This window comes from Temnothorax nylanderi, unplaced genomic scaffold (genome assembly GCF_030848795.1).
Source record: "Temnothorax nylanderi isolate EJ_2023f unplaced genomic scaffold, tnyl_v1.0 TNYL_tig0341_pilon, whole genome shotgun sequence".
Lineage (NCBI taxonomy): Eukaryota > Metazoa > Arthropoda > Insecta > Hymenoptera > Formicidae > Temnothorax > Temnothorax nylanderi.
This window is the reverse complement of record NW_027249403.1, coordinates 81,510-153,598: the sequence shown is the minus strand read 5'-3', so window position 1 is coordinate 153,598 and position 72,089 is coordinate 81,510. Positions and strand designations below refer to the sequence as shown.

The 72,089-nt window shown below is 40.2% G+C and overlaps 1 protein-coding gene, 1 long non-coding RNA gene and 1 pseudogene across 2 annotated transcripts; all 3 read right to left on the bottom strand.

Moving 5' to 3' along the window:
* Positions 1-24,010: 24,010 nt before the first annotated feature.
* Positions 24,011-25,234, bottom strand: LOC139781495 (uncharacterized). Its single transcript, XM_071720345.1, has one exon. It carries the CDS (start codon positions 25,232-25,234, stop codon positions 24,011-24,013), a length of 1,224 nt encoding a protein of 407 aa, XP_071576446.1.
* Positions 25,235-26,822: 1,588 nt separating this feature from the next.
* On the bottom strand, positions 26,823-27,803 carry LOC139781493 (uncharacterized; annotated as a pseudogene).
* A 10,680-nt stretch (positions 27,804-38,483) lies between these two features.
* On the bottom strand, positions 38,484-38,913 carry LOC139781499 (uncharacterized). The gene is made up of 2 exons (XR_011720555.1): positions 38,773-38,913; positions 38,484-38,705 (listed from the first exon to the last, which is right to left on the bottom strand). It is a non-coding gene; the product is annotated as an uncharacterized lncRNA (long non-coding RNA).
* Between the last annotated feature and the right edge of the window lie 33,176 nt (positions 38,914-72,089).

Genomic DNA, 72,089 nt, shown 5'->3' with positions numbered 1-72,089 from the left:
GCTTGTAATGTCTTATTAAGTTGTATTGCGGACGCGATAGCTTCGTCAAGTGAACGGGTCTGTCCTTGTAATTTTACTCGAACTAGCAAGTCGGAGGGTAATCCGTTTATGAAACCTTCGCGGCAATCGTTATCAATGTTTTGTAAGTCCACGTTTTCTTCTCCGTAGAGGAGAGTTTCTCCATCGATTATAGCATTTCGCAACTCTTTGATTCGGTCTATATACGCGAAAATATCCTCATTTGGTTGCATGTAAATATTACCGAGTTCTCCTCTGTACTGATTTAGAGATTTATTAGAGCCGAAAATGGTTTTGAGATGGCGCGTTAGGGAAGCGACGGTATGAAAATTCATGCCTTCTACAGCTGTATAGGCATGATTTTGTAAACGATTGACAATTAATTGAACCAATTGATATTCCTGTCTGGGGGATATCAATTTAAGAGCACGGTCGCACATTCTACAAAATTGATATATGGGTATTTTATGTCCATCGAATCTGGGAATGGAATCTACCACGTCTTTGAGGCGCATAGCAGGTTGTTCATCTGCGAAATCGTTAGTTGAGAAGAACGTTTCATTAGAACGGGGAGGATTATCGTGAGTGAATGAAGTTATATTTTGATTTCCAACTCGCGATTGTAATTCGTCTACGTGTACCTTTAATTTTCGTACTTCCTCGGGAACGAAACTTAATTTCCCGAGTTCCGTCCGGATTCCTGCTAGTATGCCAGCAAGTTCCTGAACGTCTGGCTTAGTTTTAAGCATTTTCAACTCTTCTTCTTTCGTTTCTATTTCCTGTTGTTTCTTCTGTAAAGCTTTCGCTTGTTCGGAGAGAAACTTTTCCTTTTCGGCTATTTGTTGAATCGTAGCACCCGTGTCTCCGGTAGACATATTGTCATCTGCCTCGGAAGGAGTACGAGATGCTTGTGAACGAGTAGTATATGGTGAGCGAAACGTGTGCAGGAATACTAATTCTTTAAAGCCTTTAAAATCTCAAAATTATTTACGAAACTTTCCTTTCCTGGTTCCTACAACGATTTCCAATCCCACCGCTGCCACCAATTTTATATGTTACGTCACGGCTTTTGGACAAATACTCGGATTGATGCTAACCGCGTTGTAACACTGTTTTCCCTCTTTCGACACTACTACCTCGGCGTAGTGTAAAGGAGCCTCTCTTTTGTTATTTCAGGACAGTCTGCATACACCGACTATATCCCGGGACTGGCGAGAGGTGTCGTTGTCGGAACGGTACGTGGAAAGGGAAGCAAGGATCTTATTATACAATAATGTCTCAAACAGGGGTAATTGAGGAGATTTTATTATATCTTTATTCAGTAGCCGGGAACCGGCAGTTGTTTTATAGTAGGGGTTCTGAGGAATAAATTATCATGACTTTGATTTATGTGCAATGTTTATTTCAATTAGTGGATAAGGAACGGAACAGGGGGTAATTTATAATATTGCGAAGCTAGAGTTTAACATTGAATTTATTATAAGGATAAGGAATACAAAATTATTACTTCGCTCGATTATTAGAACTAAACTTACTATTGTCACGCTGATTCTTACGGAAGGAGCACCCGTCAATCAACCGTCGAGAACGGATGGTCCTAAGCTCGTCAACCAGCCGGAACAGCTTTTGGTACGGAAGGCCCACTGACGTTACTTTAATAGACAAGGATTCGATACTTAATTGTGCAAAAAAATGCGCTGAATGCTAATTGCTCCGGCTGAGTACGGGGTTTTTATAATGGTACATTTGAACGCCTGCCGAATTTGTTATGTTCTGATTCGCTAGTGGACGAATAGAGATGGTAATTATGGGAGGTTTCTCCGGCTTCTATTGGTTAGAATTATTTTCCTTCCAGAAGGTTCCGAGGAGGCTTTGGAAGGAGTCAAAGGACACTTAGGTCATGCGGCTATAGTTCGCGACTGGTAACCCGAGTATTTTTCTCGCGTTATCAGTTTGATGCTTATTCATTGAGATGAAACTAAATCCTTTTTCGTCCTTTGATTCCTACTGCCATTACGGTGCAGCCGAGGTATGAATCATTCATATGGTAGGGGGCGACTGCAACGCCTTAGGTGGTCTTAGAGTTCGAATAGAATCGTAGCGAAGTTAAGGTTAATATGAAAGCGAAAGGTTATATGACAGAGACAAGACAGTTATAATTGGTTGATTCCGAAGAGTTTTTGAAAAAGGGAATAAAATTTAATTCGCGTGACGTCACACCGTACAATTTTTCAATATCCAGCACGAATTTTCGAATCGCAAAAGTTGCAGTAATATACTCATTATCACAAATTTTCGTTTTAAGAAAAATATGCACGCTATAAACATATAACAACCAGTGTTTTACATATTTCTCTGGTAATAATCCATTCAAACAGCTTAAAGAATAATATAGCAAAAAATTTTTAAATTCTGATGCTTTCCATAATTTACGAAGAGCAATCGATTGAGGTATTCGGGTTATTTCAGACGGAGGATGAATACTTTTTAATCTAACATCGAAACGTGCTTCGTGTTTGCGCAAAGACCAAATATGCTTGTGATTGTTGGAGTCAAACCATGCCATAACAAATTGTTTAATTGCACCTTCTGCAATACTATGTAAATATTCTGGTGGAAAAGATGAAATTATATTAAAAACGGGTAGAAGAACCACAATTGATGGACACTTGACTCCTTTTATATGTTTGGACTCTTGTAATGCTTTTTCAGCTTGCATTTCATAATGTTTTCTTTTTCGCAGCATGCGTACATCACCGGGATAAATATTTTTATGTACACGTCCATCACCGATTCGAATCTGTTTACCCTTATGATAACAATATGAACATCCATACTTTCCATTAAATTGCTTCATGCATTGAATCATTGGTCTTGCAATAGTATCGACTGGAGCCACAAGAGCATGGACATTTATTTGAATTGGTTCATTGTGAATAAATGTGGTACATTGAAAACCGTTATTATGCAAGTCAATAAGTTCTTCAATGAAAGGTTTCAGAAAAGTATTCATAACGGGTTTAACAGAATCGAACCACAATCCGGTTAGCATCATATGATATTTGCGCAGACGATATGGCAATTCGTTGATTGTGACTAAAATAGGCCAAATAGATCGCGAAGAAGAATTGAACAACTGAACACCATCGGTATTCCACTGTATAGTTATATCATTAATTCCAATAATATTTTTTTATTTCAACTTTCGGTAGAATGTACCATTTATTATGTCACTTTCAGTCTCACTTTCCTTTCGAAAATGCATATAATTTTCACTATTAATTAACGCAATTAATTGATCTTTTAAAGGTAGATGTAAAAAATATTTCCTTTCCCTTTGTAAATTTAGTCGATTATAAATAGTGGAGCAATTATCGCATTCGGCAACAACTTCACGATTAACAAAATTTAAAATAGTAATGCAGCGTGGACAGTAATAGTACTTACAAAACTTATTTTCCGGAAAGGATTTTAAAAATAAATACTTTGACACATGGCATTTACGTGGCAGATGACAGTCGATTAGTTTTATCAAGTCCTGTAAAGCCGCATCGGTAAGATGATGACGAAGAGCTGCACTCATTATAAGGATTTCGCTTTCTTCTTTTGTTAGGTCACAATCATCGTATATAATTTCACGCAACTGAAAAAATTCAATATAATCTTTATTTTAGTAATATTTTTTTATATATATTATTAATTTATTAATATTGTACAAAAAAACTGTAAGATGCAACTTTTTTCTTTTTAGTTTTTTTTAAATAAATCTGAAATTTTTAAGATGATGAATCCTACTTTCCCGAAAACACAAGAAATTGAATAATTATACGAAAAAATCTAGTATAGACATAATAAAAACAAAATGAAAGTTGAAACCATAAGTTTTTGACAGTTTTTTACAATGTTTATTTGTATAACCACTTTCATAAAAACAAGAACTTTTTGAAATATAAAAAACAATATTTTTTGATCAGTAAAAACAATATATTATGGTAAAAACGATCATAAGACCAGATGCTAATTTTATAAACAAAAAATGTTACTTTTAAAACACACCTGCTCCAGTGCATTATTTGGATGATTATTTTCATCGTCATCATCAATATTGAAGATATTTTGAAGATGGTAATTTTCGTCATTGTCATCTGCCCCTAAATTTTTATATGGCATGTGAACATTAGATGTATCAGAATCTGTTTCGATGTCTACTTCATCAGCCATTTGATAATTTTCTGCGTTAAGATCATTCGTGTTATCACTGCTCATTTGCGTATTACAGATTGACTCATCATCACTGATTCTGTTGCAATCTTCGTCTATATTCGATGGGATTGTGGCAGCATTCATTATATTATCATCACATTCAAGCCGTTTATTTTCATTATTTTTTTTTTAAATCAGAGTTGTCATTTGGTTCACTCTGTAAAGATAAAACCAAATTTGATATGCATATCACATTTGTAACACAAATGAAACACATATATATTATGCGAAAACAAAAATCTGAATCTGAAAGCAATATTTTACCACCAAATGTGTATAACGCTATATATTATATTATATATATTTATTATAATCAAAAAGTATGAAATGTGATGTGTATAAGTGAAACTTCTAACCTCATTATTTTCAGCAGTGCTGCTTGAAGCCTGTTCTTGAAGTCTTCTTTTTCGAGAATGTGCTGTCGATGTAGGAATTTCTTCGGATTCCTTTTCCTTCAAAAATTCTTTATATGGTCCTCGCTTTTGTCTACTCATTGTTATTTATATTTTCTTACAGTATTTATTTTCCTTTAAGATACTTCTCGATGTATCACATAAAGGTCACGAGTCACATGTCACGCACTTGGCATGCAGGCTGTGTTCCGAAATTCACTGCCAGTACTGGAAAACTATAGTTCGTGTCACGTATATTATAGGTTGTCAGTACTGACAGTGAATTTCGGAACACGGCTGCAGTCAGTGTTGTTTAGGTCAGTTTTCTCGCGTATGCGCATTGAATGCGATGTCAACGCAGTACACTTACATTAAGAGATTGACCTTATATTTATAGTTGCTTTTAAAAATTATTTAAAAGTTATCAATAATTTAAAAATACAACGAAATAAAATATAGACGCATAAATGTTACTTTGCAGTTAGAGGTTAAGACGATTTAACTTATTCTGTTATTTCTCGTCAAACCAAAGCTCTATGGTGAGAATCCCTGCTTTGCATGCGCGGGAAAACAGATTTAACTTAACAATAAAGCGGGGAACACACACTTTTGCATAACGCATAATACGTATAAGTATAAGAAAACTGATTGGTCTATTTCCTTATGCACATGTGTATGGACCAATCAATTTTCTTATGATTACGCATCATGCGTTGTGTAGAAGTGTGTGTTCCCCGCTTAACATTGTGCAGTAGTTGCCATCCAGGAAGAAAAATGACTGTCGATATTTCTGTTCGCATATTTTTTATCGTGTCATCGTTCGATCCACACTCGGTTCCACATTTGTGATCAACTAAAAAAACCTGCGAGATTGTGCCAAAATACGGATTACGAGATCGCGTGTGTGAATTTGTTTTATAAAATCCCTTTTTGCATCAATCGTGTCACGATGGATGACGCTGGTTTACATCAGCTACTCAGTATGGATGATACTAAATGCATCCTTGTTGAATTCTCGAACGAGAATGGAAATGTGGCAGTAGGATATTGTAATTGGTTAATGAGAAACGAGATGACTGATGTACAAAACATCATCAAAAACTCGGAAGACGTAATCATACGTTGGCCGAAAGAATGTATCATCGACGGCACCGTCGCCAAAATGAAAAAGAGAATTAAAAATTGTAAGTGGTCCATGCAAGTGGTGAAGATTATTGGATTTGGAGGTAAGTCTTAAAAACTTAATATTTTGCAAGAGATATATAGCGTGATTATCAGCGAGGTAATGACCAAAATGTTTACTAGTATGTATATTCATCTTTAATAAATCAAATTTATCAGAGTATGCAAAAGCTTATATATTCAAGCTTCTACGATGCCTGATAACACTTTTGCCAGTGAATTACATAAATTGATACATAAATTATGAGCGTTATTTATTTAATTAATTGTATGTGTAAAATGCATATTAATATATATATATATATGGGACGATCCACGTCACTTTTACCCCCCATCTGTCCAAAATTGGTATGGACGGATTTTAATGACCAAGGGCGGAAAATGTTTGTCTTGAAAAGAGCTTTCGAAAGGCGTGTGGCATATATGCGCAATTCAACATGGCGTCATAGTTATGGCTGCTTGTTCGAGAGCACGCGGTAGCGCGATGTAGCGCGAGGTAACGAGACGACCACAAGAAAATGGATAGCAAGTACAAAAACAACGTTTAATAATGTTCAATATGTACAAGAATATTTACAAGTCTGTTTCAGGCAAGGTGCCGTGAACGGTAGCGCGCACTGAAGCTAGCACGGCAACGCGGCAAGATGTAGCGAGTGCTAAAGCGAATCGCGGGTGCGAAAGCAAGTGCGGAATGCAAAGCGAAAAGCGGTATAAAGCGGTGTGCGGTCGTATTAGATACTAGGCGGTGTGTCTAAGCGGGTGATCTGCGAACGAGAGCGATTCGCGGCGCGGCGGCGGTCTTTTATCACCTCCTAGACGAGGCTCCCTCCAGGCTGATCACCAAATAATTTCGAGAGGGTGATTGGCCATTGGCGGCCTACGTCATCGTGCTTACGTCACGGTTTTTATTTGACGATGCGAGGTGATCGTTACATGTTTTCGATCGCTATGTTTACAGCATGGATCTTTCCTTTGTGTAAGAGCGGTTACTTGGCTTTGTTTGTGCGAACTGTTGGCGTGACTTTGTTATTGACTAAATGTTGGCGAATGTTCCGGAAAGCGAATAAAGGAAAAATCCATGCTATAATTTGACAATGATGCAATCTCTTTAATGCGAGATATCCGATTTTGCGGAAGGCGTGCGAGCACCGGCATGCAACCAAACGCGCTTTTCGGCATGATTATCGCAATCTCAAACACTGCTTAAAGGGATAAATTCAAAATTTCAGATCCAACATGGGCAGATAAAACGGTGAAAAGTAACTAAATTCATGTGAAACTCAGTATTTGGGAAATTTTGGGGTCGCTGATTACGAATCTGAACGTAAAATTGTAAAATTCAAAATGGCGGATCCAATATTGCGGATGCAAATATGAGAAACGGACGAAAATTCCAGTAAATGATCTGAAAACTCTTACTGGAAGGTTTTTTGGGTCGCTGATCACGAATTTGTAGCTAATTTGTTAAAAAACAACAGACAAACCGTGTTAATTGAAATTCTACTCTTAGCGTTACCCAGAGATGACGGCGTGGACGTGGTAGAAATTCATCTCCTTTGGAGTGCTTTATTTTCGTGAGTTCCCCTGGCCTCTCACGCTTCGGGGTGCTTTATTTTCGTGAGTTCCCCTGGCCTCTCACGCTTTGGGGTGCTTAATTTTCGTGAGTTCACCTGTACTGTAGAATGTTCAGTGGTTGCTCACTAGCAGAGTACTGATAAGAGATTACAGTACATGAAATACTCTGCTAGTGAGCAACCACTGAACATTCTACAGTACAGGTGAACTCACGAAAATAAAGCACCCCGAAGCGTGAGAGGCCAGGGGAACTCACGAAAATAAAGCACTCCAAAGGAGATGAATTTCTACCACGTCCACGCCGTCATCTCTGGGTAACGCTAAGAGTAGAATTTCAATTAACACGGTTTGTCTGTTGTTTTTTAACAAATTAGCTACAAATTCGTGATCAGCGACCCAAAAAACCTTCCAGTAAGAGTTTTCAGATCATTTACTGGAATTTTCGTCCGTTTCTCATATTTGCATCCGCAATATTGGATCCGCCATTTTGAATTTTACAATTTTACGTTCAGATTCGTAATCAGCGACCCCAAAATTTCCCAAATACTGAGTTTCACATGAATTTAGTTACTTTTCACCGTTTTATCTGCCCATGTTGGATCTGAAATTTTGAATTTATCCCTTTAAGCAGTGTTTGAGATTGCGATAATCATGCCGAAAAGCGCGTTTGGTTGCATGCCGGTGCTCGCACGCCTTCCGCAAAAATCGGATATCTCGCATTAAAGAGATTGCATCATTGTCAAATTATAGCATGGATTTTTCCTTTATTCGCTTTCCGGAACATTCGCCAACATTTAGTCAATAACAAAGTCACGCCAACAGTTCGCACAAACAAAGCCAAGTAACCGCTCTTACACAAAGGAAAGATCCATGCTGTAAACATAGCGATCGAAAACATGTAACGATCACCTCGCATCGTCAAATAAAAACCGTGACGTAAGCACGATGACGTAGGCCGCCAATGGCCAATCACCCTCTCGAAATTATTTGGTGATCAGCCTGGAGGGAGCCTCGTCTAGGAGGTGATAAAAGACCGCCGCCGCGCCGCGAATCGCTCTCGTTCGCAGATCACCCGCTTAGACACACCGCCTAGTATCTAATACGACCGCACACCGCTTTATACCGCTTTTCGCTTTGCATTCCGCACTTGCTTTCGCACCCGCGATTCGCTTTAGCACTCGCTACATCTTGCCGCGTTGCCGTGCTAGCTTCAGTGCGCGCTACCGTTCACGGCACCTTGCCTGAAACAGACTTGTAAATATTCTTGTACATATTGAACATTATTAAACGTTGTTTTTGTACTTGCTATCCATTTTCTTGTGGTCGTCTCGTTACCTCGCGCTACATCGCGCTACCGCGTGCTCTCGAACAAGCAGCCATAACTATGACGCCATGTGAATTGCGCATATATGCCACAAGCCTTTCGAAAGCTCTTTTCAAAACAAACATTTTCCGCCCTTGGTCATTAAAATCCGTCCATACCAATTTTGGACAGATGGGGGGTAAAAGTGACGTGGATCGTCCCATATATATTATTAATATACAATATACACATTACAATTGAATAAATAACGCTCATAATTTTATGTATCGGTTTATGTAATTTACTGGCAAAAGTGTTATCATAAGCATCGTAGAAGTTTGGATGTATAAGCTTTTGCACGCTTTGATCAATATTGATATATTTGATATATTAATATTGTTTTATTTATAGACTGGGCAACCATGTGTGCGCAACTTTCATCATATGTCAAGTATGATGTAGCCAATCCGAGTAAGCACGAAAGAAAGTTGTTGGCTAGGAAAAAACTGAGTAGTGATGATGACGAAAATGAGCACAATGAAAATCAAAGGAAAAACACAAAGGTAATTTTCAGTTCATTATTGCTAATCGACTAGTCAATTTTATCTGGTCGAAAATATTCGTGATGTCTGTCATAGAAATAAACTATTGGAGATATGAAATCATTATTAGCAACTGTAGCAAAACTATTAGAAGTAGAGTTTTGCTATAATTTTGAATAGTTTTGTTATAGTTTCTAACAATTATTTCGCATCTCCAATATACTTTATGTCTGTGAGGGGTGTTTAACACTTTACAAGATTCATCACTTTGGATGTTTCACCTGTCTCGCATATTTTATAAATAAAGAATATTGCATTTTATTTTTACAGCGAATAAAGAAGCAGGAATTAAAATTAAAAAGTGATGCCAAAACAAAAGTATGCAGTGAAATAATCTCAAAATTGAGAAATAAGAACGGTGAAGTGCAAAATGTGAGTATATTATTTTGAAGTCTGTCATTAATTTATTGATCATTGACTAATAAATTTCTATTATATATACACAGATCGCAAACACAAATAGTGCAGATGATACCTCTGAAGAAGAAATAATGATCACTGAAGATCAAAAATGGAAAAAAAAATATGAAAACGTAAAGGAAGAAAACAGAAGATTAAGAGATATTATTTACACTTACGAAGGTATTTATACTTATTTAACGTATTGTTATAAATAATATTATTCTTTATATAATTAAGGAGTAACTTTAGTGAAAAACATTTAGCTGTTTTAAATGTTATGGATATTTTTATATTTTTATAAGAGAAGAGAAGAGAAAATTTAAGTCGATTATACGATGAAAATTAAAGTCGATTATAGAACAAATTTTTATTTATATTTGTCAATGTAAATCAATAAAAAAAAGTTGCGGTTTTTCCAAAAGCGCTTTAAAACTTAATGAATTTGCTATCTTTTGGCTATTTTAGACTTTTAAACAAACCAATGTCTACTCTATGAATTAAGTATTCAATTAGATAATAAAATCGTGTACTTTTTTTCAGCCGTCGAATCTCTTGAAAAGAGAATGAAGAGAGTAATTGAAAAGATGAGTCATCTTGAGCAAATTACATTGAATAAGGCAGAGATGAAAAATAAGCAACAAGAAATTATTAATGCCACCGTCGAGGTTTTGGTAAGTAACAGCCACATTTAAAAAAATTGCATTCAGGCCCTTATTAATATTTATTATAGTAAAAATTATTGTAATTTTTTAATTGTTTTGTCGCTTGCACCATAAATTTTTTGAATCAGTTATTCACATTAAAAATGAAATGGAGTAAAAGCATTACATATTAAAAAAATTATAAAAAAGTTTTGATGAAAAATTAGCAAACAAATTTTATAATCAATGAAATTTTCAATTTACTACAACTTTAACTATGTTTATAAAAATGTGATTTGCTTATTTTATTTATTTATTGTCTTAAATAAAGATAAATATTATCGTTTTTTTAAATGTGCAGAATGTAAATGAATATGACTATCCCGAGGCTGAATTTTCTGGCGACGGAATGTATGTTTTTCCGTTGCATGATTCAAAAATAACTGACGTGGTAAATTAATTTAATTAAATAAAATTATATTTATTTTATATGATATATATCATGTATATATTATATATATATATATATATATATACATATATATATAATATTACATATGTAATAAGTATTTTTTAAAAATTTAATTACTTATAATATAAATATAAATGTACAGCAATCTGTGGAGAATAACGTGCCAGTTGAAGCAGAAAATATGGTCAATCCTGTAAAAGAGTGCACCACAGCGACACCTGAATTGAAAAATAATGATGTCACTGAATTGGTAATTATTTTATTTATAAATGTCTTACACGGTTTTTAAAAAGATCAAGATATTGTATACCTAATTTTCTGAGCTTGTATTATTTTTTTTACAGAAAGGAAACCGATACTTTGGCAATCGTTTAATAACAAAAGCTCAACTAAATAAATTAAATGATTCTTCATTGTCCAAAATGACATGCGATCTCTTGGGAATTGTTTTTGATAAAAAAGAATTGCGCGAGAGTTGCCTCACCGGCAAGCAAGCCCTTGTGAATAAAAACAAGAACAATACAGAAATAAAGCAGTTGGATACTGCCAGATTAGCAGATGTAGAAGGTAATAAAATACTTGCAATATCATTACATTTGTTACACGTATAATTTAACAAATTGAAATAAAAAATTATTGCAATATTGTGTAATATATGACCGAAAGTTAATTGTCGTTTCACCGGTTTCACGAAGGATTATGCAGGACGGTTTCGCTCGTTACGTAGAGAGACGGGAATGGTGATGAGGGAAGAGACTACAGGGATAATGTTTACTTAAACTGTATTTCACTTTACACCAATCAAGACTCGAGGTATCGTGACGCGATTACATGAGCCTTTCGCTACGCGACTGGTCTCCTCGGAGATCCGCCTCGAACTCTCTCGAACCTCTCTCAACGCTTCTTGTACTGAACTCGTTGAAACACGTTCGGACTTGCACGACCGTTATTCGCGCCGCGCAAACATCTTGCGTCATAGCCCACCCGACCAATCACACACACTCTACAATCGCTCGTTGGCGACGGTGCCGCCATCGCCCCTAGTCAACTATTGTGACGCTCGCATGCGCCACCTGGAGCCACCTATCGGGGTAGGCGCCATTCGATTTCTTACAGATCGGCCAGCCTGCGACGACATTCGACCCGAATGTAACCGGGCTTTTCAAAGAAACTGAACCATAACTTATTTATTAATAATATTTTGAACAATTTTCACGCAACTCGAACTTAACTAAAATATAATTCGAACTTCAATAAAATAATCTTACACGCTGTTTTTAGTATTAGTAACACAGAACATTACAGGCGCACTCGGCCATTTCACAGCATAAACTAATTCTATACTTATACATTAACAGGGTCATTTTCAACATTCGACGGACTGACAGGTTTAACTGTTTTGATCCACGGCTTCAGGCGGTCTGGCGATAAGATCGAATTATAAGGACGGGAGGTTATGTCGAAACCGGGAATACTCTCCACCACATACCGATTCTTGTTTAGAGCCTTTGCAATTCTATAAGGGCCTTTATAAGAAGGTTTTAACTTTTTATCCTCTCCAGGCTTAACAACCGTATCGCGAATCATCACCAGATCGCCTGCGTTATATTCCGTCGGCTTTTTGTGTAGCTTGTCATAATACGCTTTATTATAATTCTTGATGCTTTCAGCAGAGTCTACCGCCGCTTTGCGGACCGAATCACGGTAAGCTTCGAAATTAAACTCAACCTTCGCCAATTGGTTGAGGCGCTCTACTAACTTAGCATCCACGTGACCACGCTGGTCATACCCTAAAAGTAGCTTTGAGGGGGAACTCTTTAGAGAAGAATGAAATGTGTTATTTATCACATATTGAACTGTGCTTAAATAATCCTTCCACCTACGTGGCTCTTCAACCAGTTTTCTCAAGGAAGATTTTAGGAATCTGTTCACCCTCTCAACTATACCGTTCGCCCATGGGGCCGCTACCGCTACTTTGCGATGCTTAATATTACTGGAATTTAAGAACTCGGTAAATTCGTGCGAAGTAAAAGCAGTTCCTCTATCAGATACTATTTCGTTCGGATTACCGAATATATTGTTACGCGCGCACTCGCGAACGCGTACGCGTGCTTCCGGGATCGCAGAAATAACCACTCTCGTTATTACAAAAGAACTCGGGTTTATTAAAGCTCAGAACGGAATACAATAAAGAGATCTGGGAAAACCGGTCCGAACGAAACGAGTCACCAGATCGATCTGACAGGCGGAAATTAAATCAATAATTCTATGCGTCCCCGTTGTCAAGGGACGCGCTTCGGCTTGAAACTTCTGCGGAGCGAAGCCAATTTCAGCCCAGAAGTACGAATGGCACGGGCGCAACACTGCCCCCCCTCTTCAGATTGTCGTCCCGACAATCCGGAGGGGCAGTTTCCTGACTGGGCGAACTTTTCTGTACGAATCCAGGGTACCGGGACGGCCTCCTGCCCTACCCTGGGCTGCTGCCACAGGTTACCGGGCACCGTCCTCTCCTCGGTCCCAACCGTACTCTGGAAGTCCAGGACCATGTCCTCTTCCTCATGGAGCGAGTCCCCAATCGACATCTTCCGGAAGGAAATACTCTCTCCCCCCTGCCGACTCCAGGGCGACCCCTCATCAGTTCCCTCGCAGGAGATCTCGCCTCCCAACATAGGCCTCTTCTTTTCAACTCCCGAAGTCGTCGGAGATGTCGCTGCTCTTCTTCTAAATCTTCGGACAAGGGGGGGGAAGCTTACCGTGGACCCAACGTCTCGAAAGACTCCCCAAGTCCCTGCCTCGGCATTTGCCCTTTGTCTCACGGAAAAAACCACGGATCAAACAACCGTGAGAGAGGCAGTCTTCTAGCTTCGTAACTTATCCTTCGCCGGTATTAGGTTCGGCAACAAACCAGCTCCGAAGATGTCCAACTCGGCGAGGAGTTACGGCCGCTTCAGCTTCCGTAAATTTCTAAGAACAAAATAACACGCGCAGTAAACAATGCAACACAACAATCTTAATTTCTACCGTAATTAACCTTCCCCACAAATTATCACACCCAACCTAATCCATAACATCCCTATCAAACTCTAATGTCTTTCGGAAAAGGAAGCCAATCTATCCGCATGCACAATTTTCTTCTTATGTCTCACAGACCTTTGAATACAATAGACCACATCATTCAACTTTTTAACTATTAAGAAAGGTCCTTCCCAATTGCTCTGCAATTTAGGGGCTCTACCTTTCATCCTTCGAGGATTATAAAACCAAACTTTTTCCCCTTCTTGAAAAAGAGTTTGCCTGGCCTTCCGATCATACCAAGACTTTGCTCGTGAAGATTTTACATCCATACGTTCCCTAACGTTGGAATGGATCCTGTCCAATTTCTCCTTCAAATTCCCAATAAAACCTCCAACCGACTGAGATCCTCCCCTTGGAGGACTTCCTAAAAGCAGATCTAACGGCAACCTAAGATCTCGGGCAAAATACAGCTCGGCGGGAGTTACTTCAGTAGTCTCGTGTTTAGAAGATCTATAAGCCAATAAAAACATAGGAACCCAGCGATCCCAATCTTTCTGATTTTCAGAAATATACTTTGCCAAATAATTAACAATAGTCTGATGTTGCCGCTCGACTTGTCCATCCGATTGCGGATGCAGAGCAGTTGTTCTCGTTTTCCGAATTCCAAGGAGATTCATCAATTCTGCGAAAAGTTTGGACTCAAAATTCTTCCCCTGATCCGTATGGACTTCCAAAGGGACCCCGTGTCTAGAAATGACTTGATTAACGAAGACTTCTGCTACTGTACTTGCCCTAATATTCCTGAGAGGAAAAGCTTCTACCCATTTGGTGAAACAGTCAACAATGACGAGGAGATACCTATTTCCGGAAGTAGTAATAGGAAGAGGGCCAAGTATGTCCATTTGTAATCTTTCGAATGGTGCCCCAACATTATAAATTTGTAATGGGGACTTTCCCTTCCCCAAAGGGCCTTTTTTAGACACACAAACTTTGCAAGTTTTGCACCATTCCTCCACATCTTGTTTACAGGTGGCCCAATAAAACCGCTTTCGGATTTTTTCGAGTGTTTTATTGACTCCAAAGTGCCCTCCAGAAAAAGAATCATGCGCCTCCTCTAGAATCTGGTTAACACGGCTTCGAGGAACAATAAGCTGAAAAATACTCGACTTAAGATTCGGTGCTTCCCACCTCTTGTAAAGAACTCCATCCTTTAAACTCAAAGCATCCCAATAAGACCAATATATCCGGGCGGAGACATCTCCAGCGGGTATTTCAAAACGAGACGGACGTATTCCCGTTTCCTTCCCGCGGTAAATAAAAGCAATGCTAACGTCCTCTAATTGCTCCTTGCGCCAATCTTGAAGAGTTTCTCCTATGAGAATAATACGAGCAACTGATTTTCTTGATTCTTCCATCTGCCTCCTCTCCACTCTGACACAATATTCGCAACCAAATGATTCACATTGTCGTCTAGAAAGTCCATCGGCATTCTTGTGAATCAAGCCTTTGCGATGAATAATCTCAAACTCATATTGCTGGAGTCTCTCCAGCCAACGCGCCAATTGCCCTTCTAAATCTTTGAAGGACATCAACCACCTAAGAGAAACATGATCCGTACGGATCAAGAACTTCCGCCCTAAAAGGTAATGCCGGAAAAATTTAATAGAATCGACTATCGCCAAGAGTTCTCGACGAGTAACGCAATAATTCCTTTCAGACTTACTAAGTACACGACTGAAATAAGCAATGACTTTTTCTACTCCCTCTTGCTTTTGTGAAAGGACTGCGCCAATTCCAATATTCGAAGCGTCAGTGTCCAAAATAAATTCTCCCTCCCCACTCGGGAAGGATAACATTGGAGAAGAAGATAACACTCGTTTCAACTCTAAAAATGCACTTTGACACTTCTCGTCCCAAGAAAATTTAACCTGATTCTCTGTTAGAGCATATAAAGATTTGGCCAAAGAAGAAAATCCTTTTACAAATTTCCGATAATATGAGCAAAACCCTAGAAAACTTTGAAGCTGCTTTTTGTTATGTGGAATCGGCCAATCCCTCACAGCAGAGATCTTTTCCGGATCTGTAGTAACACCTCCCGAAGAGACTATATGTCCTAAATATTTTACTTCCTTTGCAAAGAGAATACACTTTTTAGGGTTTACTTTAAGATTAACAGAACGAAACCGTGAGAGCACTTTCTTTAAATTCTCCAACATTTCATTAAAATTTTTACCGAAAATTATTACATCGTCCAAATAAACCAAACAAATTTTATATAATAATCCCCGCAATACTTTTTCCATTAAACGCTCGAAGGTAGCAGGGGCATTACACAGCCCAAAAGGCATTACAGTGAATTGCCATAATCCACGTCCAATAGAAAAGGCAGTCTTTTCTCTATCCTCAAGACGAATCTTTACCTGCCAATAACCACTTTTAAGATCCAGAGTGCAAAACCAAAAGTTTCCCGAAAGCTGATCGAAAATGTCATCTATTCTAGGCAAGGGAAACGAATCTTTTTTAGTAATTGCATTGACCATTCTATAATCGACGCAAAATCTCAACGTTCCATCTTTTTTCCTTACCAAAACAGCAGGAGAAACCCACGGACTTTGCGACTCTTCTATGACCCCTTGCTTCCTCATTTCCTCAATAATCTTTTCTACTTCCTCTCGCATTCGTAAGGGAATTCGACGAGGAACCTGCTTAATGGGAGAAGAATCTTCTAAATTGATGACATGTTCGACGACTCCACAATTACCAGCAACAATCTTTTCAGAAAATACATCCTGATATTCCTCTAAGAAATCCGTAAAAATTTCTTTTTGAGCCTCATTTAAATTTGAGGAATTATTAGTATAAAGTTCTTTCAAGAATGGAGCTCTCTCGGAAGAAACTTGAATTCGAGAACAACTCAAAACCTTTTCTTCTTCGGACTCCGAAGAAACGAAAGCAAATTCAAAAACATTTTCTAAATTTATCTTCCTTAAGAAATCTACACCCAATAAACAATCGTCATCCATGTCTATTACATACATAGGAATTTCCACGAAATACCTTCCCAAGAGAACTTTTGCCATAACCTTAAATTCGATGGGTACTACCTCTCCAGTGGGATATCTAAGAGAATTGTCCTTAATTTGAATAATGTGCTTGCCCTCTCTAACCATTCTTCTACTAAGAATCGAAACGTCTGAACCCGTATCTATCTAAAAAACAACACTCATTACCATCCAACATCCCCTTATAACTAAAATATTTTGAACTCGACTTTATTCGATTAACAGAAAAAGTTTGAGAACAACTAACACTCGGGGTAATGTTCACTTCCGTTGTTCTCCCCCCGCCGAGAGCAACTAAACCGAGTTTCCCTTGTTCTCAGGACACTCAAATCGGAAATGTCCCTCCTTTCCACAATTCCAACACTCTTTTGTTCTATTCAAATCCCTCCGCCCATAACCATAACCTTTCTTTTCTCTCTCTTCGACTTTTTCATTTCCGTCTCCCTTTTCATTACTCTTCACACCCCTATCCTTCCCCTTCTCAAATCGCTTCCCAAAATCCCCTCTTCTTTCAAAATTCCCTCCCTGTATAATTTTGACGGCCTTTGCCCTCTCTATGGCCAACTTCAGCGAGGTAATCCCTTCTAACTGAAGAGTCCTTCTAACAAATCCATCCGAAAGGGAAGAAACAAATTGAGCGCACGCGATCTTGTCTCGAACCACGTAGGGGCACTCAGGATAAGCTAATCGAGAAAGCCTTTCGAGCTCTGCTCCGAAAGAAGCCAGATCCTCACCATATCTCTGTCTACGGCTCGTAAACTGAGTATAAAAATTTTGTGATAAACCTCCCTCACCAAAACGAAGCTCTAATTTAGATTTTAATTCCCCGAAATCAAGGCTCTCTAAATTTTCCACTGACTCTAATACCGCCCGCGCCTTTCCTCTCAGATTTGCGGCCAACGCAACGGACTTCGACGTGTCATCCCAACCGTTCGCGCGCGCGATCAAAAGAAATTGCGAGAGAAATTCTCGCAGCGGGGTCGTTCCGTCAAAAGTGTCGGGCTTTAGCTTATAGCCCAGCTCCGAACGCGCGTCGTTCGCTCCCGGAAATGCGGTACAAGCCGCCGGATACGCTTGCGCGCCGCTCACTCCCGGTAACACGTCATAAGCCGACGGACCCGCGCGCCCATTACCCGCCCCGGGAAACGCAGAACGCACCCCCGAACTTCGTATTTCCTCGGTCGCTCTATTAATAGAAGGACTTAGCTGTACAGAGCTTCGGAGACGTTGTAGCTCCTCATCGCGGCGCCGCAGCTCCTCCGTATGCTGCGCCTCCCTCTGTGCCCGCTCTTCTCGCAGCAGCCGCACTTCATCAATTACGCCCTGCAGAGTCGCCGCTAACGACGTCACTTCCGGGGCGTCCGGCTGCGGTGTCCTCGCTCGTGCCCGCTTCCTCAAGGAAGGCGCCGATGTGGCCATTCCGTCTGTCCGAATCACTGTCACTCTCCCGTTCCGCGGTCGCTCGTCTGATCCCGGACGAGCCCCCAAAATGTTACGCGCGCACTCGCGAACGCGTACGCGTGCTTCCGGGATCGCAGAAATAACCACTCTCGTTATTACAAAAGAACTCGGCTTTTATTAAAGCTCAGAACGGAATACAATAAAGAGATCTGGGAAAACCGGTCCGAACGAAACGAGTCACCAGATCGATCTGACAGGCGGAAATTAAATCAATAATTCTATGCGTCCCCGTTGTCAAGGGACGCGCTTCGGCTTGAAACTTCTGCGGAGCGAAGCCAATTTCAGCCCAGAAGTACGAATGGCACGGGCGCAACAATATGAAACAGACTATTAAATTGCTTGATTGCCTCCTTCGAATTGGTAGTTTTAACCGGGAACAGCCAAGTGAATCGCGTGTACGCGTCAACGACCAATAGGACGTGCTTAAAGCCGCCAATCGATTCCACCAAAGGACCATAATGGTCGGTATGCAATATTTGAAAAGGGGCTGAAGGAGGATCCGTAATCTGCATCTCACCTTCGCGTGAATTTACCGACACGTTCGACATTAAACATACTAAGCAGTTTTCTATATAATCATGAACCTTTTTACGCATGGACGGGAACCAATAATTCGCCATAATACCTTGGACGGTTTTTTCCATTCCACAGTGTGCCATGTTATCGTGATATACCCGTATAACATTGCAGACCATGGAATCTGGGACTACGAATCGGGGTTTGTCTTCACCCTTCCTATAAATTAGCCCTTCGATGAGCTCAAACTTATCGTTTTCTGTAAACTCTAATTCTTCCGCGATACTCTTTAACTTAGCGTCCGTCAATTGCTTGTATTCAAGCTCCCTTTCTATGGGCATTGAATCGACGTACGCCACGGCACGGCTAAGGGCATCCACATGCGCCATCTTTCCTCCTGCGCGATGGACGATCTTAAAATTATAATCTTGAATACGTAAAGTCCAACGAGCGATTCTTGGGTTTAGATGGGCCTTGTTTACGGCGTAAACTAATGCTTGACAATCTGTTACGATCGTGAATTGCAGTCCATAAAGATAAATATGAAATCTTTCGATTGATTTCACTATAGCTAGCATCTCGAGTTCAAAACTAATATAGTTGGCTTCGGCCTTGTTTGTTGCTTGACTATAGTAAGCCACGGGAGCGAAAACACCATCGCTTTGTTTTTGCAGTAGAATACCTGCGATTGCTACATGACTCGCGTCGGTATGAAGCTGCGTCTCCGCATTCGAATCGTAAAGTCTTAAAACCGGGTAGGAGACTAAATCTTTTTTCAAAGATTCAAAAGCCTGCCTACAGTCTTCACCAAAAATGAATTTACTCGATTTGCGCAACAAATTGGTTAAAGACTTCGCCTTACTCGCATAGTTCTGAATGAATCTTCTAAAATAATTCGTCAAACCCAAAAATCGTTGAACGTCCAACACTTTCCTTGGAACGGGAAACTTGTGAATCACGTCCGTATGCCTTTCGCTAATTGTTATTCCGTTAGCCGACACAATATATCCTAAGAACTCAACCTTTAATTTCAAAAACTGACATTTATCAATGTTGATTTCGAAATGGTAACGTTTGAGCTCCGTGAGCACTCGTTTAATAATTTCTAAGTTTTCGTCGACAGTGTCGGTAGCTATAAGGATATCATCCATGTACAGTATAATTTTCCGTAACCGAATCAACGTTGCCAAGTCGGGGAGATTTTTTAATTGTTCGTAAAACTCAGCCCCCGATTCGCTAAAACCGAAAGGCAAACGTACGTATTCATACTGACCGTCATATGTCGCAAATGAAAAATACTTCGTGTCTTCCGGATGGATTTCCACTTGGTGGTAACCATCCTTCAGATCTATCGTCGTGTACACAGATTTTTTTCCGATATCTACCAAACAATTCTCGATTACGGGAAACGGGTATTTTCGCTTGTGTACTCGAGCGTTTAACGGCCGGAAATCTACGCATAAACGCCATTTACCATTTTTTTTTCTCACTAGCACGGTTCTCGCGCAGTAGGGAGAAGAACTGGGTTTGATTATGCCCCTTCGCAGAAGGTCGTCGGTTATTTCGCTCGTTATCTCTCTCTCCTTCCACGACATGCGTCTGGGCGAGTAAGCGTATACCGACTCATCCTTGAGCGCAACCCTGACTAAATGCTTTTTCCCAGAAGGGGTTACCTCTGCCGACTCTACTTCCTTGAATACCGAAATTAACCGTTGTTTAACCCCGTCATCGAAATCCGTCTCGATAGAAGATATTTTTTCCTCTAACATTTCGGATGGTTCAGGGATTTCATCCGCAAATGCTATTTCGTTAAATAACCGCAACTTATTTTCTGGATCATCGGAAGATGGATTATACACTATTTTTATTCCGTGCTTCTTTACAAAATCCATGCCGATTATTAAATCCATAGATAAACAATCGTTAAGCAGAACATTCAATTCTATCGGAGCGGAGAATTCCGGCAACGGAGACAAAACCAACTCGGAGGAAACGGTATCGCTTATTTGTATTGGCGTGTTATTTAACGCTTTGTACGAATGACAAGAATTTTCCGCGCTATCGGACGATTCAAAATACTTTTTATAAACGGACGGTCGGATGAAAGAAATCGGGCTACCCGTATCCACGAGAGCTATCAAGTCGGATTTTACATTGTTCAATGCAATAACCTTGATCCGGAAATCGTCGAGCTCGAGCCGCCGGTCCTGATCCGCTACGCAGGCCACCGTCGTTGATTCCGTGGACTGTATCGTTGCTGTGGACGGCGCCGTTGTGTCGGCAATGTCGACTGCTGAAACCGTAGTAGGGGCGGTCGGTGCGGCCGTCTGCGACTGTTCCTTGCGTTTTAGTTTGAAGCACTCTTCTCGTACGTGCCCCTTAGGTTTGCAGTAGGCGCAAAACTTGTCTTTATTTGCCGGCACTACACTAGGGCTCACTGACACTTTACTTTCTTTTTTCACCGCGAAGTCCTTCCCTTTCTGCGGCTTACACGTCACATTCCTCTTCGGCATGCACGACGACGTGATGCGATGCATTTGGTCCAGGAATTGATCGATATCCGTCGAATCCAACGCTGTCGCCATCCCTCTCATTGCCATGTTCGCAATGCCGTCTATTATTAACTGGATCTTGTCGGCCTCCGGTATCGCCACACTCTGCATCAGGTCGATTTTATCCATCGCATAATCCATGAAGGGTTCCTTCGGAAAATTCCATTGTCGCTCTTCAATTTTTCTCATCTGTACGTACATCAGTGTTCTTCGTTTGAACCTACGGGTGATGGCTTCCTTGAAAATCGTGTAAGATTGATTGCTGGTCCCCGTGTTGTGTTCAAACCACCGTTGCGCGTTGCCGCCTAATTTGCTTGTGGCAGCCAAGAGCGCAATCTCATGCGTGACGCCGTGAATCCGCGCCACATTTTCTACTTTGTTGAGCCATAGAGTGACGTCCTCGTCCTCCGTGCCGCTAAACCTTGGTAACTGAGACGCTAACAGTGTAACCGCCTGTGCCGGTGCTACTGACGACATGATCGAGCGATTCGTGCGGACCGATGTTGGCGTTGATTCTTGAGCGGGGCTTCTCGGAGTCGCATTTATCACGGACATCATTTGTTCCATCATTTCTCGGTTGTGCCTCGACTGTTCCTCTCGATCCAGCCTCATCTGCTGAAACATCAAGGAGCAGAACTGCGAAAAATCGGAAGGTCCCGCCGGGACGTCTCCTACTGTGGCGGGAGCGGGTTCTTTTTGACTCGGTCGATTCTCGAAATCGCGGAGCGGGCCATTCTTTTCCAGGTGTGATATTATCACCTGGAGGCAGAGCCGCCGATCCTCCATCGGCATTAAGCCGTACGTCCGGGCTTCGTCTTGGAGCTCCTCTAACGAGAGTCCTTCTAATCGGGATCGGATGTTCACCGTATCCATCGTTCGGTTTCTTACGTGTGCTCGTAGCACACCGAGATCACGTGACGAGAGCGTAACGAGGTCGTGATGCGAGCGCGACTACGTATCGGAGGTCACGCACGCACGAAACACTTATCTCTGCGACGGTGAAATGGGACCGAGAGTATTGTTCGCACAGACCTCTCGGTACAAAGTATGAAGGTATCGTCAGGATACTTCGAGGGCAGAAGACACAGGGATGCCGCGGCGAACGCCAAGTCTCGTACTGTCTATTGCAGCGTGAGCGCGAATGACTACACTCACGGTTATACAAATCCCACTTCTGAACTGTAATATATGACCGAAAGTTAATTGTCGTTTCACCGGTTTCACGAAGGATTATGCAGGACGGTTTCGCTCGTTACGTAGAGAGACGGGAATGGTGATGAGGGAAGAGACTACAGGGATAATGTTTACTTAAACTGTATTTCACTTTACACCAATCAAGACTCGAGGTATCGTGACGCGATTACATGAGCCTTTCGCTACGCGACTGGTCTCCTCGGAGATCCGCCTCGAACTCTCTCGAACCTCTCTCAACGCTTCTTGTACTGAACTCGTTGAAACACGTTCGGACTTGCACGACCGTTATTCGCGCCGCGCAAACATCTTGCGTCATAGCCCACCCGACCAATCACACACACTCTACAATCGCTCGTCGGCGACGGTGCCGCCATCGCCCCTAGTCAACTATTGTGACGCTCGCATGCGCCACCTGGAGCCACCTATCGGGGTAGGCGCCATTCGATTTCTTACAATTGCATGTATACATATAGGCCAAAGTTACAATCGGCCATATAACTTGGCTTTTTTATAAATGTACTTTAATATGCGGAAAATTATATACTTATTTGCAAACGGATATTGTTAATATTTAATATTTTATATTATCATAATCAAAGTATATACAATAATTTTACAATAAAATTTGCTTTTCAGAATATGTCTATCAGAAATTCGGGAAATCGGCGGATCATACCAGATTATTTCGTATCGCTGTACGAAATAAGTGCAATAATGCTAAAAAACAAACATGTGTTTCATCATCAAAATGAATGAGACTATTAGTATTAAAATGACATTTTTAAGTCTTTTTTACTTACATGCATAATAATAATATTAAATATTAAAACATTTATTTGATTATATCTATATATATATATATATATATATATAATAAAGATATTTTATTACGTGTAATTTATACAAGTATGTTTTAATTTACACGGATCACAAAGTAGTTTTAATTGTTGAATTCATGCGAACAATTTTTGTATATGCGAAAATAAGTTGCGCGACCTTTGATTTATATATTTTTTTAAATCTAAAAATACCAATCAGTATTTGCGTAACATAACATTCGCATATGAAAATTATTCGCATGAATTCAAGAATTGAAGCCGTGTGATCCGTAATCCCTGTAATATTTCCTCTGTAATATTTTTATGTAATTCATAGACCGTAGTACGAAAAAACTACACAGATTTATTATAATATTTACGTATAGTTATTGTAATATTTGTGTGTGATTATTGTAATATTTTTCTGTAATTATTGTAGTGTTTGGATTACACAGATTACAATCCCCCGCCCGTCGGTCTTTTTCGTAAGGGTGTACATCCAGCATCGTGTTTCTCCAAAAATTTCTCCTTTCGTTATGACGTCAGTCATTTTTTTTTGTTTTAGATTGAAAACTCGCAATAATGTCGTGCCGATTGACTGCTTTTTCACCTGCCTGTAGATTCTCTTGGATTTCTGGCCATAGAGGATTGCACGTGAAGGTCACAAAGAGATCAGGGCGTCCATACTTTTTGACATACGCCATTGCATCCTGCGTATACTCGTGTATATGTCTAGGGCTGCCAATGTAGGTTGCAGGTAGAATTATCAATCTTCCTAAGTCATTTGGATTGGCATCATTTGCTACGGCATCTCTAAGATGAACATAGTCATCCACGCGAAGTTTCTTTTGGTTCATCCTGATGTAGAGCAATCGTTCACTCTCAATCTTGGCATACATGTCCACAACGAACTGATGGAACAGCTGACGACATTTTAACACATGATTTTTATCTCCTACTCGGCTCATGATTCTGTAGGCGTAGAAGTGGGGCAGAGACCTTCTTTCTTGGATGCCTGTCTTTGGATCAATCTGAGGAATCCCAAAGTAATATCCGTCATTGCCTTGCCAGAAGATAATCGGGTATTGGAGGGCATCGTAGGATCTATGAGTTTCTGATACTCTCTGGAGTTTGTTGTTTCTCTTCTGTAGGACAATATCGCGGCGGTCAAACTCGTTACCCACAATGACAATTGCAACTTCATCAATTGTGGGTGCATTGAATCTCCTTTGATGCTCTCCTCCTGGAGTTTTGTCAGCTTTAATCACAATTTGGTAATTATCTGTTAACATTCGTTCTAATGCTGTCTTGAATAGTTTCACGTAGGAATTATGATAGTGTAAGAATTTTTGCAAATGCATAACTATATTTTGTCGAGTTTCTGGAATGTTGGAACATCTCTGTTGTGCCTGTGCGGTTTCATCACCCATGAAGAAAATCTGTAGAAACTTTGACTCTTCATTGGATGGTGGCAGCAATGATCCTGCCTTGTGGTAAACTTGGCCTTGCACTTTGAATGTCGGCATAAATCCTGGTGTTCTTATTTCCCGTGTTGTGCCACAAGAAGTCATTTGGAAGCATGAGTTGTACTTTTTTATATTAGCCAGAAAGTGTTTTGAATCTGGAGTGGTTCCCCTCATTAATTCTCCTACATCCTCTGGCGGCGGAGTAATTAATGGCAGTTTGACCTTCCCGTTAGAGCAACACATTCCTGGCGTCTCCTCTTTCCATTTGTATGCTTCACAATGTACACAAACGGCCTCCATTTTACCAATCACTACTTTCGGATGTTTGTGGTAATTTTCCTTTGAATTATAGGCAAATGCTGCGCGTTTTAAATCTTGCCATGCAAAACCTCTGGTTGTGTATACCCTTAATCTAAGACCAGTAAGTCTTTCTTGAGTTTGCTCGTGCGTCTCATTTGTCCTGTAGGTAGCGGTCCTTGTTCTTAGACAGGCAAGTCTTTCTTCAGTTTGCTCAAACGTCTCTTTGGCCCTTAAATTTGAGAACCTTTTTCTGACTCCGGCTATTCTGGCCTTCGTTTGTAAAGATGTCTCATTTTCCCTCTCGATCCTTTTTCGTTTCGCATCAGTAGAAATTTTCCCAATTAAACTTTTTTTTTGGGAGGCATCTTACTATAATATCTAAATTATAAACCTAACTGGAAAATAAGAAATGTAATATCTGCAATGCTCAATACTTTCTAGAAAACAATTTTCAATCTGTCAAACATATTTTCATTCAAGATATATAATTTTAATGCTATATCTATTATTATCTGGGGGAGGCTTTTGCTGAATTGCATAGAGGAGAGAGGATGGGAAATATTCAATGGAAACATGAAAAGAGACGAGGAGGGGGAATACACGTTTACAGGAGGAAGAGGATCTACGGTAATTGACTACATAATCGGGGAGGGAGAAATAAAAGAGAGAGTTGTGAGCATGACGGTGGAGGATAGAGTGGATTCGGATCACCATCCTTTGGAAGTAGTGCTAAGAAGAGGGAACGAAGAGAGAGATAGAGAGAGAGGTTGGAAGAAAAGAATCAGGGGAGTTTGGAATGAGGAAAGAGTAAAGGCTTTCATAGAGAAAACAGGGGAAGCAGACAATACTGGGGAAGAGTTAAACAAGGAATGGGAGGAAATGAAAACAAGAATAGTAGAGGCTTTAAAAGGTGTAGAGGATGAATTGAAGGGAAGTAAAAAGGAGAGGGTTAGGTGGTGGGATGAGGAATGCAGAGAATTAAAGAAAGAGACAAGAAGAGAACTGAGGGAATGGAGGAGGATAAGAGGCGATGACAGTGCATACAAGAAAAGAAAGAAGGAATTTAAGGAACTTTGTAAGAGGAAGAAGGAAGAAGAGAACATGAGGTGGGAAAGAAAAGCGGAGGAAGCAAAGCGGGAATCGGAGGTGTGGGAGATAGTAAACAGAGAGAGGAGAAAAAGGAAGGAAATTGAGGAAGGGATAGAGGAGGAAGAGTGGAAAGAACACTTTATGAGGTTGTTAAAAGGAGTGGAGGAGAGGGTGATGATGGGGAAGGAAGAGGGGAGGGAAGAAAAAGAAGGGGATGAAGAGGGGGAAATAAACTTAGAAGAAATGAGGAAGTTAAAGGATGGGAAGGCAATGGGGTTGGATGGGATACCAAGTGAGGTATGGAAGCGCGGGGGTAAGGAGTTAGAGAACTGGGCTTGGAGGTTCATAAACAGGATTTTGGGTGGGATAAACAGGTGGGTTTGGGTGTATCACAGCAGAGATCAGGACTCCATGGTTCGTCACTTCCACGGTATTTACCGACTCCAAACCCTCTCTGCTGTGTGTGTGTGTGTGTGTGTGTGTGTGTGTATGTATGATCTTAATCAGCAACATCTGCATCGGTAATTGGATTATCGAAAATATTATCTTCAATCATTTCATTTTGAAATTCCTTCATTAGTTGAAAAAAAGCGTGGATACGTTCAGTATGTGGATGCGATCGCTTAAAAAGGTATTCTGCAAGATACGATATTAAGTATACTTCTTTTGCGCCGTATTTGCTAGTATTGCTACGTACTTCTCGCCACGTACGTTCAATACCTTGTGTATGTGCGCCCGTATCTGGATCGACAAAATTAATGGAGTGATTTACAGAAAGATGCTTATAACCTTCTGTGGCTAAACAATTGTAAGATTTCCATTGATCGGACATAATTGTTGTTCCTGGCAGTATCCAATCTTGTATGCACTTTAAAAGCGTATCAGCTGTACGGTTTCCAACAGGCACAATAAAAAATTTTTTCGTGCCTCTTTCGTAACCTCCAAAAATCCATTTTCCAGTAACTAGACGTCCTCGATTATACTTTCTTTTACCGAACTTAGCTTCATCTATTTCAACTATTACACCTGGTCCACCAAGCTTCTGGGAATTCTTTTCAGACTAATAGACGCATAATTCTCGACAGAAACTACTCCAATCAACCAAAGTATGTGCCGAAAGTCCTAAATCATGTAATACATAATTGAATCTTGGAACAGGTATCCATAAAAAATGTGCAATAAATTTACATACGATTGTTATTGGCAGACGTACATTTTTAAACCATGTGTTTGTTTTTACCGATTGAAAATAATCACATTGCACTGCCATCCTTTTCTTTTTCTGTTTAACGATAAAAGATCTTTTTCTACAGCGAAAATATAGTGTATCAATATTTAATTGAACATCAGATCCACATTTGGGACATTTTATTTTTTCTTTAAATATTTCATGTTCGATCAAAAATTGAATGCACCATTTCTCATCAAAAGCAGCGTGAAGAAACTCGCTATGTGTAAAAGAAATTTTAGAAACTGACATGTTTTCGACTATAAATTGTGCAGACGCAATAACCGGTTGCCAAAGAGCACTATATAATAAACAACGAAAATAGCAGAGCGCCTTATAGCCACTCAAAAACTCAATTTTTTCGCGAGAAGGCTCGGACGAGCTGTAGCGACTACGAACGGCATCAAAAGGCGCACTCGACAGAGTATCAGGAGCGCACCAAGTATCTGTTGTCTTTGTACGGCCACTCGCAGCGTTATCCACCGCCCGCAACAGCGTGCGTCGAGGCGGAGAATCGGGAAGACAATGATAGCGTGCCGAACGTCGCGTGGATCGTCGTTGAAATCAACGAGAACGCAAATGCCTCGTACAACAGTATCAACGGCACGATCGTTCAGAGGCCCGGGGGTCAGGTATCTGGCAGGAGCAGGGCATCTGCGGCCATATGCGCATGCTCAGTGGTCGCACGCGCTTGCTCAGTGGCCGCACGCGCATGCAAAAGTGCGCCAATTTTAAATATGATGACTATTGACTGGTGAATCGTGCGGAATAACCAAGCGTCTTGATTCAAGCAGTTAGGTATCACGCTGGGAGTTTGTTTAGTTTTATTATGCGGGGGAAGGAGCTCCGCCTGCGGCGGGGTCCCACGGGCACGAAAATCATCCCTCCGAAAACGCGCGAGAGACTCGACGATGAATCATATTTTATGGAAGAAGAAGAAGAGAGATTCGATGAAGATTACAAATCCAAACGCGAAAGACGAAGCTTCAATAGAAACGACTAAAGGAGTCGCGAAAAAGAAAAACGACACGGTCGAAAAGGACGAAACCTTGATTTGGATGAATACAAATTATGTAGAAAAGACTACATATTCAACCGCTAAAAAACCGTCCGCCCAAAACAAGCGTGCGAAGAAGAAAATCCCGGATTACTTTTTTCCCGAGAAAAAGTCTCCCTCGAAATCTATAAAATTTACATCGTCGAAAGAGAAAAATGATTGCGCCAAAGAGGAATTTATCGAGGGAAAAACGAGTAAAAACGAGAGGAACGTGCGAGGAAAAAGGCACAATAGGAGCAAAGAAACGGACCAAGGTGCCAAGAAACGCAAGAGAAACGTTACGCGGAACGATTCCAGTGATTCACAGATACAAAGTAACGTCGTGGCCAACATGCCACATTCGGAGAATCAGACCAAGGACGACGCATCACGAGGAAGGCGGAGCCTGCCGTCGGAAATTTCCCCCGATAGAGACATCGCTCCGGGAACATTTAACTTTACGAAGGAGGTATACGACAACGATGATGATCCGTCAGAGACACCGAGGAAGAGTTTTCAGTCTACCAAAGTGGACGCAACGTCAAAAACGTTGTTCCGATACCGAGATTCGCGAGATGAAAATCACGAGCGTACAACCGAAGATGCGTCACCACCGCCAAAAGAGGTAAAATTAATTAGAATTTTTCCCGGGCCAGCCGGATTGATACCGGACGCGAACGACACTGACTGTAAAATATCTGCCGCATCTTTACAGATTAGCGTTGAAAATTTCGAAAGAAATACATTGGAGGTAGCCTTCTTTGCCGAGAAGGGTTGGAAACTCTTGTCGAACGACCTGCCGAGGAATTTCCTGCGCGATTACAGGATTTCCACCGTCAAGGACAAGGCGAATTCCAGCTTTCGCTCGAGCACAAGAGTAAAGTTTATGGCCGGTGTACTGGATCGTATAGATGCCAGTCACGAGGATCCGATCGTCGTGAGAAAAGACGAGACGGGTAGCATCGAAAGCACCTTTCATCGCGAGGTCGCGTCAACTTGGCCCGGTATGTTGCGGCCAAACATGGCGATTATTTTGCGAGATGTAGGCCTAGTAAAAACTACATCGTACGTAGTAACGAATCGTCATCACGTTTTAGTATCCCCGGCAAACCTGTTGGCCGTGTATTCGGATAAAGGTAGGATCGTGAGTACGCCTATTATGGAAAGCTTTTTCTCGAAAACGACGTTAAACGTCCAATTCAACTTGACCAACGATCCCATTCCAGTTTCCAAAGCTGACTCTACGTCTCAAATGCGACAGACGCACCCCGAAAGACGCTACGCATCTCAGCAAGTTGACTGTGCCACCACCTCCGCGTCGTCCAGTCTCAGATCCATGGCTCGCAAATCAGACTGCTCGGACAACGATCCCCCGCCGCCCACGAGGAATAAGAAAAACTACAAACCCACCTGCGAAACGCTCGAACATGGACGTTGCTATTATTCGACGAACACAGACGACCTGGATTGTAACGACATTTTTTTCACAACCGATTTCAACGAGTCTACGACCGTGGGAGAGCAAAGTCGTCTCGATCGTCAACCGTGCACGAGTGCGACCACTTTGCGAGGTAATGAAATTCCGCGGCACGACTCGCAAATGAGAAACGTTGAAAATGAATCGACGATAAATTTTCAGGGGCCATCAGCGCAAGAGGAACACTCGCCGCCAACAATTACCAGTACGACTCGGACGACGAGATGTTGTCGGCGATGGACTTGGATAGCGTCTTTGTGAAATCGAAGAAACCCCCAGCTGTTTAAAAGCGCCGAGAAGAGTCACCGCCCGCGTAAGATCGCCAAGATACGCCAACGCGTAATGCGTCGCTCGTGCGCGCGTCCCAGACAGAGAACATTTTGATTTACTGACGGCAATGCGGAACACCGTAATCTAGCAAATTTTCCAAAAACAGTTGGTTCGGAAATAGATTGCGCAATATAGACATCGCGAGTATCGCTCGCGGATCGAGTGAGACTGCAATCGACCACGATTACGATAGATTATATATTACGATATATATTTGTACATGTGCGTAGACGCGCGTGAAAAACGTTTGGCGATCGTACTTGATATTTTTCGTTAAAAAAAAATGTTTTTAATATTTCTATTAAATAACGCAACCCCCCGTGTCGCGATAAAACATTTCACGATATAAAAATCGCGCGACAAATTCACGCGCGTATACAATTCAGTTTATGGATAGCCCGGACTCCGTCCAACGCGATTTTTAGAACCGCGATGCACCAGATTGCACGGAGACGAAGGAATATTCAACAGCTGTGCGTTTAAATTTTACATCGTATCGCAACGTTGTACGTGATGTGTAAAACATTGTAACGCAAACGAGACGTACACGTATGCGCACGGAGACGCAAGCCCCGCCGAAAGTGCAATGACGAAGCGTCAAAGGGTATAGCCGCACGGCATGGCGTTGCGGCCGTAAATATTGCGCGACGACGCACGATAGGTTGACACGTCCAAGGTACATAGACGCCCATTCTACCGCAACCAACCCGGTGGCTATGCCCGACGCGCAACTGCCGAAGGCAGGACCGCGATAAATTTGTCGTCACCTACGTTCAAAAATCCTAGTTGTTTTTTTTTCGTTTGCACCCGCGTCAATCAAAAGACAACGTGAAATTTCTCTCGTGTCAATTCGCATCTGGATAATTTAATCAGCCTACCACACCAACGCGCGAACGTGCAAAGGTGATATAAGCGCGCGCGCACGATTTAATCTCTCGTATCTTTCGCTGTTTTTTTTTAACGGACATTAATTTGACTCGTAACGCTATCGATGGGATTGTCAGACACTAAAAGATTACATCGAATTTGAATCGATACATTGACCCATCGACACACACACACACACGTCAACGGTGCGTGGCGACTGTAATCTACGACATTGCCTTTTCAATTTTTTATTTTTTATTTTTTTTTCGTTTTCAAACTCGCGATATACCGTAATCTCCTTGCAATTTTGAATCGAGCTTTGCGCGGATTACGTCCACGGACGAAAATCACGCCGAACAACCCCTTTTTTTTCGCAACTACCGATGGCGCAAACTCGTCATCGAAATTGTTACACGTATGTATCGCAACTATCGCAAACGCTGTGGAAGCACCGACATTACGCGTGGCGTTTATAGCCGTAGCATCGTTTATCGGTTAATCGAAGAGAGAGACTCGGGCATTTGTTAAACGACACATTGAAACCTCGAGCCTAAATTTAGCCAACCGCCACGCCGCGCGCGCTTGCCACGCACCGAAAAAAATTGCGAGCGAGGAGATTACGCGCACAATTGTCGACGATAAATTTAGTTGTACGAGAGATGACCGCACACGATACCAAGGACGACTTAGAAAATGACGATTAATCGTTTTCGTTTACGCAAATCGAACGAATATTCGCGCATTGGTCGGCATACATCAATCATTTCCAATTTTCACATTTTTGCGCCAAACGCGCGCACACATTAATTTCAAAGTCAATACTCTAGTCATCCTACGCCTCGTTTGATATTCAACGAGATACTCGATGCGCCACAATTTATCGTCGAATCTCGATAACAGTGGTTTTGTTACGAAGTAGCGATATAAATCTCGACTAAATTTCAACATTCCCGCGTCGAACGAAGCGAGCAAAAATGTAGGATATATAATTTAAGCAAAGCGTTTACGATATACCCCCGAGAAAAATTAGCGTAAAGTTCACCGTGGAAATTGTGCGAATAAAAAACTCGCGACGCTCAAGTTTCGCGGCGTCTATTTGCGGTCTGCCAATTTTCCCTGGGATAAACAATCTCGAAAATGATTCAGTTGCGCGAAGAACCGCGCAAAATTTGCCAGCGTAAATAAAATCTCAAACATACGGTAAAAACCGTCGAGCAAGACGCGACACACGGCGCAAATCTTTGAACAGGGGAGCGAGGGTGGCGAGCAAATGACGAAGCAAAAACTCAAATGGCGTTACGATCGAGCGCTAAGCGCATCAATAAGTATCGCTCGGTTACATTTGCTCGGCCACGTCGCCGTTTGCGCTCGCATTATTATATCGCATCGTACGTACGAAACTAGAGAGCTCGTTTCCCAACTGGTTTCAACCGCTATAATATTCTCCCTCACCCGGTTTTTTTCTCCGATTGCTACTTTTGACGGATCGACTTTACCGTTTATAACGAAACTAAAGATTTTCCGCTCTACGACTCGCGACGAAGCGTCGTCGTTCAATCAACCGATAAACAACGATAAATGCACACAATTGCCAGGGAAGCTTTAATAGTGGTACGGATGCTCGGTAAATGCGCGAAACTTTGTTACGAGCAGATCATACATGTATACATCTCGTCGAAAAAATATATCCCACGAACGGTCTCGCCAACGATATAGATTGATCCTTGTAACAAGCGGTATGTGCCTTTTATGCATTATACAATACTGTAAATCTTTTCATTTGCATTTATAACATTTTCCATAGACTTTCGATGGCGCGTGCTCAAGTCCCGCGAGCGCCTTGTCAAATTTACCGATACCTTTGACACGAGCAATTATTTATCCGAATTTGGTTTCGCGACGAAAGTTTACGACATCCGAAAGCTCGTATTATTATTCAGACACCAAAAGAATAGGATATTGGCTCGAGAAGCCGGAACTCTTATCGTAACAGGTTGACATAAATTCCATCTTGAATCGCCGCTCGTCTACATGTACGTACAAAGAAAAAGTACAGATTTGCGCGCTCTCCGCAAAAGGTGAATTCTACAACCGTCAAATTACAAACTCAATTATAAACACGACATTATTCCCCCTTTTTTTCCAATAAATAAGAATTACTACACTCGAAATGTACAAAATATAATTCGTAACGATATCTTATACGCGAGGAAACCGCGCGCCCAAACGACTCGTCGTCGCCTTTTACAAATACATATTGAGCTAGAAAAATATGAAATTTTATTTAGTCTAAAAATTTCATCACTAATTTCTTTATTATTATCAAGTACGCGAGCCAACCGCCCCAACTCTCGCGAAGACGCATACCGACGTTGGATCGATGGGCGAGAGAATCGATTGACCGATCGCCAAAAATCTAGAGCTCAAACACCTCGCAACGCCTCAAACGCCTCCAAATTGCACACAGAGGACACTAGGGAGATCAGTTGAAAAATTTCACCGGTCGCCGCTCGGTCAGCGCTGGATGGCGCGTACGCGAGCAATCACATTTGAGATAACGACAAAAGGTTTGTTCGCGTCGCATACTCCGATAAACACCAAGAACACTTGGATCACGGATAAAAGATGGCGATTGGTGCGGATGAATTTTTGGAGCGCGTTGGAGCGATTAGGAGCATGGTGGGGCATGCGACGCGAACAAACCTAAAATGTGATGGAACCATCAATATTCTCCCATAGCTCTCTCTAAATCATTCGTCGATCAATGAATATCGGCCTGTATGAAGAGCCGCGCACACGCGTAATGCCCGTATCACACTTATGCTGAGTCTACAATGCGAGTCGCAAAGTCGCGAATCGCAAGAATTGACCAATCACAGTCAAATTTGAGGAGAATAATCGACTGTGATTGGTCAATTCTTGCGATTCGCGACTTTGCGACTCGCATTGTAGACTCAGCATTAAAGTAAATCCAGACAAACTTGCATAGCGCATAAACATAAGCATAAAAGAATTGATTGGTCCATATGCATGTGCATAAAGAAATAGACCAATCCGTTTCTTTATGCAGATACTTATGCACCTATGCAAGTTTGTCTGGATAGATCTTTACGCTTGGCGAGTGCATTTACCCACAAGAGTCTACCTATTTCGACCAATCGTAACGGTAAAATCTCGAATCGCCACCCGCGCCAGCGGCTACTTTGCCGCGAATGGTCCAGAGATCTCGAACGCAAACGTAGACGCAATCGACAATCATAAGACTGCGATCACACGATACGGGAATCAGCAATGCGCGGAAACAGAGGATGCGTGATTCGAACGGCCAATCAACGCTTACGAAAAAATGCGGAAAAACCGGACGAAACCGACGGCGCGGAGCGGAAATCGTTGAAAGAAATAAACGTGGTATCGTATGAAACGGCAGACAGCGCTCCGTCTTTGCTCGCATTAAAACGATTATATTTCATTATGTTGTTCGAGTGTTTCGAAACACTGGCAATCACCACGTCCGACGAGTAGTTTAATCGTCGCAAATCTACGGTATACAGCGACCAAAGATTATTTAAATACAAATGGCGTCGTAACCCGCACGCGCGCACGCATAACCGTAGCCCTTGCTCAGGCCACGCTTTCCCGCCATTTTCGTTTAGGCATATCTGTGTGGTTGCGCCATTAGCCAAACGGAAGCCCCCCCCCCACCCGTAGCCGACAACCAATCGCACGTACCTGGCACGCGGCGTCGGCCATGGCTGCGCTGTCGGCACCCGCGCACGTCCACGCGAGCGCCCCGGCAATCGTGGTAGCCGCACTAGCCGCAGTCGACCACCACCATCCGCCGACGATCGACAATCGTCGTCACATTTACGCGAGCGTTACTCTAGTCAGTGAACCCGCACGCCGTTGTAATCGACTCCATTTGTCAAGTTACACCCACACAGTTCATTTGAAACGTTTCACCCGTTTACGGCCAAGCAAGATGACTGCTCATTGCGTGTAAATTGCATCAATTCGATGACCAAAGTAACGCTCGCGTAAATTACGTCCCGAACAAATCGCCATTGTCCATGTCGTCGTATCGGCCACCCCCCCCCCGCTGCCAGCATCGTACGTAAACAAATTTATTTGCTCTCTCTCTCTCTCTCTCTCTCTCTCTCTCTCTCTCTCTCTCTCTCTCTCTCTCTCTCTCTCTCTCTCTCTCTCTCTCTCTCTCTCTCTCTCTCTCTCTCTCTCTCTCTCTCTCTCTCTCTCTCTCTCTCTCTCTCTCTCTCTCTCTCTCTCTCTCTCACTCTCTCTCTCTCTCTCCTCTCTCCCTCTCTCTCTCTCTCTCCGATGGGCCTCCTTGGCCACGCGCGCCCACGTGCCGCAGCCCTACCCGCGCGCGATTGGAGGAAATTATTGCTACCACGAACCCGATGTAAAAATAAAAAAATCGTCAAACAATAATGCTGTCTCGACGAGGCTCTCAATGCGCGAAATGGCGTGCTTCGTAGACGGACAATCTTGGATTTATCTACATAAGAATTACACGATTAACATTTGATGTTCTTTACGTTGAGTAGATTGAAATCCTTGTATAATTTATAAATGTCATCTTTCTTTTCCGATATAAATGAATTTTAGATGTTCCGTGATGAAATACACGTCATTTCTTTATACGGTTTAAAAATGTCGATCGAATATTAACATTTCAAATATGTTTATATACCACAGGAAAACAATAACGTACCAGAGAGACTATTCGAATCCGGAATTGGATACAATTATAGTTGACGACATTGCGGAACTCGTGCGCGAGAAAGACAAAGCATGGAACAGGATAGAGTGCAAAAGGAAACCGACATTTTCAAGCAAAAAAACCTGTGGGAGATTAACAATCCTCGAAGCAAATAATTGGACACGCTTGCTGCGTCGTCAACCCTGGAGCAACTTGGAAATCCACGGAAGGATGAGGAGCGCGGAAAAGATTGAACGTTTCAAAAGCGCAGGTAAAAGGAATTTCGGTAATGTAACCCCGTGGCTTGCTTATTGAATGTTCGCGGCACACTGCTTTTCACAGGTACAACTACACAACGCGGTAGTGGTACGCACATATACACTTGTCGCTTGCTCTTGTAAAACGAAACCAATTTTTTAAATAACGATATTTATCAAGTGCAGTGAAGTAATAATAAATGTAAGCCATTGCACTTTGCCGTATACCGATACATCCGTTATATTCACATTTCGTTACGTACAAATAATAATACATAGAGACCCACACACAGATACGACAGTAATACAAAACATAAATTACATCTATTATATACATCTATCCTAAGCACTTTGCATACATAATAAACAAGAGGAAAGGAAGGAAAGCGAGAAAAATTGAAAAAAAGTTTGATTCCACTAATTATGCATCTAGTTATTACTATTAAATTTTTCCTTATGATTTTGTTTTATTATGTTTAGCACCGTAAAAGACCAAAATAGATAGAGATTTGAGTGAGAGGTCGAATAGAAGATTGAGAGGGAACTGAAGAAAGTACAGGAAAAAGATGACAGTTGCGCTTAAAGTGGATCGCGTTACCTTTGCGCATTATAATATCGTTCGTTACGTCACGAATATCTGTTGCGCTTATTAGGAAATAAATCTCGGGTAAATTTTTTCTTTTCTTTTTTCTCCCTTTTTTTTCTTTTACGTAACTACATATTTTGTTAGGTATTCTACGATGTGTGCGTGCGTGCGCGTGTACGTATTACATGTCTTATGCGCGCTCGCGCGCTGGAGTGTGTGTATAATATCGCTACCATCGTCTGTGTCACTGGCCAGGTAAATACATACGTGTCCTTTGAAAACATTTGTTTACGACAGTAAATAAAACCCACAATCTCTATTATATTATACTTGCCAAATTCTACTTTTGTACAAAACATACGCACCGATAACGCTAATGCATTATTGATGCTTTTCTAACATGAATTATACACTTTTTCTATTACACTCTTTCCCGTGACGTATAACGCAACTGTAGCAAAATTAAATAATATATTATCAAATAAATAAAATCAAATCGTGTATCTCTTAATGTTTTGACTATATCAATTGTACAAACGTAATAGCAACCGTATACAATCATACCGGATAATAATGTGCAAATCTATTATTTTTACTTGAAATATACGGGGAAGAAAAGACGGGAGGGAGATAAGCAAAAATATACAAATCTGTATAAATCCATTTTATATTCTCAAGGTCGATAAACTCCGTCAACAACAAGCTGAGGAACAAGTTTCGATGCTGAGAGGGGTCGAAAAGAAGAACTAAACTTCAAAAGAGGCAAGAGCTCGCGAAGGACTGTGTGCGGCAAGAGGAGCAGCAATATTAGAGCAGCAACGTAATAAAAACAGGAACCAATTAAATGAGCTGACGAAAAAGTTGCAAGATACTCAGTTAGAGATTTTTGTCAAGCAAAGGCAAAGATCGCTCATTTACAAGAACAACAGCGTCAGATGAGCGATGCCATTGCGCTTTATGACTCTGCACTCGCTGACGAGAGACATCAATCTTGTACCCGATACTGCTCTACAATTTATACTCGAGATCGAAAATATAGAGTGCGTATATATCGCGTATACTTAATTCGAGACGAATTTTCTCATCAGAATTATATCTAATAACATTTTTGTATATATATATATATATGTTTTGTAAAAAAAAAACTAGCACAGTAAACAACGGTGCCGCAAACACGTAGAACTACGTCTACTGCACAGTATGGGCACAGCAACAACTGTGCCGCAATCAACACGTAGCACTACGTCAACTGTCAATGATGATGATTGACGTGATCAAGGAAGGCCAAGACCCACACCGGGATGTAGCGCCGAGTTCATCATCAGTGACAGTTGACGTAGTTCTACGTGTTTGCGGCACAGTTGTTACTGTGCCTGTTTGATTTATATTTTTGTTTATTTTTTAAGCAACAACGTAGAACTATGTCAACTGTCACTGATGATGAACTCGGCGCTACATCCCGGTGTGGGCCTTGGCCTTCCTTGATCACGTCAATCATCATCATTGACAGTTGACGTAGTGCTACGTGTTGATTGCGGCACAGTTGTTGCTGTGCCCATACTGTGCAGTAGACGTAGTTCTACGTGTTTGCGGCACAGTTGTTTACTGTGCTAGTTTGATTTTTTCAAACATAAATTTATTTTAAAGAAATAAAACAATAAATGTTTTTCTATATTTACTTTTATGTCAGAAAACATAAGATACTCATATAATTCAAGTTAGAATGCCCACGCTACTTGAATAATAAAGCTTACAGAATGCTCGCATGTTAATCTTTGTCCAAACTCGCTGTACACTTTATGATGTTTTTTTTTTGAAAGAATTGTATGATCGTTTGTTCTTTTCTCGTTATAGCTGTCTCACAGTTAACATATCAATCAATATCTGAAAAACGATATTTTTCGAAACTTCAAATATTGTTATATTTTTCGTCTATATTAATTTTACTTACATTTCAAAAGGGAACTAAAGATATAAGAACTCATTGCGATATTCCAGTTCTCCCCAATTTGTTGCAAATTTCGCCAATCTATATAAAGTATTCGATGTTTAGAGAAATCAAACATGAATCGCAAGATGCTCGAAGAAGATCAATGGCAGAAAACGTAGTATACTCTCAGTAATTTTCGAAAAACGTGTATTATGTTCGAATAAGGAAAACTTATTTAATTCTCGCAGGATACTCGTTGTTCAAACTCACATGAGAATCTCAGATTCTTGATGTCAAAATTTTCTTTTCCTTTTTTGAGAATACGTATCATAACTTTTGTTCCGCCAAATCTTCGGACAATGGGGGGGGGGGGGTAAACTTTTGTGGACCCAACGTCTAAACAGACTCCCCAAGTCCCTGCCCCAGCATTCGCTCTATGTCCCACGGGAAAAACCACAGTTCAAAAAACCGTGGGCGAGGCAGTCTTCTTTCAAAACTTCCTTGAGAAGACGTCTTTGGCCGATGTTCTGCCGCAGTACTTCTCGCCTCCTCACGTACCGCCGACAAAATTCGAGGTAGCCTCTCACGTTATATCCGATTCAGATTTCACATTGCAATCGAGAAAATAAAAACGGTTAATTTCTTCAAAAATTCTTGTATTTCTTAATTTACATTTCTCTAAATTGTTCTTACGTTGATAATGTGAAACTCAAAACTAAAAATAGCATTTGTGTCATTAATAGTTTATTTATAATGTTGCCAATGAGTCACAATGACTTGTCGTGAAGCCATGCCTTTGAACCTCGAAAGTTTACCATAAAAATGCGTTTTTAAATCATTCTCTGGACATTTTTCAAACATAGTATTTTAAATTCATATTAATGCTGATTCCAAATTAATACTATTAGAACTTGAATGCGTATTATCATCGTTTTAAGTAATTATTGCTATTATTGGTTTGTGATAAGAGAAGTAAGAAATATATCTATAGCAACTTAAGTTATCTACATGTCTCGTGAACACCATGTCAATGCAAGATCCTCCCATTGTTGTAGATGATTTGTTTGATAATAAATGCAAACCAAATTTGTTGCGCATGGACTCTAAGAATTTTTCGTTTTCTCGCTTGGACACGTCCAAATTAAAATCACCAGCTAATATGATGGGTGTATCATTGTAATCTTTATTTTCTAATATTGAACCTAATTTACAAACATTGGAGCAATAAGCAAGTAAATTTCGTGAAATAAAATCTATTATGTTCTCCATTGAGGTATTTGGATTTATGTAAACAGACACCAATAAACATTTTTTATTGTTCAATTTTCGCCTCTATTGCGCATATGTCTCCGTATTTGTCTGCATCTGATAATCGTAATTCATTTTCGCCATCAACTTTTATTAGTCTATGAGGCCTTGCCATCGTTTGGGCTTCGTTTTTCTCGTATATTGCAACACCGCCTGCTCTCACATCTTTACGTTTGTACTGGGTTATCCATTTGAAACCTTCAATGTTTACTCGTTCATCTTTATTCAACCAGGTTTCATTCAAAACTAGCAACTCGATGTTCTGTAAAATAGTGTCTCTTTCTAAATCAGCACTGTGTGCTCTCAAACTCTGAACATTATAGCTCATTACTGAATTAATAGCATTACATAAAAATTGTTTAGCTTTTTCGCAAACAGTTGTGAGTTTATAGTTTCCCAAACGTTGCAATTCGTTCCTGAGCTCTATTATCTTTGGCGAGTTATTTCCTTTATAATGGTAAAATTTATAATCGTCTGTATTGTTCGTCAGATACAATCCGTTGATAGATGTAACTCGCGATAGAGCGACATACACGAGCTGTTGGTCCTGACTCTTGTGATAGTTGTAAACGATTTCATTAAATGTTCCTCCTTGTGATTTGTGGATAGTCATTGCGCATGCCGGTGACAACGGAAATTGTATTCGTTTACATTTAATTTTTGTTGTAATGGAGATGGTTGCATGTCTCTTTGCTATTGGAGTCCAATCATTAGACAACACTCCTGATTTGCTAACAACCAACGGTCTAGATTTTATTCTCAACTTCGCTCCAATGTCATTGTTTTCGAATTTAAGCCACACTCTGTTTAGTTTGGTCTCGTCTTCTTCGTCGTATTCCAAATATTTTAGTTCGCCAATTGCGCCATTCACTATTCCATCTTCTACGTCAATATTACTGTTTACCATAAACGGCTTGTTTACGCATAGTTTTAACATGTATGGCAATCCACCGCACTCAGTGACACTCAATTTGTACAGCTTCTTCTTTGCACTAGCCAACTCCTGGTCGCTACAATAACCTTGAATTATATCGTTGCATTCGCTAATATACGTCGATTCTATTACTTCAACATTATATTTGTCAACCTCGCAATTGCGATGGTATAGTCGTATGGCACCTGGAACATGCTCGTTACACCATTCTACTGTCCTGAAACGACTCTCCAACAACTTTGTCTCATCATCTGTCAATCTTTCTCCGTTACCAATCTTGGTGAGTATTGTGGAAAACACTAGATCGCTTTGTCTCATAACTCTTGTTAAAGCATAAAAGTTAAGCGACTGCCAAAGAGCAGCACTGTTTAGAGAATTTCTTAGTGGTTTGAAAATTGGTGTAGCATTTACGGGTGGAAGTTGTCTTAGATCACCACAGAAGATGACATTCATTCCGCCGAATGGATCATCAAAGTTTCCCGTGATATCGCCCATTCTACTATGTATCTTATCAAGTACATCTGCACCTATCATGCTAACTTCGTCAATGATTACAACTCTGACACCCGCAAATGCGTTGCGATACGTTTGTATTGTCTCTCTCGACAATCCTGCGTTAATTCGTCTTGATATTCCTATCCTGAAAGCGGAATGTACGGTCGTTCCTCCTATCGCTACTGCTGCCTTATCCTGTTGAAGCACATGTCACGTACGCATTTGTTCTTGTAGTGTGTGTTTGAGCAAATCTACTTGTCACTTCTTTAGCCAAGTTCAGAGTGAATGTTTTTCCACTGCCTGCCACACCAGTAAAAAACACTTGCACGGTTTTTTCTCCATTTATTAATGCATTCAGCAACGTAAGCAGGAAGTCTCGTTGTTCTGGATTGGTCATGCGCATCTTCTCACAAAACTCCTGTGTGGTCAAAACGTTAGTGCGCTGTCGCACAACTGCCGTCAAATTCCCAAAATTAATGCTGTTAATGTCATCGTTATTGGCATCGGTAGTGGCCATCGTTTGTACAACCAGTTCTTGTCTGGCGTCAATCTCATCACACTCATTCTGTAGTTCCTCAAATAATCTATTATACTCTTCGATATATTTATCTACGTCAACCTGTTTATATTCTGCAAACTTTGTCATAATAGCTTCACGATGTTCATCAAACAGCTGTAGATACTTCATATGATCAGTAATTTCAATGTGTTCACATCTAAATGAGACGAACAACGTAACCATCTCTCGTTTGTATTCAGTCATTTTTTCAGCCATGTCATAATTGCTGTAACGCAATATTCTAGCATGTTTTTGCCTTCTATAATCTGTATTGTTATTTTTTATTATATACCATGCAGCAAAGTCTGCCAAACAAACATCCTCCAATTGCCTCGGTCGTTGTTCGTACTTCTGTAACACATTCAATGTCCAAACGTCTGTCGAATCATCGTCTAACTCTTCCATATCCATCTGTTTCTTCTTCTTGTATAATTTGACGCGTTCGCTTGCCCACATAGTAGAAACAAAGAGCACCTCTCTACTTGCTTCAGACATGGGTTGTTTTAACAAGTACCAAGCTGCCTCCTGGCAAGACATCTCCACTGTATTCAATAAATTGATGCATACTTTCTTCATTAATCCAATAAAATCTTGATCGGGATGTTCTGTCTGTAATTCAATTAGTTGTTTATGCAGATTGCTCACTCCACGATTGCTCTTATTCACATACTCCACAACATATGCTGCGCACGAGTATTCGTCAATAATGAACTGCAAGTCCATGTTTGAGTTAAGCACATTAGCTATCCATGGATTGAAAGTGTTTGTCCACAATTCGTTCATGTTTCTTTTATAGACAACTGTTGCTTTGCGTATTGAAGCCCTGATCACGTCCAAGTAGTATTTCATTGTCATATTGTTATCCACAAGAAAATCATCGAGTGTATTGTAAGATTTCTCGTTAATTTTCTGATATAATTTGGTAGCTCTCTTTTTCAACGCATCTCTGCGACCATCGTTTTTAGTGATTGGTAGTAAGATACGAATTCGATCCATAGGCCAATATGGTATATTGAAGCGACACTTATTATCATTTTTCTTGTAACACGTGAACGTATGTTTGTGCACTTGATTAGCGTATGTTTCTGGCAAATCTGTGGCTGACACTGAGCACAAGTCTGTAATGAGTTCGATGGTTTTGGGCATATTCTCTGTTAGAACTTCTTTTGGATCGTTGTCTAACCATACCAAGATGTGAGCGTGTGGACTGCCTCGATTTTGAAACTCTATGCGTTTAAAGTAGTCTACAACTCGATACTTTCCAAAAGGATTATACAGCTTTTGGGATGATATGATGCGCATAATTACATTGACAATTTTGTTAAAATATATGCAGCATGTTACAGGATCTTCGTTTACGAGACTAGCTCGTTGTAACGCTCGTAATTCATTCATTGGGTCGTTAAGTTCTACACCATTACCTTCTCTACTTAGTTTATACAGTATCTTAAGAAGGTGAGGCCAGCGTATCTCATTGGCACTAATTGTCAGAAACATTGTTGGTTTGCCGATTTGTCTAATCATAGCAAACAAATCTTTTTTACGTGTATTCCAATATTGCATTGAATTTGGTATGGACTTTAGAAATGCGAGATTTTTCTCCACGCACTCATCGATGAATGTTTTATCTTCGATCATTCGTCGAGTAATGTTCTCTGCAGCGGCGTGAACTTTGAAAGTTGAATGCAATCCCTCCTTTACTCTCAATCGTAAAATTTTTACAGCCATATAAAGTATATGCTGTGGAGTCACACCGCGTCTGTCTCTTCGTCTAATTTCGCTATTGGCCATGCTGAACGTTGTAACTCTGATACCCTCTTTATATATTCTTGGATGTCCGTAATATATTGCAGGAAATGATAATTCTTCTGCATACTTATCGTAAATGACGCTCAAAGGCATTTTGTTTTGTCCTGGTGCAATGTCTAAGTATTTACTTTCGTTCCATATCATTGTATGTTGATGTCCCAACAATAATTCTTTATCATTATCACTATCGATCATTTCTAATGTGTCGTCATCAGTCCCGCTGTCACATGCTTTACTCGTGCTTGGTCGCTGTACATTATCGATATTGTTCATATCTCGTTCATTATAACAAATTTTGAATTGTTTATACAAAGGTGTTGTTACCATGTAACGAAGCCATTCCTTAACAATTCGTTTCTTCACTTGTCCGCTCAAATACGACGATTTATGTATAATATGTTTTTTTATATTAACATTAATTACGTAATCGTCGTCAAGTTATCGTGGTAACTGCTTAACCATGTTGTCGACTTCTACCGGAACATTAATAACCTGTCCTATTATTTTGTAGGTACCGGTTTCGTACCGTAGTCGACGTATTTGCATAAACGGTAGTCTTGGTGATATGAGACGCTCTGTAATTGGATCCAACGGCGGTAAATTTTGCGGATGTTCTGGATATTTGTAGCCATTTGATTTACTCAGCGGAGGAATTTTCCCAAATGACAATGACTGTCTACATGTTGAACAAATTTTAAAGTCTTTTACACGATCACGCTCCTCGATAAAGTCTTGTTCTAGAATATCTATATGTCTCTGATTAACTTTAGATAAATCTTGTTTATACCATATCCGGTCACACACATCACATACGTGTCCAAACTCGTTCCTCAAAAACAATTTCTCAAATACATTAGTTGCCTTGATATAAATTTCTCGATAATTTTCTGGCCTAATGTACTCTTGTAATTCAATGACATCAATCTCCATCTGTTCTTGGTTATTTGACTCAATTTGAAAATTTGAAGTAGAAGGTTGTGGCTCTAAATTCGAACTAGATATATCAATTTTCTCTAGAATCCTTTTAGTTGATGACTTTGCGCATTTATTCTGATTACTCACGTTCTTCTCATGCAACTGCATTTCTAAATTTTTATCTAAAATATTGTGCAAATTCGAAATATCATTCTCTATCTGTTCTTGCTGATCATGCTCAATTTGTGCATTAGAAGTGGAAGGTATTGGCTCTAAAGTCGAGCTACAAATATCAATCTCCTGTAGAGTCGAACTCTGCTGAAATGCATCTTGGCGAACAGACTTTTGACGTTTCCTATATTCGCGTGATCTTTCAGTTGATGACTTAGCAGACCTTTTCAGATTACTCTCGTTCTTCTCAAGCTGTTTCTTTAACTTTTGTCGGTTCTTAAAGTAATTTTCTCTCGATTTTCTCGGCATTTTTAAGTTTCACTTTTAACTAACTCGTGGAATGTTTCCAAAAAATTTTTTTTTAAATTTTTATCGCGTTAGTATAAAGTTTATACCCTATATAATATATATATCTATATATATAAGTCACGTCCGTCTGTCTGTCTGTCTGTCTGTATGTACGCGAACTACTCATTCGTTAGTGGACCAAATTTTTACCAAAAGTATATGAAATAGGGGTAGAATTTTCCGGGGATAAAAATGTCGTGGTTAATTTTTTGTTACCGATCTTTTTGAAAACCGGTTTTGAAATTTTTTCAAATTTTATAAGAATTAATTGACCAAATCTCAAAGAATTGTATATGAAGTAAGGGTAGAATTTCCTGGGAAGTGCCATAAAGTGTATTGTTTTTTGTTACCGATTTTCTGGAAACCGGTTTTTCTAATTTTTCTAATTTTTCGGGAAATAATTGATTGAATCTCAAAGAATTGTATATGAAGTAGGGGGGTAGAATTTTTCGGAAAATGCTAATCGAACTTCTGAGCCGAACATATACTCATAAATGTCACCAAGTTTCAAGGGTAAACCAAAGGATGATGTCGCTGATCGGTAAGTGAAATATCGGAGATGCCGAGCTGCCCTAGATATAGAGGTCGATGTTGAATCTTAATAATGCGAAAATATACCGATGATGCGCCGCGTAGCGGGCGCGAGTCGAACCCTCTCGCAGCGCGAGCCCGCGTTGCCGCTCGCGCCGCACAATCGTAGACGACAGAAGACGCGCGGTGCGGAATTCATCTGAAAGTAATAATTTGGAAAATTGATCCAATTCATATTTTTAAGTGTGCAAGTAGAAACCTGCACATTGCTTACTTATAGTTTTTAAGTGTGCAAGTAGAAATCTTCGCTCACAAAGCTTCCTCTATGAGGAAGCCAAAACAAATAAATACAAATAATTATGCATCGAATAAAATACAAGCTTAAAATAGAGGAAAACTATAACAAAAACTATAAGGAAGCAATGTACAAGTTTCTATTTGCTTACTTAATGAGACTATATAAGCTATCAAATGACAACTTATTTATTACTCTACGATTATTATTTTCAAAAATATAATAAAAAAACAAAAATCGGTAATCCTTTTATTATTAGCAATTTTGCATTTTTTTTTAATGCGATATTTCGACGTTGTTCGAGAGCACGCGGATGCGCGTTTGATGGCGCGAGGAAGACGACCACGAGGAAAGCGGTTCACACAAGTCAAATACGTATAAGTCCACTAAAATAAGTATATTACAATAAAGTCTCAGTATACAATGGATACAGTGTTCCTTTACTTTTAGCAAAGCAAGAAGCCGTAAACGCGCGCACAGATGTTAGTACGGCATGCAGCGGTGGTGAAAGCGTGTTCGCGAAGCGCGATAGCGAAGAGCGAACTCAAAGCGGTGTACACAGCGGTGTTAGCTAGCGTAGTTAAGCGGTTTAGCGAGCGGAGATTCTGTGCGATTGACTTTCGACAAAGAGCCCGGTGCGCGACGAAGCAAGCTCTTTTATACGGGAGCTTCTTCTCGCAATAACCAATTGTTTCGAAGCGTTGTCGGTGACCTCCGATTTTCCCTTGTGATTGGCGGCACAGGGCTATGACACGCATTGAGTCGCGCCTGATTGGCAATCGGCGGCCTACGTCACCGCATCGCGTCGACGCGAGACGAAACATTGCTAACCGGCCGTTAGCAATGTTGTTGTTTGTCACACCGGTGACTGTTTATAGCGTGGGTTTCTCCATCGCGCAAGGACATGAAAACAGCGTTTTGGAAACGTCTTGAAAGGTATTGATTGCGAAATGCCTTTAGGGAAGCCCACGTTATAATGCAAAGTATTCAGAACTTACATATTTGGATTAGGATTTTTATTGAAACGATGAACTTATAGTACAGAGAAGGCACGCGCATTGTGCCCTTTCATTTGACGAGACCGATGCACGCTACGATGCACTCGTGATCTCAAACAGACGTTTTAGAACATAAGAAACACATTGGCATCAAAAACTACGCAACCGGTTTAAAAAAAAAATCGGTATTAAGAAATTAACCCCACTACCACCATTCCCGGAAAATTCTATCTCTGTTTCATATATAATTTTTGAAAATTCGGTTGATTAACAAATGAGTAGTTTGCGGAAAAAGTTGCAAGAAAAAAATCGGTAACCCCTTTTGGAGATTTTATAAACTTTAAAGAAAAAACAGATTTTCTCTCTCTTTCTCTCTCTCCTCTCTCTCTCCTCTCTCTCTCTCTCTCTCTCTCTCTCTCTCTCTCTCTCTCTCTCTCTCTCTCTCTCTCTCTCTCTCTCTCTCTCTCTCTCTCTCTCTCTGGACATATCGACTTGCTTACACGTGAAATTGGATAACATTGTTTCTGGTATAGAACTTCTAGTGCTTTCATTCCTTATTATTAGTTCATAAATTGCGCTGCGCCTTAGTTCTTAGTTTTATATACACTATTTAGTTCTCTTTGGTAATACTGCTCCTTATCTTATTCTTTTTCACTGTACTTATTATTAGTTAAGTTGCGTTAGTTCTTAGTTTTTTTTACATGGTATATTATTGAGATTGCTGCTGCTTGCCTTATGAGAGAGAGCATGCACATCATACTAACTTCTGACCGCTATATTTCGCTTTTGTTTACATCTTATTGTATCTCTGCATCTTGTAACTGCTATATTATTGTAATTGCGATATTATTGTAACTGCTATATTACTTTTTTGCCCTTTAGCCTTTGCTTGGGCATAATAAATTATATCTATCTATCTATCTATCTCTCTCTCTCTCTCTCTCTCTCTCTCTCTCTCTCTCTCTCTCTCTCTCTCTCTCTCTATCTCTCTCTGTCTCTTTCTCTTTTTCTTTCATCAAATATTTCTAATTAAATAAGAATAGAATTGTTCAGAATGAAATAAATATAATTTATTAAATACAAAATAGTAGAATTTATAGTAGATTTATAACAGTAGAATTTATAATTCTAATAGTAGAATTTATAACATTAATAATAAATAACATAATATTAATATGTGTAATATTTATAATATTATAACATAACAAATTATTATATGTTTATATAATTAATAATTATTAATTATAATTGTTTTATTTCCGCGGCCACGTTTATATCCACGGCCACGTTTGTATCCACGGCCACGTTCCTGTCCGCGTCCACGTCCTCGGCCTCTTCCTCCTCTGGCCCATCGAGGAGGTTTATTTATTGCTGTAAAAAAATATAAAATTATATATTTACTTATGGTACTACTATTTATTTTTATTTAGTATTATTTATTATTTTATACTTACGATGCAATGTATCATTTTCAATTTCTGGTGGTACTGGTGAAATCTCAGCAGCCATCACTGCAGGCTGTAGATTGTCAGCAGCCACCACTGCAGGTTGCAAATTGTCAGCAGTCACCACAGCCTGCCGTGGTGGTTGCTTGGCTAAAGCAGCGGCCAGTTGCTGCTGCAACTTCTGCAACTTCCTCTTTAGATGAAGATTTTCAGTGTTAAGGTTTTCCGCAATGTTATTCTAAAAAAAGATATATAAATATAAATTAATTAATAATCGCAATGTTATTCTAAAAAAAGATATATAAATATCTTTTTTATTTTTTAATATCAATCTCTATCTTTCATTCTGTTATTTCTCTTTCTCTTTTTCTCTCATTCTCTTTTTATAAAATTCAAATTTATTTACATTATGCTTTCTCTTTATCTCTCTGTTAATCTCATTTTCTCTCTCTTTCTCTCTCTCTCTCTCTCTCTCTCTCTCTCTCTCTCTCTCTCTCTCTCTCTCTCTCTCTCTCTCTCTCTCTCTCTCTCTCTCTCTCGTGAGTATCTATTGTGTCACGCTGTGTTCTTGCTCCTGCTTTGTTGACAATTGTTGCTGCTGTGATTTGCCTCCGGGCCGTTTTGTTGCAGGCGCATGCAGGCTCTTTCAACTGCTTATGATAGCAGTATAGCAATTCTTCGAGACTTGTCTCCTTTAGATAATTATTCAGGTTGCAAGTAATTGCCTGCTTAACCTCAATTTGAGATCGGCGTGGACCTCTTGCATGTACGCTTTTTACTGTTCCTTCTGCACTCTACTGCTAGCGGTGCGCGTGGCACGTGTTGATCTGGTCGCGTCTGCGGGAGTTGGTAGGCTTGCAGTGCTGCTATTGGCTGGGCTGTGTGGCCATTTTTGGACCTTTCCTGTCTCCATCGTGTGACTTTGCCTCTCTGCATGCTGGACATGGAGTCGAATGTGTGTGAGAGATGCAAGAAGCCAATCGTCAACGAATCACGCAGGTGCGAGAAATGTAAGAAGATATTCCACCCTGGCTGCATTAAATCATATGCCGTATACAGGTATGCGGATGCGTGCTGTAGGGCTCTCGCGGCCATACCGAGCGAGCCCATTACACCTGTCGCGGGAGATACTCCCTCCTTCAACTTTGCGAGTGCAGCGTCGGCAACCCTTTCTCCTGTCATTCAGAGAGATAATGTATCTATTGTTGGCGCTGCACACTCTGGTGCGTGTGTGCATCCTGCTGCGAGCGACACTGCGCGCGATGCTGCAAATGACTCAACGAATGAGCTGTTGCGTGGGTTGATTGAGCGGATTGATAGGTCAGATGCGAAGCTGACTGCTTTTATGGCAAAATCGGATGCGTTTAATAAGGAAATTACTGCTTTTATGGCAAAATCAGACGCGTTTAATAATGAAATTAGTGATAAACTTAATCACTTGGGTCAGCTTGCGGATACGGTGGCTCAGAATGGTCAGCGCATTGCGCAATTGGAGCTGGACAATGCTAATCTGGTTCGTGAGATCCGTGAATTGAGATCTGCTCAGTCGTCTCACGGCGCTCGTGACGGAAATGAGTTGATTGTATCGGGCTTGCCATCAGCGACATCCCTTACACCGTTAAGGCTTGCGGAGAACGTGTTGACGGCATTAAATGTGCCGGGCTTCACCTGTCATGTTCTCGGCGCTAGATTTGTCAAGAAGGCACCATCTGTGACCCCTGATCGCGCCACTTCGGCTGCTTCATCATCATCCGCGTCATCTTGTTCGATGATCCTCACCATGGCCTCGAGCGCGGTTTGCAATGCGATTATTTCTAAAAAGCGTGAAAAGGGTGCTCTTGGACAGCGTGAAGTGTGTAGCGTCGATTCCGATCGTAATGTATATGTAAACGAACTTCTGCCTAAGTGTGTCTTTGACTTACTACAGCAGGTTAAACGCGTTGCTAGGGAGAGGGCGTATAAGTTTGTCTGGACCAGGGATGGCCGTATATGTGTTAGACATTCTGATAAGGAGCCTATCATTTACATTGACTCCGATGCTGATCTTGCCAAGCTTGATTGACGTGTCTTGCCGGCCTGTTCCTTGTCCTCGGTCGTTCGGCGCGACTCTGCATGTAGTTCTTCCTTGCTCCGTGTCGCTCAGTTTAATGCGAATTCTCTTGCTGGACATATTGACTTCATTCGTTTACATTTTCATACTTGTTCTCATCACATTATTTCTGTTTCCGAAACGTGGCTTCATGCGGGTGTGCCGGATGATCTTGTGGCTCTGGATGGTTATTTTCTAGTCCGTCATGATCGGGTAGGGCGGATGGGTGGTGGAGTTGCTTGCTACATACATAACTCTATAAAAGTCAAGTTAATTGCTACTTCCACTGGGGCAGAGTTAAACGCTCCGGAATTTCTTTTAGCTGAGATTCGTCTGCCAAGTAACGAAGTAGTGCTATTTGCGTCAATCTATAGAAGACCTAAGGGCGCCCTTTTTAATGACTTCGTTGAATCACTTACCGCTGTTTCTCATCTTTACAATAACATCATTATTGGCGGTGATCTTAACTGCAATCTTTTGAGGAGTGGTTTCGAGGCTAACTACTTACGCGAACTTATGTTAAGCTTATCTTTAAATATAGTCGACTCTGATGCCACTTTTCATACTGCCACGGCTGATTCGTGGTTGGATGTACTGGTTGTGGATGACAGTGACAAAGTCTTATCGTTTACTAAATCCTCGAGTCCATTCATTGCGGGACATGATTTGCTGGAAATGTCATTCTCTCTAATTCGTGCGTTTGACTCTGAGCAGTCTATGCTGCGGCGTAGTTATAGGAACCTTGATACCTCTGCGTTCCTTGAGCATCTTCATTCCATAGCTGTCAATGTTCAAATTTTGAATGTGACTGACGTTGATGAGGCTTGCTCTTGTCTGTCATCTATATTGCTTGATGTGCTAGATGTGTTTGCTCCTGTTCGTAAATCAGTGATTAGGAAGCCTCCTGTTCGTTGGCTCACTGATGAACTTAAATCCCGACTTCGTACACGTAATCAGCTTTATAAGCAAGCCAAACGTTCCAATAGTCTTCTTGGCTATGTTAGATACCGACATTTTCGCAATCAGCTTAACACTGATATCAAGCGCGCCAAGAGTGATTTTCACTTTGCCTCCCTTACCAATTTAACCGACTCTGCTAAATTGTGGAGGGAACTTGCTCGTCTTGGGCTTGTCAAGTCTACGTCGGTTTCTCCTCTCCGTTTTTTCTCACCAGATCAACTGAATTCATATTACGTCTCTGTATCTAACGCTTCATCACGTTGCTCATACATCAACTTTATGTCGGCCATTGCTTTAATTTCCAGTCCTTCTCAATGTTCAAGGTTTTCTTTCTCTACTATTCAGCCTGATGATGTATACAAGCTTATTATAAATGAACCTCTTCATTCTTTCGCATCTGGCCAAGACGGCATTCCGCTTTACGTTCTCCGCATAGCCTGGCCTGTCATTTCTGAATGGCTCACTTCACTGCTTAATTGTTCACTTCAATCCTCTGTATTTCCTTCACTATGGAAGCGTGCGGTGATCCGTCCTCTCTCGAAAATTCGTACTCCTCTGTCTCCATCTGATACTCGTCCTATTGCTAACCTTCCTGAAATGTCCAAAATCCTTGAACGAATTGTGGCTTCACAGATTACTGACTATTTGAACAAGCATAATCTTTTGAATCCGAGACAGTCTGCGTATCGCTCAGGCTACAGCACGCAGTCTGCACTTTTACGCGTCTGTGATGACATAAAAAAGGGAATTGATGATAGGCTTATCACAATTATGATTCTCTTCGACTTTAGTAAAGCCTTTGATACTGTTCCACATCTTCGTTTACTTATGAAGTTGAAAGAATTGGGATTCTCTGATGAGGTCCTTGTGTGGATATTCTCCTATCTCACTGGCCGCTCTCAGGCTGTAATTGATGATGAAGGTAATTTCTCGGAATGGTTGTTCACTTCGTCTGGTGTCCCTCAAGGTTCTGTGCTTGGTCCTCTTCTGTTTGCTTTATATATTAACGACATAGGCGGTTTTCTGTCGTTTGTGTATCATATGCTTTTTGCTGACGATATACAAATATATCTTCAATGTTCTCGTGCTGACATTCTCCATGGTCTTAAAATGATTTCTACTGATGCGAACGCTATTTTTAACTATGCAAACTTGAACGGTCTCAAACTTAATCCTGCGAAATCTAAGGTGATAATTTTCGGCAGTCATTCTTATGTTAATGATATTGACTGCCATGGCTTACCACCTGTCATTGTTGGCCAAACACCTTTACCCTTTGTTAATGAAGTCAGGAATTTAGGGTGTAATTTTTACGTCCAACCTGTCCTGGAGGAAACACATCCTGCACATCTCACAAAAAGTTCATTTTTCTTTGCATAAACTCAAGTTTAATAGAAATTCTCTTTCTACGAGGTTAAGGATAAGGCTGGTATTAGCCCTAATTATGCCACACATCGATTATTGTTGTTTGGTCTATCATGGTTTAAGTGGTGAGTTAAATACCTTATTACAGAGACTTGTAAATTGTTGCATCCGCTTCATCTTCGATCTCAAGAGAGATGAACATATTACTCCGTATAGACGCCAATTAGGTTGGCTCTCAGTTGAAAACAGAAGACTATATTTTCTTGGTTGTCAAATGTATCGCATACTTCATATGTGCTCCCCTTCTTACTTGCGAGAAAATTTCACGTTGCTTGATCCGCTCTTGAGGAGATCTGACCGCCTTCCTCATGCATCTCATACATTTCATATTCCTTCACATAGAACAACTACCTACAGAAACTCATTTTATCTTTCTACTATTTATTTCTGGCACTCACTTCCTGTTAATATCACCTCTACTTCATCATTCCCTACCTTTAAAAATCTTCTCAAGACATTTCTGCTTGCTCGAGAAACTGGGTAACTATTCTTACCTATGTCTTCTGTTTTCTCCTGTACTCCTGTTTGTTGGTTCTTTGTTATAACTATACTGCGTATATAACTGGTAGTTGCGTTGGTTATTATCGTATTGTACAAATTGCACTCTATAGTTAAGTTGTCTGTCTCCTATGCGAGCGAGAGCATGCGTATTTCTTTGTACTGCATTACTGTATCATTTTTTATGTTGGTTCTTTGTTATAACTATACTGCGTATATAACTGGAAGTTGCGTTAGTTATTATCGCATTGTACATATTACACTCCATAGTTAAGTTGTTAGTCTCCTATGCGAGCGAGAGCATGCGTATTTCTTTGTACTGCATTACTGTATCATTTTTTGCCCTTTAGCCTTGCTTGGGCATATTATTAAATCAAATCAAATCAAATCAAATCTCTCTCTCTCTCTCTCTCTCTCTCTCTCTCTCTCTCTCTCTCTCTCTCTCTCCTCTCTCTCTCTCTCTCTCTCTCTCTCTCTCTCTCTCTCTCTCTCTCTCTCTCTCTGATCCTCTCCTCCACCGACTTATCCTCATCTATTTTCACCTTTAACCTGTTCCCTGCTTTTCTCCTTGCCTTCAAAACCCTCGGCTTCTCCTCCTCATTTCCCAACTTTACTAGTATCGTCATCCAGTCCCCTCTCTGTCCTATCACACTTACCTCTCTTACCTCCGTCTTCACCTTCAGACCTTCCGCAAAAAGCTCCTTCACTTTCATCCAATTTGATTCCTTGCCTTCCCACCTCTCCTTCTCGATCCTTATTATCATGTTTTTCCTTCTCTTTTCGTCGTCGCTTCCTTCGTCCTCCCCTGCCCACCATTTCCTCTTCCTAGACTTACCTTTACTCTCCTCGCTATCATCCCTCTTCCTTTTGCCACCGCTTTGCTCCATTCTTTCCACCTTTCTATTCAGTCTCTTTACCTCCTCCTTCAGCTCCTCTATCTCCTCATCTTTCCTTTTACCGTCCTCTTTCACCTCCTTTAACATCTTCCTTACTTTCTCTTCCACAACCACTTCCACCGCCTCCTTCTCTATTATAATTCTCCCTTTGCATTCCATCCTGGTTATCGTTTACCGTCTGCCTACAATCTATCCATCTATCTATTTATGCCTGCCTCCGCCTACCTCACTGCCACTCTTTGTCCTCTCTGTGTTATACGCTTCCAACCCACTGTGCAACTTACATTCTTCTGCGTAATCCTCTGCTTATTCCTCCTTCTTATTATATTCTCCCCCTGTCTTCCAAAGCTCCTTCTCACCCTTTCTTACGCTCACCTTTGCTTCACTTTTCCGTCTCTCTGCCACGTCTTCACTCTAACGCTCTCTAACCCTTACTACTACCGCGTGCTCACCCTCCTCGATCGATCCTCTTCCTCGATCTATCGATCCTTCGATTCCTCGCTGTCATGCGGCCCCGGCCCTTCCCTCACTCTCTCGTGCGCCATCTCCTTCTACCGCCGCGGCCCGTGCTATCTCAGTGCTGCCCCTCGCCGTCCCTCAGTGGTGCCAACCCGCTCTTTTCTACCGCCGTCCGTGACTTGCTTCTTGCTATCCCCCCCCCTTTCGTCTCTGCCTCTTCTCCTCTCCTCTCCGTCTCCTAACCTCAAAAGGGTACACTCGCTTTCTTCCTTCACCATTCTCTACTCACGTCGCCCTCAGTTTCTTATCCATTTCCTCTACCTCCTCCACATATCCTCCACCGACTCCGTTAATCTCTTCCGTTTTTCACGCCCTTGTCTTCTCTCACTGCTCTTCAATCTCTCCTCCTATCCTCCGGACCGTCCGTTCGTTCCCCCGCCATCTTCCCAACCCTATAAAATAAATATAAATATACTTAAAATATATCTAAAAACACTAATCTAAGAATAAATGTAAGAACACTTTTAAACAAAAAAAGAGAAGTAAAAAGGAAAGAAAAGAATGTCAAAACCGACACGATAAAACACACGCGCACGAACACGCAATGATGTTTAAAGTTAATCACGTCGGATGAGACAGCGACACGCTGTCTATGTGTTACGAGAGAAGTACACAGATCTTCAAAACCGACACGATAAAACACACGCTTAGTGCTCACGACCACGCAATGATGTTTACAGTTAATGACGTCGGATGAGACAGCGGCACGCTGTCAACGTGTTACGAAGCACACTAATCTCGTTAAGAGATAAGATTCTCTCTGTACGAAGTTGCACAGAACCGTGCACGAATAGCGAAATATCAAACAATATTCACAACTATAATCACAAAGCTCGTCGCGGCCGTCGCGCTTACTGACTATTCTCGCAGTCAATGAACGATTCGCCTATTATCACGCTTCTTATGTTTCGCGTCAAACGGCCGAGAAACTACGATTAAACGTTTATATAGACCGACTGAAAACTTTAAACGTGTTGATATCGATCAGTTATTTAAATCATTATTATATTAATATAAAGATTAACTAATGTATTAATATTAAATGTTAATGAATTATCGTACATAATATTTAGTGCAAAATCTTTACTTTTATTTAATTGTAATCTAGCGCAAAAAGCATATAGAATGTTTATGGAAAATTGTAACTGTGCAGATTTTGAAAATGCAGCACTTCCTTTAAGTGCAAAAAAAATGTAATTTACACATTTCTCAAGTACACATGTATAAACTGTAAGATCGATAGGGCTCCTTGCACATAGTCAATTAATTGTTTATACTATCTTAATAACTGCAAAATCCTTACACCAAGAAGAAGTATTGAATTATTACCATTTTTTTAAATTTTTATTTTATTTTCGCAATATATAATGTATAACATGTGTAGTAAATTAAAAAAGTCATATCAAGAGACACGGTAGTGTCTCGCGCCAAGTACACGCGGAGCGAGACTGACCGTGACTCTTTTACGCGACGCGACGAGTTGCGAGTACTCGAGATGTTGAGATCTCGATAACGAGTGAACGGATCAAGTTCTAAGTAGGCTTAATCGATAGCTTAAGGTCGAATTAGGGGGGGGGGGTTTCTCTTATAATATTTCCGCTACGTGCCCTACGAGCGGAGATATTGCAACGCAAAGTCCAAATGTGAAAATTTATTTTTAAGATACTTCTACGTCGACCGTCTCTCATGCCATGGCATCATTTCATTGGCTGGAATCGCGTCCTTTTCACTTTTTCGACACTGGCGGTGCCACTAGTATCGCCAGTTTTTCGATGTATACGTGTGTGTAAACTGCGCGCAGTGCAGACAGTGCGTTTAGCGCGCTGTCACCTGTCACAGTCAGTTATAACCTATAACACGGTATAGTGTTCCACGTCAAGTACGCGCGGAGCGAGACCGACCGTGACTCTTTACGCGACGCGACGATTAATATTTTTTCTGATTCAAGGTAATTGTTTTATTTACATGTAATTATCCTATTATTATACGACGCGAAGCGAAACCGCACCGTGACTCTTTTACGCGACTAAGTGCATGTGACAGGAATTATAATAGTTTACAACTCTTGATAAGTCAAAGAATAATAGTTTACGTTTACGTGAGTATTACTTCTGTAGTAACTTATACGAACGATATCATCGTAGTTACTATAAAATCTCCCGTTTATGCGGAGGAATTATCGTATCGTTCGTAAGTTACTACAGAATTAAGTAACGTTCGCGTAAACGTAGTATAGGTTAGATTACCGATTTCTTACAAAATTTTACATAAAACGCGAGATTCACTTATGGGAGCTTTCCAGCAAGCGACACAAGTCGACACAGGTATCGTTTTGTCTTTGTTACTCATTGTCAAAAAAGAAAGATAGAACGACGTTTGTGTCGGCTTGTGTCACTTGCTGGAAAGCTCCCTATGTATGCAAATTTAACGCCTATTGAGTTAATATGAAATAATTTTCCTAAATGTAATAAAAATAACACGATGTTATATATGCGGTTTGCCGTGAATATATATATATGTATGTATGTATATATATATTTCAAATAAACAAAGGCCGTAGCCGGATAAGAAGGGTCAATGTGCCCCCACACGGATCATGCTCATTTTTTTTGCTTTGATTGCTATCAGTGTCACTTACAATTTAGTCAAATATTAGCCCTTAATATTGAACCGTTTTGCTGTAAAAAATAAAAGTAAAAATTTCGAAAATAATTCATATCTTTTGATCGGCTTAACCGATTTTGATAAAATTTTAATATGTTGTAGATATCATTGAGACACATTTGTGGAAAATTCGGGAAAGGTTTCTGATGACAGAAACATTGATAAAAAAAAATAAATAAATGTTCTTGATTTTTTTTAGTCCGATATCTTTCTTGTACAATTACGAAAAAATTTTTCTAGAATCTTGGAGTAGTTTCCTATCGGACATAATTTTTTGGAAGCGATAAAATGGGTAGGCGGTACTTTTAAAAAATAAAATATTCTTATTTATTTTTTTTAAATATGATATGCTTTTGGTACGATCGCCATATATTTTATGTAGAATTTTGGAATAGTATTCTACAACAAGTAATTTTTTCGAACCAATAAAATAGGTAGGCGGAAGTTAAAAAAAAAATATTGTTTTTTATTTTCTAAATTATGATATGCTCTTCGTACCATTGCCATATTTTTTTTGTAAACTTTTGAGACGGTATTTTATAACAAGTAATTTTTTCGAACTAATAAAATGGGTAGAAGGTACTTTAAAAAACAAAATATTTTTTTTCAAAATTATCATAGTTTTTTCGTACCATAGCCATATTTTTGTTTAGAATCTTGGAATGGAATCCTACAACAAGTAATTTTCCGGAATCGATTAAATAAATAGATGCAGGTACTAAAAAAATAATAAAATAAAGTAAATTGAAATAATTATGAAAGGATAAACTATAATCGTATTAAATCAAATGTTTATTTTAATGAAGTACACATACACATACACGTACACATACACTAAAAATAATGACGTACACATACACATTCGTTCACATAATCACTCTCATACTATTATTTACACTATTTATAGTCATATGGATGGACTAATCTTCATCACTATCTTCATTGATAGTAAGCGTGATGCCGTCTGTTTTAAATATATTTAAATATTTTTTTATATTTAAATATATTTAAAACAGACGGCATCACGCCTATTATCAATGAAGATAATGCTGAAGATTAGTCCATCCATATAAATATAACTATAAATAGTGTAAATAATAGTATGAGAGTGATTATGTGAACGAATGTGTATGTGTACTTCATTAATAAACATTTGATTTAATACGATTATAGTTTATCCTTTCATAATTATTTCATTTTACTTTATTTTATTATTTTTTTAGTACCTGCATCTATTTATTTAATTGATTCCGGAAAATTACTTGTTGTAGGATTCCATTCCAAATTCTAAACAAAAATATGGCGATGGTACCAAAGAACTATAATAATTTTGAAAAAAAATATTTTGTTTTTTAAAGTACCTTCTACCTATTTTATTGGTTCGAAAAAATTACTTGTTATAGAATACCGTCTCAAAAGTTAACAAAAAAAATATGGCAATGGTACGAAGAGCATATCATAATTTAGAAAAATAAAAAACAATATTTTTTTTTTAACTTCCGCCTACCTATTTTATTGGTTCGAAAAAATTACTTGTTGTAGAATACTATCCCAAAATTCTACATAAAATATATGGCGATCGTACCAAAAGCATATCATATTTAAAAAAAATAAATAAAAATATTTTATTTTTTAAAAGTACCGCCTACCCATTTTATCGCTTCCAAAAAATTATGTTCGATAGGAAACTACTCCAAGATTCTAGAAAAATTTTTTCGTAATTGTACAAGAAAGATATCGAGACTAAAAAAAATCAAGAACATTTATTTATTTTTTTTATCAATGTTTCTGTCATCAGAAACCTTTCCCGAATTTTCCACAAATGTGTCTCAATGATATCTACAACATATTAAAATTTCATCAAAATCGGTTAAGCCGATCAAAAGATATGAATTATTTTCGAAATTTTTATTTTTATTTTTTACAGCAAAACGGTTCAATATTAAGGGCTAATATTTGACTAAATTGTAAGTGACACTGACAGCAATCAAAGCAAAAAAAATGAGCATGATCCGTGTGGGGGCACATTGACCCTTCTTATCCGGCTACGGCCTTTACCTGCTTCAGTAACTGACTGACTTTGACAATTCATCCTTCCAGCATCTTCGACAATTGTCTTTTTGGCACTCTTGGTAATTTGTTGTTCTCTAACAGCCTTATATTTATGTAACAGTTGCGTCGCAAATAGCGTATCTGTTTGAAAAAAAAATTAAAATTCAAAGGCCATTCACTCCTCTTTTCTAAGTTACAAACTAAAATTACATATATCCAGCGATAGTAGGAGATAAGGGAGGGCTTCAAGGAGCAGGGTAGGAGGATGAGGGAAGAGATAGAGGAACTGAGAAGAGAGTTCAGGGAGCAGGAGAAGAGATGGAGAGAGGAGAGGGAAGAGACAAACAGGCAGAAGGAGAAAATGGAGGAAAGGATAAAAAGATTGGAGGAGAAAATGGAGGAGAGAAAAGAGGAGAAAAACGGGGAGGTAGGAAGCGGAGGAGAGATGGTGGAGGAGAGAATGAGAGAGTTGGAGAGAAGGCTGAAAAGGAAGGAGAAGGAGGAAAGAAGAAGAAATATAGTGATAAGGGGCTGGAGGTAAGAGAAGGTGGGAGGACATCTCCCTCCCGACCATCGTGGCGGAGATGGTCGGTCGCGAATCGAAATGGCGGGCATTCTTGACATTCTGCGGTCAAGTAATGTCCGCCAAAGAGGTGGCGGAGAGGATCCGTCGCGGAGAACAAAACCCCTAATGCGACGAGTCCTCTCCCAATTAAAGCTTGACTGTCCAGTTGGAAGCATGGTGGGGGTTCTGTCCTGATGGCAGAACTTTCCGTGCCCTGCCCCTTCTGGCCAGCCATCCCACCAACAATTGGTGGGATATTGCCACCATAGCGGTGACAAGAGAAGTCACGAACCTCCGCGCTGCCTGATGATAAAGGGCAGCGCGGAGGAAGGGGGGTGCGGCATCTGGCTGGGACTCCAGATGTCGCACCATACCTCCCACAACAACGGGAGAGGACGGCAGGGGTGGGTGGTGTCCACATCCCTGCCGTATAAACTGAGACCGTCGACCTTTTTGGTCTCCGAGCCAGCCGGCTCATTGAAGGAGGTCCTATTGGGCAATGCGCAGGGGGGCGCCTGGAAGTAATTATAAATAGTTCCCAGGCGTCCCCCACTTAATGCGCAGTGCTGGACACCCGTGGAGTTTTAGTGGGTAAGAGTCCCACACTCCCCTCGTCCTCTCCCAGGAGAGCGGGGGGGTCGTCCCCCTTCTCAACACCAGAGGGGGCTACCGGCCGGGAAATCGGCCGGTAGTAGAAGATTTCTCCACGTTAAAAAAAAAGGTGGGAGGAGAGAAGAGGCGGAAAAATTATTGGAAGGAATAGGAGCTAAAGTGAAGGCAATAGAGGTGAAGAGAATTGGGGGGGATGCAGAAAAAGGAAGGAAAATGGTGCTGATGAAATTGGAGAACGAAGAACAAAAATGGGAGGTGATGGGGAAAAAGAAGAGTTTGGTGGGTAGAAAGGAGAGAATCACGGAGGATTTGACATGGGAGAAAAGAAGGATGATGTGGAAACTGAGAGATATAGCGAGAAGAGAGGAAAGAGATGGAAGAAGAGCGTGGATTAAAGCGGGGAGAATAAGACTAGACAATATATGGTGGAGATGGGATGTGGAAGAGGGAGTTTTAAAGGATAAAAAAAATAAGAAAGGAGAGCGGGGGAGAGAGGGAAGAGGAGAGAACTGATGTTGGAGGGAGAGGAATAAGAGTGGAGGAGGGGGAATAAGAGGGGAGGAGGATATAGGGGAGGAGTTAGAGAGTAGCAAGACGGAAGTCAGAAGAGACGAGGACGGGGGGAGTAGGAAGGATTGGAGGATAGTGTTCTGGAATGTAGCAGGATTGGAAAATAAAGATAAGGAATTTTGGGAGGGGCTGAAGAAAGAAGATGTGATAGTTTTGGTAGAGACATGGATAGGGGAAAAAGGCTGGGAAAGAATAAGGGGGAGATTGCCAAAAGGATACGAATGGGGAGTGCAAATGGCGAAGAGGAAGTACAAAAAAGGGAGAGCGATAGGAGGGATGGTAATGGGAATGAGAAAAGGGATAAAAAAGAAGGGAACGGAAATAGAAATTGAAAGGGAGGGGTTGATAGCAGGAAAGGTTAGGATAGGTGGTGAGAGCTGGAATATTATAGGGGTGTACGCAAAGAAGGAGGGAATGGAGGAGATCTTACAGGATTTGGGACTTATAATGGAAAGAAAAGAGGAAGGAAGGTTCACGATAATTGGGGGAGATTTTAATGCGAGGACTGGACGGGAAAGTGGGAGTATAGAGGAAGAAGAGAGGGGAGGGCAGAGGGAGGGAGGAAGAAAATCAAAGGATAAGAGGATGGATAAAGAGGGGAGGTTGCTAGTAAATTGCTTAGAGGAGAGAGGGTGGGAAATATTCAATGGGAATGTGAGAGGAAACGAGGAGGAGGAATTTACGTTCACAGGAAGAGGAAGAGGGGATACGGTCATTGATTATGTAATAGGGGAAGGAGAAGTAAGAGAGAAGATAGAGAGCTTGACGGTGGGGGATAGAGTGGACTCAGACCACCATCCCTTGGAAATGGTATTAAGAAGAGGAAACGAGGGGGAAGACAGAGGAGGAGGGTGGAAGAAAAGAAACAGGGGAGTCTGGAACGAGGAAGGAGTAAAGGTTTTCATAGAAAAAATAGGGAAAGTAGAGGAAAAAGAGGAAGATGTAAATAAGGAATGGGAAGAAATGGAAACAAGAATAGTAGAGGCGATGAAAGGGGTAGAAGAGGAGTTGAAGGGAAGCAAGAAGGAGAAGGTGGGGTGGTGGGATAAGGATTGCGGAGAAGCGAAGAAAGAAGCGAGAAGAAAATTGACGGAATGGAGGAAGGAAAGAGGAGAAGGCAGTGCATTCAAGGAAAAAAGGAAGAAGTTTAAGGAGCTATGTAAAAGATATTAATTTTTTAAACTTAAATTAACTAAAAAACAAAATTAAAAAATTAATATCTTTTAAACGAGTCAGACAATCGATCTGAAATTTAACACAGGTTTTTAGGACATATAAGTGCACAATCTCTGTAAATTTCAGCTTGATCCCTTTATTTTGACTGAACGGACATACATCTTTAAGAATATTTACAAATACGCTGTTAATAATCATAAAAACTGGTTAAAATCACTTAAATCAGTAACATTAATATCCTTGTTATGATATTAAATAGTAGTAAGCCGTTAAAGTATGCATACAACCGATATAATTGGATTTCTCAGATTACTGTACTTTTGGCTGGGAAGGTATAGGTAATACATCCTTAAGTTACGAATGTTGCAGTTGCTACGTAAATGGACCAGATTGTAGCACTTGTAGCGCCGTATAGATTTCTTAATCTATAACGAAATATTATCTTATTAACCTATATACTTATTTATTCCTTAAGGGTCGGCAGGAGACCCAGGCAAACTCAGGTGCACTCAGGTGCACTGTATGCACTAAGTACACGTTAAACTGCACTTTAACTCCGTATTTTATTTATTATAAATTTTTAAGAGCAAAAATGCAAAATCGGGCTCTGTAGCTGACTGCATTATTATATAAAGAGTATATAAAAAAAAATTCACGAATCTATGTAACTTATTTTATGAGAAATCTTGTTATTACAAATTACGGATTCGTAATTTGTACCAAGGATTAACGCGTACTATTATTTGTAGGTTATAGTTCTTGTATTTTATCCATACTAGCATTGTATTTATTATTCGCTAAGCATGTTTATTTTTATTTTGTTACAGGTCTTGTTGCATCGTTGTCACTGCGATTTCGTTGGATGGATACGATAAGGGACAGTTTGAAAGTTAAGTTGATCTTATATTTTTATTATTACTATATATCCAGTATCATTACACAATCTAGTTTTTTTTCTTTTCCCTTTTTTATATATATATACTACTTGCGGTTGACTTCCGTTTCCGGTGCGTTAGAGAGTGACACGTGGTGACTGGGCAGTTCTTTTCGGCAGTGTGTGAGAGCGTAGAAAAGTGTGAGTGGAGGTGTGAGAGTGAGAGGGAGAGAGTGGAGGAGCGAGAGTGCAGGTAGAAGTGGAGGGAAGGTGTGATTGAGAAGGATAGAGGAAGAAAAGGATTCGGAAAGCGTGAGTGAGAGCGGGACGGGCAAGGAGCACGCGGAGCGTTAAAAGGGGAAAGCATCGAGCGGAGAGCGGCCGCGGGCAGGGAGTGCGTGAAGTATAGACAGCGCGCAGGGCGGCGAAAGAGACGGGCTAGGGATATAGAGTATAAGAAGGAAGTCGGCCAATAGGAGGTAGAGATGAGCGGAGAGAAAGAAAGCGGGATGGAGGGAAAGAAAGGGATTATAGATAAAGTAAAGGAAAGAGGTAGAAGTGGGAGCTTGGGAAATTTAGACGAGTTATGGAAAAGGAAGAGAGAGGAATTGGATAATAGCGGGGGGGGGGGGGAAGAAATTTTTAAAAGAAGCAATAAAACGGCAAGGTCTCCTAAATCAGAAACAGAGATAGGTGAGAAAGAGTTGAGGGAGGTAATTATTGAAATGAGAGAGGATTTCAAGAACATGAGGGAAGAGATAATGGAAAGAGCTGAGATGAGAGAAGAGATAGAGGAGATGAAAGAGATAATGAGGGAACAGGGGAGGGAAATTAGACAAGAGATGGAAGATTTAAAAAGAACCATGGAAGAGAGAGAAGAAAAATGGATAAAAGAGAAAGAGAAGATGGAAAAGAGAATAATGGAAATGGAGAAGACGATAACAAAAATGAAAGAGAAGGGAATAGGAAAAGAAGAAGACGTAGGAGAGAAGGGACTGGAGAGAAAGCTAAAAGAAATAGATAAGAAATTAGAGATGAGAGAGAGAGAGAAGAAAGAAGAAAAAACATAGTTATAAGAGGAACAAAAGGAAAGAGGAACAAAATAGAAAAAGAGGTGAAAGAAATTCTAAAGGACATAGAAATAGAGGCGGAAAAGAGTTGTAAGAAGGTCATAGAAGATGGTGGAGAGAGAGGCGTAAGAATGACAGTAATAGGTCTACAGGGATTGGAACAGAAAAGAAAGGTCATGATGGAGAGAAGAAGACTAAGAGAAAAGGGTTAAGAATAGATGATGACCTGACATGGAAGGAGAGGAAGATGAGATGGAATTTAGAAGACATTGCAAGACAGGAGAGAGGAAATGGTAAGAGAGTAAGGGTAGGATATGGAAAAATACAAGTAGAAGGAAAATGGTGGAAATGGGAGGAGGATGAAGAGATATTGCGAGACAACGAAGGAAAAGTGTGGAAGAAAAGGGGGGAAGAATAAGAGAAGCAGAGGATGGAGGCAAGAGGAAGACGAAGAGGACAATGAAGGTAAAAAGGAGGAGGAAGAAAAGAACGTAGGAAGAAAAGACAGAGAGGAGTATAAGGGAAACGGAGAGAGAGAGAGAAAAAGGAAGAGGAACAGGAGGGAGGAGGAGACTTGGAAGGTGGTTTTCTGGAACGTAGCAGCCATAGCAAACAAGGATAAAGAGTTCTGGGAAGGGGTAAAGGAATGGGACGTAGTGGTAATGATGGAGACGTGGCTAAATGAGAGGGGATGGGAGAAGATGAAAGAGAAGATCCCAAGCGAATACAGATGGAGAGTGCAGATAGCGACCAGGAAGAACAAAAAAGGAAGGGCGAGTGGAGGCATGTTATTAGGAATACGGAAGAGAATAGAAGAGATAAATGAAGAAAAAAGGTTGGGGGAAGAGGAAGGAAAAATCGAATGTAAGATAAGAATAGGAGAAGAAATATGGAGAATAATAGGATTATATGTAAATAATGATATAGACAGGAATCTAGAAGGCTTGAAGGATAGGATGGAAGAGGGGGAGAAGGGAGTAAGAACTATAGTTCTTGGAGACTTTAATGCTAGAACGGGTTGGAAAGGAGGTTGGGAAGAAGAGGACGAAAGAAGAACAGAAGGAGGAGGGAGAAGATCAAAAGACAAGAAAATAAATAGGGACGGAAGAAAGCTACTGGAATTCATAGAGGAAAGAGGTTGGATGATATTAAATGGAGGCGTGAAAGGGGATGAAGAAGGCGAATTTACGTACACAGGAGGGAGAGGCGAGACAGTTATAGATTACGTTATAGGAGAGGAGGAAGTTAGAGAAAAGGTGGAAAGACTGGAAGTAGGAGAAAGAGTGGACTCAGATTATCATCCATTAATAGTATGTGTAAGGGGTAAACTTGAGAGAAAGCAGGGAAGAAGAGAGGGAGAAAGAATAAGAAGGAGATGGAGCGAGGAGGGAAGAACACAGTTCAAAGAGAGGTTAGGGATGATAGAAGGAGGAAAAGGGGAACTACAAGAAGAGATAGAAATAGGAATATCAAGGATAAGTAAAGTAATAGAGGAGAATGAAAACGAGGGTGGGAGAATGGATAATAAGAACAGAAGAGGATGGTGGGACGAAGAATGCAGAGAGAGAAAAAGAGAGGTGAGGAAAGAGCTGAGAAATTGGAGGAAAGGAAAAGAAGAAGCGGAAAGGTACAGAGAAGGGAAAAGGGAGTACAGAGAAATGTGCAAAAAAAAAGAAGAAAGAGGAAAAGAAAAGGATGATAAGAGAAATAGGGGAAGCGAGAACGGAAGGAAAGGTATGGGAGTTGATAGGCAGAGTAAGAAAAAGAAGGAAGAGGATAAACGAAGAGATAAAGCTGGAAGAGTGGAAGGAGTACTTCATGGAATTAATGGGTGGAGTGGAGAATAGGGTAGTGAAAGGAGAAGGAGGAAGGGACAGGCAAAGAAGAGGAGGAGATAGAACTGGAAGAGGTAAGAAACGTAATAAAGAAGTTGAAAACAGGAAAAGCAATAGGCAATGATGGGATACCGAACGAGGCGTGGAAAGGAGGAGAAGAAATGGTGAAATAGATATGGGAAATATGTAAAAGGGTCTGGAAAGGGGAAGGTTGGCCGGAACAATGGAAGGAAGGGGAAATAATTCCAATAATAAAGAAAGGAGAAGGGCGAGAGGTGAAGGATTATAGAGGAATAACAATTATGTCTTCGATGTACAAGATCTACACAGCGATACTAGCAGAAAGGATAAGGAAGGAGGTTGAAACAAAGAATTTGATTACCGATAATCAGGCCGGATTTAGAAAAGGAATGGGGACGATGGATCAAATATTCGCACTGAACTACTTGGTAAACAGACAATTGGGAAAGGAGAAAGGAAAAATGACAGTATTATACATAGATTTGAAAGCGGCGTTCGACTCAGTGGTCAAAGAAGTATTAATTGGGGCGATGATAGAGAGAGGAGTGAGGCAGGGACTAATAGATAGGGTAAAGGAGGTATTGAGAGAAACGAAGAGCAGGGTAACAATGGGAAGAGAGAGTGGAGGAACATTCTGGTTAGCGAAAGGCGTGAGACAAGGGTGCCCATTAAGTCCGATACTCTTTAACCTATTAATCGCGGATTTGGAAGATTATATGAAGAAGGGAGGATGGGGAGGTGTGAAGCTGAGAAGGAAAAAGATTTACACGTTAATGTATGCGGATGATATAGCGCTGATGGCGGAAGAGGAATAGGACATGAGATCGATAATAAGTAGACTAGAGGGATACCTGGACAGGAAGGGTTTAACATTGAGTATAGAGAAAACAAAAATAATGAGATCCAGAAAGGGTGGAGAAAGGAAGAAAAAGTATGATTGGAGATGGAAAAGAAAGAAGTTAGAAGAAGTTAAGGAATTCAAATACCTTGGATACACACTGAAGGAAAATGGGGGACAAGAGGCGCACATCAGAGAAAAAAGAAGGAAGGCGGCGAGAGTAATGAGGGAAGTTTGGGGGATAGGGAAAAGAATGTGGAAAAAGGATTGGAAAAGAAGGATCTGGTTGTACGACACCTTGATATGGACAGTGATGGGATACGGATCAGAAGTATGGGGATGGAAGAAAAGGAAAGAGATAGAAGATATACAGGAGAGATATCTCAGATGGATATTTGGAGGACACCTGGATATATGGTGAGAGATGAAGTGGAGAGGGAGAAGATGAGAGGCAGAGCAAGTAAGAGAGCATGGAAATTCGAAAAGAAGCTAGAAGAGGGCAATGGAGGGGGAATAGCGAGGAAATGCCTGAAAGAAATGAAAGAGAGATGGAAGAGGGGGAAGATAATAGGAAGGTGGGAGCAAGAAAGAAAGCGTTACCTAGAAGAGCTGGGGGTGAGAGTTGAAGAGGAGGAAGAGTTGGAAGTTGAAAGTTTAGAGAGCAGAGAGAAATTGAAACAAAAGCAAGAAAGGATAGAAAAGATCGCAGACTCGAGATACAACCGGTGGTATACATTTATAAGAAAGGACGGGATTCCGGAATACTTAGAGAAGGACTGGGAGGAAGCAAGGTGGAGTAGGGTTGCAAGGTTTAGACTCGGTAATGAAATTAGGAAAGGACTATATTGGGAAAAGGAGGAGAATAGAAGGTGTAGGATGTGTGAGAGGAAAGAGGAAACATGGGAACACATATGGGAGGAGTGTACGAGATGGGAGAAGTGGGATGAAGAGGGATGGCAGGAAGTGGTGGGGAGGTTACTGGGAGAAAGGGGAGAGGGAGAGGAATGGATAAAAGCGATAGAGGAAATGAGACAAGAGGGAGGGAGGAGAATGGAAGTGGGGATGAGAGTACGGTATGAGTGAAATGTATGAGAGAGCGGTATGAATGGAAGGATGTAAAGGAAACGGAAGTCCAACTTTAGAGATAAGTTAGATATAAGAGCGAATAAGCGAATAAGCGTATAAGCGTAAAGCGTATAAGCGTATAGAGGCGTTAAGTGTTAAGCATAAGCGAACGAGCGAGAGAGCGAGAGAGCGAGGCCAGGGCGGGATAGGAAGCACGAGTATTGTACAGGGTTGGGTACGTCCCTTTAAAACGCCCTTTAAGACCCCTTGGGGGTAAATAAAGTATCTATTCATTCATTCATACTACTTGCGGTTAAATATATTTTCAAGCACTTGTTGCGTTCTATTATTCCTTTGCAAATCCAAAATACATTATTCACGTTTAAATATCTTCAAGTATTTGCCGCGTATTATTTCCTTAGCCTCGTCTAAGTCCAGCTGATAAGCAAAATTATGCAGTCTTTTCACTTCTAACATAAGTCCAGTCATTGACAAATTACTCAGTTCTGTAAGGAAATACTTTATGATAATTCAGCAAAGATGGATATTCATATTTATTTATGTGATAGGTTATATTATGTAAGAGAGTGTTAATTAATATGTTTTATTATTGTTGCAGCTAAGAAGAGGCAATGAGGAGCTGCGTTGCGATCAGATTGAATTGGCACGGCTACGCATATTAATTCTATTTTATGTTCTTACTATCACACACGGATATATGAGCATTAACATATTTTTATTCTGTTATAGGTTCAAGGGGAAAGGAAGATCGGGTGCGAGGTAATCTTGAAAGGACTTTCGTTATTAAGGCATTGTGTTATAAGAATGAACTCAGTGAAGTGATTAAGTGTGTTGATGAATGGGATTATTTAAGATATATAAAAATTGTTTATATATATATATACATATATGTAAAGCCATAGTGGTGTAAGTCACTTTTTTTGAAAAATCGAGTTAAGCTCATAGATGCAGTCTACACAGACATATATTTTGAAAGAAAAAGTGAATTACTTCGTAACTCATCTTCCTTGCCAACAGATGGCAGCATAATGCAAGCATGAAAACGAAACAACTGTTTCATTTCAGTAATAGTGGTGCAAGTCTGACTTACACCATTGTGACTGTAACTGGTTCTCATTCGTGGTTGTTTCGCACGTGGTTATCGCTCATTGTTGCGTCAAAACTAAGTTCATTTTTAGTCTTACTTTTTCTGTTCGTTATAATGGAAGACAGTGAGACTGATATTGAAAGTAGTGATAATTATGTCCCCAGTGAATTGGACGATTCAGGTTAGTCACTTACATAGTTTTTTCGCCTAATACTTTGCATGTTACAATTACCTACTCTTAATCATGGTTCTACGATATATAAAATGCACTGGGAAAGCAAGAAAAGAACTTCAGTTCGACAATACTTTGACATTAATTTTGACCAGATTTAGATGTCTAATCTCTGTTGTTTTGCATATAGAGGAAAATGCTGTTAGTGATAGACATGGAAGCAATTTTCCTAATACCTCGGGAACTCAGGAAGATAGTCAGCACAATCCGCATCGATGTAAAAAACGGAAAAAACATGAGCTGAGTTTTGAAAAAGGGCCCGCAATGCAGGTATCGCATATACAAGTTCCAGGAACAAGAAAGTTGACAAAAAGAAGTTTGAAAATGTTGATTGTCGATGTAGAAAGAAATGTGTGCAAAAAATATCGGAAGCATCACGTAAACATTTGTTTCAAATGTTTTGGAAGATGGGTTCATTTTCACGCCAAAATGCTTACATATGTGGATTAGTTCAACAAACAGTCCCTAAAGCAAGACGCCCAAAAAATTCTTCTAAGGTACACAAATCTACAAGCAACTATTATCGCTTTCAAGTTGACGAAAAAAGCGTTAATGTTTGTAAACCATATTTTTTGAAAACTTTACAAATTTATACGTTTGGGACGAGACAGTAGCTTCTCGAGGCTCACAGGAAATTGGTTCTTGTGTCACAAAACATATACAGACCCGAGCCTCTATGACAAAACATGTTGTAATGTATAGCGATACGTGTACGGGTCAGAATCAAAACTTAAAATTCGTGTTATTTCTCATGAAGTTAGTTGCAAGTAACAATAAAAGCATTGAAGACATTGACCATAAGTTTATGGTTAGCGGTCACTTATTTTTACCAAACGATTCAGATTTTAGTTCGGTTGAAACATACGCAAGAAACAAACTAATGTACGTACCCGAAGATTGGTACAACGCAATCAAGGCATGTAGAAGGAACAAGGCGTTTGATGTAACGGAGATGTCTAGGGATGATTTTAAATCTATCGCCAACCTTGAGAAGATCATTACTAGAAAAAAAAATGAAAACAACCAACCAGTTTCATGGTTTAATATGCAGTGGATTAGGGTAGTGAGAGAAGAGCCATACAAACTCTATTATAAAGAGACACTTATGGAAGAGTCCCCATTTTCAGTCCTGAATTTGAAGTCTTCAAAAATAGGAAGACCTTCTTTTGGAAGGGTATTTCTGAGGAATCTCTACCAGCGACCAAGACCTGTTACCCAGAAGAAAAAACAAGATATGCTCGATCTTCTTAAATTCATTCCACCAATTTATCATGAATTTTTTAAAAACTTATCAACAGGAGGCACTGAAGAGGAAGACGTGGGTCCTTTGGATATTGTTGAAATAGAAAATTTCGACAAAATAGAAATTCAATAATTACTTGATAATACTTGATAATTACTTGATAATACTTGATAATACTTGATAATACTTGATAATACTTGATAATACTTGATAATACTTGATAATACTTGATAATACTTGATAATACTTGATAATACTTGATAATACTTGATAATACTTGATAATACTTAATAATACTTTAATCACTTTTTGTGATAATTACTTGATAACACTCTAATTTTTGGTAATGGGTTTTGTATTTTGTATCTATTTTCACATTTTTGTGTAATAAATTACATGTTTTAATTGCAATTTTTCACTATTTTTACTTCAAGTCACCAAAAATCCTAACTGTAGACTTACACAATGGTGTAAGTCATTTCCAACTGTTGAAAATCAAAGACATCGGAAGATTTAGCCAGTCCTTCTACATTAGTTACTATAATTAGACCTCAAAGCAACATTCAATCCATTCCCCTCACAAATTTGTAACTTGGGAATTTATTATACCAAGTCTGATAAAACCATTTGTTTCTCAAAATGAGTAATAAGTGACTTACACCACTATGACACTTTAACCCCTCCATATGTATAAGCATATTATTTCCCCTGTGTTCCTATTAGCAAGTTATTTAATATAAGATAAGATAAATACGTTTATTGACTCCTCTCAGGGTTGCAAGGCGTTTTGTAGGGACGTTCCCAACCCTTTATTCAATTCTCATCCAATACTACCCTTCTCCTCTCACTTAACCCTTTGGACCAACGGCTTAACGTCTCTTTCCGAAAGACGGAGCCCAGTTTGCTCCGCACAAGAGCCTATCTTGCACGGAGGGCGCAGCTTTCGGAAAAAAACATTCCATGTTTACATGGCTCTAGTGGACTCGAACCTGGTTCTTCAGATTACGAGTCTGGCGCTCTACCACTAGACCACACTGCCGCCAAGTTATTTAATATGTTTATAAGTTTATACGAGTTGATTTCATTACAAGTATAATTTTTTCTCTCTTTTTTTTTATGTTGAATGAGAGTCGGTTTCTACAAAAGTTAATAAAGTGCGTAAGTGATTCGACTTATACCTTCACCATACGTGTTAACATTTATTTCCAACGAAGGATT

Excerpts from the sequence above, each read along its gene's own strand:
- LOC139781495 (XM_071720345.1), bottom strand. The coding sequence starts at position 25,234 with ATGGAGGCCGTTTGTGTACATTGTGAAGCATACAAATGGAAAGAGGAG.